Source organism: Scyliorhinus canicula, chromosome 14 (genome assembly GCF_902713615.1).
Source record: "Scyliorhinus canicula chromosome 14, sScyCan1.1, whole genome shotgun sequence".
NCBI classification, from domain to species: Eukaryota; Metazoa; Chordata; class Chondrichthyes; order Carcharhiniformes; family Scyliorhinidae; genus Scyliorhinus; species Scyliorhinus canicula.
In genome coordinates, this window is record NC_052159.1 from 112,915,416 (window position 1) to 112,987,504 (window position 72,089).

The following is a 72,089-nucleotide window of genomic DNA, read 5'->3' on the forward strand; positions in this document are numbered from 1 at the left end:
GACCCTATGAAGCATGGGAACAAGGCTCATTCCATTAATCTGAAGGTGGCGGCATTATTGATATGAATAATTATATTGAAAAGGGATACAAACAGTGGTCAGATGGATGCACACTGCAAAGAAGAGAGGCAAGGGATAAAGACATTTGTGGGAAATGAGTGCAGGATCCTAGTATCATACACAATTGAGAGTTCACAGCTCAACACAAGAAGGAGGCATAGACAAGAGGAGACAGAAAATGATTGTGAGTCTGTTTACATTTGTGAAAATTGTGGCCAGAATTCTCCGGCCTTTGGGATTCGTTTTTCCCGCTGGCAATATACCTCTGCCTATGGGTTTTCTGGCAGCATGGGTGGCTTCAATGGAAACCCCACTAACAAGCAGCGGGAAGAACGAATCCCACGACCATCAAATGGCACGCCCCCAAGAAAATGTAGCTGGGAAACTGGAGAATCCCCTCGATATACAGCTGCTAAATAACAAGGCCAACTTTATGCACCAACACCTTTTTTCCATTTTCCATCCCTGCCGTTATGTCTTGGTGCTCCCTTGACTACCACAATAGAGGTAGAAGTAGCCTGCTGACTGCTATGCCCCGTTGCCTATGATGATCTTGGCTGGTGTCCTCTCGTGGACTGAGATCTGGCGGGCCCTGGCCTTCTTTGGCTTTCCTGCAGGAGCCAGGTGCATCCTCCTTCGCCTGCAGAACTGGAGCTGATGGGGGAGGGGGGGGGGGGGGTCACAGGATGAAGATATTTAGATCCGCCAGACACTCCCGGAGTCACCTGGGTAGATAGCTGCGGAGTGTCGAGCTACTGGTTCTCCCAATCGGTTCCCGAGGGCCCTGGTTCCTTGAGGAGAAGGGGCAGCTGGAGTGAGATCGAGGTGTCCTGCAGGCCTCTCATGTTGACACTGATTGCATGCCTGAAATGTAAACAATAATGGAGTATGGCAATATGATATTGTATGGTACTTGAGGGTTAATAATTTGATGTAAATGCATCTAATTCCAGATGGTGATCAAGAGCAGTCACGTAGATCACGTGACACCCTTGATTTCAGGAGAAGGTGTTTGGGCGTGATAGAGAGCAGTTGTGTGTTTAGGAGATCTGTCGATATAGTTATAACATTGTTTATTCAGCAACCTTTGTATCTTAGTAAGACTTTTGAATCCAGTTAAAAGTAATGTTAAAAAATTAGCTTTGTTAATCAACATAGCTTGATGTTCTTTGTGCATAGTACATAGAATAGTACATAGAACATACAGTGCAGAAGGAGGCCATTCGACCCATCAGGTCTGCAGCGACCCACTTAAGCCCTTAATTCCACCCTATCCCCTATAACCCAATAACCCCTCCTAACCTTTTTGGTCATTAAGGGCAATTTAGCATGGCCAATCCACCTAACCTGCACGTCTTTGGACTGTGGGAGGAAACTGGAGCACCCGGAGGAAACCCCCGCAGACACGGGGAGAATGTGCAGACTCCACACAGACAGTGACCCAGCCGGGAATCAAACCTGGGACCCTGGCGCTGTGAAGCCACAGTGCTATCCATTTGTGCTTCTGTGCTGCCCGTTTGTTCAACACTACACATCAAAGCCATCCTTAACAAGAAATAGAGAACATCACATGGTACCAGGTGAACCTGCTAAGGTTTAGTGAGAGAGAGGAAAAAGAAATGTCAGCGAAAGAAAAAAAAATCCCCATGTGAAAGGAGAAAAAAAAAATCGACCAGACTCCGATCGCACCGACCTCCTTGAACCCAGTAACATCGAAAAAACTGACAGTCAAAAAGAACGTTTGCAGACTCTGCGCCAATTTAGCACATTGGGTAAAGTTAATGTTAACTGGAAAAATTTCAAACAACAGTTTGAATTATATATATCAGCCTTAGACCTCGAAGCGACCAGCGAAAGATTGCGTTGTTTTTAACAATGGCTGGATCGCAAGCCCGAGAGATTTTCAACTCATTCCGTTTTGAGAATGAGGGTGACAAAAAAAATATAGCAAGGTAATCAAATGTTCGACAAGCATTGCGAGCTTCAGACAAATGAAACTTTTGAAAGATATATTTTCAGGAAAAAGAGTCCAGAAAATTTGCAAAACACTTCACTGCTTGATTACAGATTTCAGACTTGAAGCACAGACCTGTAACTTTTCCATTTTATAAGACTCCCTGCTACGCGATCAGTGTATGGCGTTGAAAGTGAATAACTGCGTGAGAGATTAGTGAGACAATCAAAGTTAATGTCAGAAGCTGTTATTAGTATGTGTCGGCCAAGCGAACTGGCGAAAAATCAATATTCTGAAATGTTGGTCTGTGAAAGTGACGTAAAAATGAACAACGAGGCCGACGCCATTGATGCTGTGGCGTACTTGAAAAAGCAGTGTGTTCCACATGGTGGGCATTTTGCGCATGATGTCACGAGTGTCATTTCGTGCAAACGTTGTGGCCAAGCCCACCCAGTAAAGAAAATGCCATGCCTTTGGTAAAACTTGTGCGAAGTGTCACAGACTGAATCACTTTGCTTCGCAGTGTAGAACGGCAACTACATTGCAACGATTTCAGAAAATGGGTACAGTTCACAAGGAAAGATCTGTACAAGAAATAAGTTTAAAGAAACTTGAAAATAAAGCAAGTAAACCTAACATTGTGCAAGATGAGTTTAATTTAGAAGACTCTTTCTTTGTCAACATAGTTGAAAGTGGAGGCAAAGTTCAACAGGCAATTTCTGATGCATACAATTTGAAACAAATCTTGATCATTCACAATATTTGGGACCAAGTACCCACGCCATCATAAAATCTATGGCCTTTCGCGCCACAAAAACTGGCATCAAAAGGCCACATATTCATAGCCCTGCAAGGGGCTCGTATGGACCTGTCATGAAGCTCGCAGCTTTAGCTGCAGATACGGGCCCCCGCATTTCAAGGTCAGAGGCCTCGCATGCACACGGTGGCAGCCTCCAGCGGCCGCTCCGTGCTCCATGGTGGACTCAGACCGCGGAGCTGGACCTCGTAAATAGTGCCCGACCCGGACAGCCGCCCAAAATTAGCCCAGTCCCGTACAGGCCCCCCCCTGCCCTCCGATCGGCCCGCCCCCAACCCGCGAGTAACCCGAACGCCAGGACCACATTAGATCCACGCCGTCGGGACTCTGCCGAGAATGGCAGGGTGAGCCTCCAGCAATGGCCGCAGGTAGGGGCGGCGTATTTCCCAGGTACGCCACCTTTTGGGGGCCAAGGAACTGGCGCTGACCCCGATTCCATGCGTGAAAGTGGATTATTCGCCACGGCGCCGGATGCGATTTCGGCGTCGGCGTGCGGAGAATCCAGCCCCAGGTCTAAAACAAAATGATACCTATCAACTTCCAAATTGTAGGACCACGACAATCTTCATTGTTGGGTGTTCAAGCGTGCGAGCTGCTGCAGCTGGTGAAGCAAATTCACAGCGCAGACAAGATCTCGGCCAATGGCAAAAACTAAATTGATGCCATAACTAACAGGTTTTCTGATGTGGTTTTTGGAATGGGAACTTTACCCTTCCAATATAAAATGCAGCTTAAAGAGAATGCAAGACATCTCATTCATCCTCCAAGGAGGGTGCCAGCTTCCTTGAGAGAACGCTTAAAACTGGAACTCAACAGCATTGCAACAGCTGGGGATAATATCTCCAATGAAAGAGCCAACTGATTGGGTTAGTTCCATGGTTTCACAAAAACAATCAATGTCCTAAGAATCTGCATTGATCCTAAAGATCTAAACCAAACCAAAAGGAAGGAACACTATCCTATTCCCAAGTGCGAAGAAATCACGAGTGAGTTGTCAGGTGCCACAATATTCACGAAACTGGATGCTTCCAGAACGTTTTGGCAAGTCAAGCTATATGAAGCAAGCAGTAAACTTTGTACTTTCAATACTCCACATGGAAGGTACTGCTTTAATCGAATGCCTTTCGGTATTATATCAGCCTCTGAAATATTTCATCGAGCACTGGAACAAATGATAAAAGGTTTGCAGGTGTGAGAGTATATGTTGACGACATCATCATATGGTCAGAGGCAGAAGGAGAACACAACACACGACTTCTTAAAGTCATGCAACAAATAGAGAAGTTTGGTTTGAAGTTAAATAAAGCCAAATGTCAATTTGGTATCTCCAAACCCATGTTTTTAGGTGGGACCAAATCTCAGCCAAGGGTATGCAGCCAGATACTGAAAATGTTGCAGCCATCATAGAAATGTCTTCTTGTAAAGACAAAAAAAGCGGGGCGCGATTCTCCGCCCCCCACGCCGGGTGGGAGAATAGCGAGAGGGCCTCCAGACATTTTTCACGCCCTCCCGCTATTTTCCCCCACTCCCGGCCCACACCACGAATCGCCGCGCGCCGTTTTTTTGCCAAATAGAGAAAGGATGCTTAGGTCTCATCACTGGGATGGATAAGTTTCACAACTAGTGTACGGGTTACCAACCTTCACAGTGGAAACTGACCATCGACCTTTAGTATCTATCATCAAGAAAAACATGAATGATATGTCTCCAAGACTCCAACGGATGATAATGAAACATCAGAGTTATGACTTTCAATTAGTGCCTCATACAAAGACATTGTTGTAACGGATGCACTGCCATTGCATGCGAGATGGTTGGCCCAAAGGAACTTGTTCCAACCACAGGAACATTCCAGGAGATAATGTGTGGGTACAGCTTCCGGCTGGTGGGTGGTCTTCCATGGCACGTGTGATTCGCCAGGCAGCTTCACACTCATACATCGTTCTATCAGATGAAGGTTCGATCGTACAAAGAAATCGTAGAGCACTTCTCAAAGTGAAGACAGCTCAACCTGTATTTCCACACATAAAGCTTGACACAGTGCTACGCAAGGCAACTCCTACGGCACAAAAGCAAGATATTGTGACACCAACAGAGACAATGACATCTGATGAACTAACAAGGTTGAGAAGGTCCACACACATCAAAAAGAAACTGGACAGACTCAATCTGTGAACTGTTACAAATTGTTAGCACATGGACAGTAACAATAATACCATGCAGAGTGCTTACAATGTTCATATCATGTAAATATATTTGTACAAGTCCAAACAACTTCAAAGAAAGGGGGATGTATATTACATTGCATATCTTGTGTTGCCCTATTATGTATTCTCATGTATTTTCTTGAATTTTGTTTAATTCCCTTTTCTTCCATGTACTGAATGACCTGTTGAGCTGCTTGCAGAAAAATACTTTTCACTGTACCTCTGTACACGTGACAATAAACAAATCCAATCCAATCCAATCCAATGTGACAATATAGATATTGTATCGTACTTGAAGGGTTAACAATTTCATGTAAATGTTTCTACCACCAGATGGTGATCACGAGCAGTCACGTAGATCACGTGACACCCTTACTTCCAGGAGAAGGTGTTTAGGCGTCATAGACAGCAGGTGTGTGTTTAGGTGATCTGTAGATACAGTTATAGCATAGATTATTTTGAAAACTTTGTATCTTAGTAAGACTTTTGAATGCAGTTAAAAATAGTATTAATAAATTAGCTTTATTAATCAACATAGCTTGATGTCCTTTGTTGAACACTACATATCAAAGCTATCCTTAACAAGAAACACAGAACATCACACGGCATGCAGCCCTCACAGCTGTGCAGGACCATTGTCTTGGAACAAAGTTTTCATGACGGCTGGCTGCCCTCTACCACTGTGGACCTTGCATTGGCAAGTCAGTGCGACCACCTTAGACTGAAGGGGGAACAGACTCCTCCATTATATGTTGCAATCTAAGGAGTGCAGCTGGCATCCCATCATGATGTCCCCATGCTTGTCTTAGCAGCTCCAGCAACTGATTTAGGATCAAGACCGAAGGCTAGTCATTCTTGCCTCCGCCTGCTGTGGACCAGGTGGTACCACTGTTCTCACCAGATTGTGATCCCAAGGCTAATTTAAAACTAGTATTTCTCTGCAATGGCCAAGAATATTGGCAAGCGCATTGATGATGTTGTCCATATAAAGGTGTTGTCCTCGGGTTCCTCATACAAAGTGCCGCTGGGGCTGAAGTTGAGGGCCTGGTTCATGGATGCCCTTGGCAGATTCTCAGAGGTGCGTTCAAAAGAAAGGAGAGGCAATAAGTGCATGGCAGGTGACTCTGAAACAGGAGAAAGCATTCACAGTATGGCTGTCTGATCGATGTTGTAATGCAGGATTCTCACTTGGTTGTGTGCCGCTGACCTAACCATCAGAACAGGTACAGTCTACATCCTCTCCAACAAGCTCTGTGGCTCTTCTTTGAAAGCCTGTGAGAACCTTGATCTTGGGAACTCCCCCCAGTCTGGGATCTCTCTTACTTTTTGTGAGCCAGCTGGTCCTGCATGAAGTCAGGTAAAGAATGTGTAAGTAAGCGGCATACGAGACAAATGGTAAAGATGCCTGGCACGTCTGGTTGGCAAGTGCTGCCCTGGGCAAGTGGGCCAGAACTAAGGAGTTCTGAGGTCATAATCATTCCCATACTAGCCTCCCCAAACAGGTGCCGGGATATGGCGACTAGGGCTTTTCACAGTAACTTCATTGAAGCCTACTTGTGACAATAAGTGATTATTATTATTATTATACAGTGTGTGCAAATCAGATGCTGCCCACTGGCAAAACAACATGATTCCCATGTTGAATGATTTATCAGATCTGAAGCAGACAATACAGTGTGAAAACCCACCATTGCGGTTGACAGATGGAACACTGATTTTCAGGCCCACTGTTGCACTTAGTGCATTTCAGGGCCTCTGCTTTTTACGAACAAACAGGCAAAAAGGTGGAAGTACACATGCCTATATCTGCATATAAGTACTAAGATCACATGCCCAACAAAAGCATCTACTGATTTAGCTCAGTGAGCTAGACAGCTGGTTTGTGATGCAGAACAAGGCCAGCAGCACGGGTTCAATTCCCAAACAGGCGCCGGAATGTGGCGACGAGGGGCTTTTCACAGTAACTTCATACTTGTGACGATAAAAGATTATTATTATTATTATTCATGTTTTATTTATGAATCAGAAATGCAATTGGCCACACGAGGCAGGTGGCGAATCTGTTGAACATCCTTTGCCGAGTTGATAATTAACTTTGCTTCAATAAAGTAACAAACTCTTCAAATGAACTTACTGCTGCACCTGAGTGACCCTTTTCAATTTCTAGTACCAGTCATCCATGTGAAGAAGCAAATATTTGGTTTAGTACTAAGATTCCCGCCTCTGCATTAGAAAGCGCAGGGTTCAAACCTCACTCCCAACATTCTGCATTGGCTTCCTGAAGGTACTTAACCCCTCATCGCATCTTTTGGTCCATAAAACCCTTCCTTTGCATGAGGCTAACCGCCCTATCAGTATAAAAATGGTTATGGCCATGGATTTACAAATCACCACCAGTTAGCCTATGAACCAAATCACTATTTCACATTATTCTTCAAGGAAAGTGTGTGAAGATACAGGAATTAAAACTTAACTACCAGAGGTAAGAGAACAGAACCAATCCATGATCAGGTCAGTCATTTAATCAAAATGTTTGGTCTGATTAAATGTTTCAATCAATATTATACACTTTGAATTGTAATATTGCTAGCATTAAAAACACAAGAACATATTTCAAAAAAAAAATTAAACTGGCAGCAGTATTGCTGTTTCCAAGTATGAGCAGTAAGTTGGTGTCAAACACGAGTTTCTCTGCTGTTTTCAATTCATTGGGCAAGGTGGAGGATTTAAGAGGACAGAAGAGACAGTGAGCTCCTGTTCAACCAGTTTCAATTATATAATTGCCAAAGGACTCCGAGCCTGACTGCTCACAGAATAACAGCCACTGTTCAGGAAGCAACAAAAATCAAGAAGGCCAGTTTCTTAATTGGAACATTGGTGAATATTTATTTTACGCTCAAAATGTCAGAAGATTGCAGGAAAGCTTCATTAAAATGCTCCTTCAGCTGTTTTCCTGATTTTTTTTTTAATCCTTGGGAGAGCGGTGGGAGCAATTCTGCAATAAAAGGAAAAGAAAAGATCACAGGTACTGAGTTCATTTACGGATTACAAGAAATCCCTCAGAGCACTGTCAACCAAGATATCTCATTTCACTCACACTGTCTACCTGAACCACCAATGGCAAAACTCAGAGAATGCTGGCTTTCTCAACTTTGCCCTCAGAAAAGCAGTCCCTGAGGAAGTTAACCTATCACTCTTTCTCCCACCCCTACACGCTACACCAGACCCGATACAGAAACACACACATTCAGGTTAATGTCAAAATTATAAGCTCAAGGTTTCAGCCATTATTTTAAATAAACTCATCTTGGATCTCAGAATTGGATGCTGAGGATGAGTGGGTCCCAAGGATTTATAGCTCAACTGCAAAAACATTCATTCATTGGTATACAGGAGGGAGAAAAGAAGGAGTAATTCAGAACACTACGAACTCTTCAACGTGATGTGCTGGGAATCAGGCCTGCGGGTTGCCTGCCTTTATAAGGTGGGGTGCGGGGTTTCAAGGACTCCCGAATTAGCAAGTTGGGGCAGGGAGTGAGTCCGGATTCTGCGGGGGTTGGGGGGTGCGGGGGGTGCGGGGGGTGGGGGGGGCGGGGGTGGAGGGGTGGGGGTTGGGAGGGGTGGAGGGGTGGGGGTTGGGAGGGGTGGAGGGGGAACGGTAGGGTCAAAATGGCGCCCCATTCTCTTCCTGCACTGGCGAGCTGAGCTTGTTTGTGCAGGAGATGAGTCTAAGTGCGGAATCAACGGCACAATCCTCGCCTCGGCCTGAAAAAGAAGCAGAGTCCCGTTTAATTGTAGGGTCATTCTCAGCAATGCAAGCGCCAGGAAACGCCCCATGATACCCACCCAAAACTGGACTCTGTTTTTCTTCCATTAAATCATGCCCATAGAGTGGTTGCCTAACGTGATGTGATCATGGAACTTCTACGTGCCCCCATCCATCCCAAATCCCCCATCTGAACCCTACCACTCTGCTCGGATGCTTTCAGATGCAGAAGACCTGTCAGTTACTGACATTCCAAGAAGTCACATTGAGCACGCGGTGAGTAACCAGATAGGTCAGGGAAAAAGGATGGCTCATCAGCAAGGTCCCTGAAGGGTGAGATCACAGATGGGTTCTGCTGCAGGGGACTCGGATAAGGAGAGGCAGTGACGTGGTGGTATTGTCACTAGACTAGTAATCCAGAGATCTGGGGTAGTGCTCTGGGAACGGATTCCAATCCTAACATGGCAGATGGAGCAAATTGAATTCAATAAGAATTAAAAGTCTGATGATGATCATAGAACCATTGCAGATTGTCCAAAACCCATCTGGTTCACTAATGTCCTTCAGGGAAGGAAATCAGCCATCACTACCCGGTTTTGCCTACATGTGACTCCTAACTGCCCCCCCCCCCCCACTGAAATGACCTTGCAAGCCACTCAGTTCAAGGACAATTAGGGATGGGCAATAAATGTTGGCCCAGCCAGTGATGTCCACATCCCAAGATCAAATTTAAAAAAAAACGTTCAGTGGGGGTGGCTGACTGGAAAACTCCCATAAATATGCACACTGAGAGATTTGGGCATTGGCAGGCCTGTCAAAATGCCCCTTGTCACTGCCTGAGAGCATGGAGGAGTCCAGCTCGAATGTGGCAGAGGTTATAGTGCAAAGCTCAGCGTCCATCCTTTGCATCATGGAGGAGATAGTCAACTCTAAGAGAGTGGGTATTGAACCATGATGGAGAAACTGGTGGCCACTGTCTCAGCTTCCATTTCAACAATGGGCAGAACCCTTCTAATATCTCAGTTTTGCAGTTGAAGGTTAGACAGAGGACAGGAATCATGTTGCTGGTGTGAATGCAGATTCAGACTACTGCCAAACCGACACGGACCACTGCCATGCAGATTCAGACTGCTACCATCATGTGTGTGGAATTCTCCCTGATTTTCTTGAGGTGACCTCCAGCTGTCAGAAGGTATTGTCTGCTCCCACACAATGTCTAGGTTGTGGAACCTAAGAACATAAAAAACAGGAAGAAGTCTTACAACACCAGGTTAAAGTCCAACAGGTTTGTTTCAAATCACTAGCTTTCGGAGCGCAGCTCCTTCCTCAGGTGACCTGGTGTGGTAAGACTTCTTACTGTGCTCACCCCAGTCCAATGCCGGCATTTCCACATCATAACAAACAGGGACGTGATTCAAACAGAAAAATTCTATGTCCGGTTTTGGCCGTATTTAGCAGGGCGTTACTCGACGGCTGCAGCGCCGAGAAATCCACTGCTTTCAACAGCACTTTGCCATTTCTTTGGCCTCGAATGTTTCTCTTCGCCCAGCTGGAAAGGTTCCTTCCAGATCGAGGAGCCATTTTCTATGGCTACCCCGATTGTTCCACCCCCCCACCCCGGTGTTTGACCTCCTCCCCCCTAACCTCAGGGGACACCCCCTCATACCCTGTCCACCTGGTAAGGCCCCAGAGACCCGATCCCTGGCAGTGTGACATCCTGTGCCACTCCAGGCTGGCAGTGCGATGGTGCCCAGGTGCCAAAGGGAGAGCCATGCTGCCCTCTCCAAGAACACCCGGGTCTTTGATGGCCTGGGAGACCCCCCAGGTGCCATTATGACTGGTCCACGTTTGTGAAAACCAGGACTAAACAATGCCATGCCGAGGTGCCCTAGGCATGGCCATTAGGTTCCGGACGCTGGGAGAATCCTGCAAATGCATATTTAAGTTAGCCTAATGACGAATTTAAATATGCAGATCTGGATCACTCCCGAGGCATTTTCAGCATCGCAAATCTCGCGAGAGGCCTCTCACGGGATTCAACGGTCAGGTCCCAACACCAAGTCGGGCATGACGCGGCCACTGAATTGTGCCCAAGAGCAATAAGAGACTATTTGGCTCCTGTCGTCTGCTCTACAATTCAATACAATCATGGCAGCTCATCTGTCTCACCTCGTCTTTCCTGCCCATTCCCCTTATCCATTGATTCCCTGAGAAATCAAAGCTCCATTTATCCCAGTCTTGGATATATTCAGTGATGGAGTATCCACAACCCTTTGGAGTAGAGAATTCCAAAGGTTTACAATCCTTTGAGGGGAGAAATTTCTCATTATCTAAATGATTGGCCGATTATCCTAAAATTGTGTGCCCCCCCCCCCAACACCCCCCACTCACCACGTAAATTCAGCGAGCGGGGGAAACCACTTCTCCGTGTCCCCTCTGTTAAGCCCTTCAAAATGTTGCATGTTTTACTGAGATCACCTCTCTTTCTTCTACATTATAGGCCCAATATACTCAGCTTTTCATCATAAGAGAACCCATCTCAACCTAGGGACCAATCCAGTGAACCTTTGGTGTACCATCTCTTTCACAAGTATATCCTTGTGAACAGCTATGGTCTTCCCGAAACCCTATACAATTGAAGCAAGGCTTCCAAATTCTGGTGCTCCAGTTCCCTGGCAATAAAAGCCAATATGCCATTTGCCCTCCTAATTGCTTGCAGTACTTGCAAGCTAATGGATGTGATGTGACAAATCGCCTTCTGCTATGCTGTTAGGACTTTATGACTGTGTTTTCTGATCCTGGTGCAGGAGGTCTTGCCTTGGTGGAAGCAGTGAGCCAGCTAAAAGTCCATTGGCTCTATCTTATGACGCTATGATTAACCTTCTGCGTTCCTTGTCCAAGTCTCTCGAAACATCAACATTTACTAGTCTATATCTATGGTATTAACATTGATTGCAAATATTGGAGGCTCCAGCACTGATCCTTGCGGCACCCCACTAGTTATTGTCTGCCAACTTCAATATATGCTCCAGTTAGCCCAGCTGCTTCCTGCCTATTACCTGCTCCTTGTTCAGAAAATAAAGGTAGTTTTAAGGGATTTATATTTGTATTAGTAAACATTAGAAATAAGATATAGTTCTAAGTGTATTTCATTTAATATTCCTGTGCTTGAAAGGGTAAAACATATAGTTAGATTTATATTGGACAAGGTATTTATAGGGTTAGTTCAATTCCACCTGTGTTCCTATAGTGCTTAGAGAGGGCTACAGGGTGAAGAATAAGTAAAAGGTATAAACATATGGGTGTTGCTTAGCAAGTGGGACCTTATAAGGTGAGGAACATTTAAGTTTTAGTTTTTGCTGAATTTGTGGGAAGTTGGAGGCGGGGCCTCCCATGTGGGGTGTAAGGTAAAGTCGCCACAGTCCTCCTTAGCTCACTTGGTTAGACAGCTGGTTTGTGCTGCAGAGCAAGGCCAACAGTGCGGGTTCAATTCTCGTACCAGCTGAAGTTATTCATGAATAACTTCATGAAAAGGCCCCGCCTTTTCAATCTTGCCTCTCGCCTAAGGTGTGGTGATCCTCCGGTTTAATCACCACCAGTCAGCTCTCCCCCCTCAAAGGGGAAAGCAGCCCATTGTCATCTAGGACTAAGGCGATTTTACCTTTTACCAGAGAGTGAACAGCTTTCAACTCTGCCAGGAAAAGCTGGATAGGACCAGAGAGTTGCAAAATGCAACCTTCCCAAGGAACAAGATAGAATCCAGATGACCAGAGAATTGGGCCAGAAAGAACGTTTAAGACACTTGACGTTTCATGAACAGAGACCAAGGTATTGTTCAGAAGAATTTAAGGAAGAGTGAACAAAGTGTTCTGAATTAAAGAGACAATTCCAGTAACTAGAGTTAAAGTGGGACAGCAGACTTCAGAGGTAGATGAAACTTTTGGTGTCATTTTATACAGTCCGGGTATCGAGTGTTAAAGCAGTTGTGAGCAGTTTGCAGAGCAATCAAGACAAATAAATCCTAAAGAGGTTGGTGTAAAATGCAGGATTGGATTCACTGTTAAAAGACGAGCAGAAGCTTTGTTTTGAAGTGTCATTTGGAAAATCTGGTCAGAATTTCAGAATGCAAACCGCTAATTATGAGAGAAGATCTTAAAGTGGGTTTTTGGGAGAGGAGTTTGGAAACCCTCATGTGAAAGTCATCCAGAGGGATACTGAGGAGACATCCACAAACATTCTCTTGGGGTTTAGAGTGTATTTGTATCTGAGAGTGTATTTGTCCACAGTCATCTTATGTGCTTAAAAGGGCGAGGACATTGTAGATTAAGGTACATTTTGTAATCCATGTTAATCTTAAAACCTATGTGTAATTGTGAAGCAAAGGGGGAGAGTAAAGGTGTATTGTATCATAATCCAATTTTCTCATGTTTTATACATGTTTTTTTCTTGTTAAAACTGATTAGCGGTCCTTGACTCTTCCTCCATGTTTTATAAGAAAAGCAACATCACGATATTTTGAGCCAGGGTTGCATTCTGGGATCTTCCCATTTAATTATTTTTTTAAAAATGTTTTTATTGAAGTTTTTCATTTTATACAATACAAAATAAAGAAGTCTGTGTAGATCAAATACAGTCTACATAAGCCAAACATTGGAAATAACCCCCAGAACCCGAATCCCCTAATTCCGCCAACCCCCCTTTCCTTATTGTTATTTTATTTTAAAATATTTCTATTGAATTTTTACATCTGTACGCTATACAATAGGTGAGCAAGATGGTTTGTATGTACAATTTACATGTTCCCCCTTCATCGGTCTTCCCCCCCATCCCTTGCACCCCGTTCCCCCTCTGCCCCCCCCCCCCACCCTTTTTGTTGTTCGGGCTCCATCTTGGGCCCTTTCTTCCATCGTATGTGCTGTAGGGTCTCTTTAGTTTTGTATTTGTAACTACTGAACCTATGGCTTTATTTGGGGTGGCCTCAGGCCCCCTCCTTGGTCTTTTCCTATGTCCCCTCCTGATGTTACCTGGGTTCCTTGCTGCCACCATTCACACTTGTCCTCCACCTCCGCAAGAACCTGTTTATTCGGCTCCTGTGCACCACTTTGAACTGCATGAGGCTTAGCCTTGCACAGGAGGAGGTGGAGTTGGCCGTGCTCTATGCTTCGCTCCAGAGTCCCCACCCTACTTCCGTCCCTAGTTTATCCTCCCATTTCTTTCTTGCTCCATCTAGCGGTGTCCGCGCACTTTCTAACAGACGTCCGTAAATGTCCCCACAATTCCCCTTCTCCATACTACCCGCCTCCAGCACTTCCTCCAGCATTACGTCTCTCGGGACCCAAGGGGACCTCATTGTCTCCTTGCAGAGAAAGGTTTTGATTTGTAAATGTCGGAGCTCCTGTCCGTTTGGTAGCCCCAGTCTTTTTTTATCAACTCATCCAGTGTTGTGAGTCTGTCCCCATGTAGAAGTCCCGAATCGCAAGCATCCCCCCGTCCTGTCTCCACTTCTTAAAAGTGGCGTCTGGCATGGCTAGTCGGAATTTTTGGTTACTGCAGGTGAGGGCCATGGTGGATACCTTGGTTAAGCCAAAGTGCTGTCTCATCTGGTTCCAAGTTATTAACGTAGCTACCACCACTGGGCTGGATGTGTACTTTATCGGGGTTGGGGGGGGGGGATAGGAGCGCTGCTGTGGCTAGGGCTCGGAGGGTCATTCCTGTACAGGAGTACTCCTCCATTTTCACCCATTTTGTACTCAACTCCCTTACCCATCCCCTCACTCTCTCAGCTGTGGCTGCCCAGTGGTAGTATTGATCGTCAGTACCCTCCACGCCAGGGAAAGTGGGAGTGCATCCCATCTCTGTAGGTCCTTTTTAACTTCCTCTGCCAGCCTGGCCATATTCCACTTGTTAATCTGTGTCCAGTCATGGGCTATCTGGATCCTAAGGTAGCGGAATTTGTTTTGGGCTAGTTTGAATGGTGGACCCTCCACCTCCGTCCCTCCCCTATTCGGGTTCACTGGGAATACCTCGCTCTTGCCCAGGCTGAGTTTGTCGGCTCAGGAGGGCCAGAATTCTTCCAGGAGCTTCATGATGTCCTTCAAGCCGTTCTGCAGGTCCGAGATGTAGAGGAGCAATGTTCTCTGCCTCCTCTTTGGATACCCTTCCAGCTTTTTGTGTCTCACAGAGAGAATGCCAGGGGTTCAATTGCCAGGTCGAATAGGAACAGGGTCAGCGGGCATCCCCACCTGGTGCCTCTGTGCAACTGGAAGTATTCAGAGCTGGTGGTGTTGGTCCGAACGCTTGCCTTGAAGGTGTGGTACAGGAGTTTCACCCACGAGGTGAACCCTATCCCTAGCCCAAACCGCTCCAGGACCTTTATGAGGTCCTTCCATTTGTCTCTGTCGAAAGCATTTTCTGCATCCACGGAGATGATCACCTCTGTTGTTCTCTCTCTGTATGGATTTAGTAGCACATTCAGCAGCCGTCTGATGTTAGCAGTTAGCTGTCTACCCTTGTCAAAGCCTGTCTGGTCCTCTGCAACCACTTCTGGCACGCAGTTCTCCAATCTCTTGGCCAGGACTTTCATGAGTATTTTCACATCTACATTAAGCAGCAAAATAGCATGCGGCTCGCCTTCCAACTGTGTTCATAAAAAGTCCCCCGTGCCTGGCGGAGTTGGTGCACTGGCTTCCTGATGATGTACTCACCTATAGCCTGTGATGTTTTCTGGGAAAGGACCGTGTAAACCAAGAGGTCCGTGCACAACATCCATGCAGGGCATTGGGCCTGGCCCGTCTCCAACCACATATCCATGTAATGTGGAGCCTGGTCGAAGATGGCTATCGTTGGGTATTCTGCTCTTGCTATGTCTGGAAGCACCGATTTCCCCACAGCAAAGAAGTAGATTCGGATGGAGACCTTATGCATCGGTGAAAAAAACGAAAATTCCTTCTCACCAGGATGTAGGAATCAGCATAGGTCCACTGCCCCCATCTGCTCTATGAATGCTCCCAATTCCCCAGCCATGACTGTCTTTTTCCCAAAACTGGGGTTTGCTCGGTCTGTCAATGGGTCCTGCACACAGTAAAAGTCTCCCCACCCTCCATGATATGTCAGTGTGTATCGATGTCAGGGATTTCCGCCATGGTCCTCTTTATAAACACAGTGTCGTCCAGTTGGGAGCGTTCACGTTTACCAGGACTACCGGTGCCTCATCTAGAACACAGCTGACCATGATGTACCATCCCCCTGGGTCTGTGCCCATCCTTGTTGCCATGAACACTGTCCTCTTGCTAATCAGGATAGCTAGCCCCTAGCCTTCGTCCCATAACATGAGTGGTACGTCTGTCCCACCCAGCCCTTCCTTACCCACTGTCGGTCCTTCTCCCGCTTGAAGGAAGACTATGTTGGCTTTCAAGCTTCTTAGATGGGCAAAGACTCTGGATCTTTTCACTGGGCCGTTAAGTCCCCTAACGTTTCAGGTGATAATCCTGGTTGGGGGGGGGGGGGGGCATTTGCTCCCCCTACCAGCAGGATCAACCGTACTTACCTAGTGGACACACTCCTGCACTCCTTGGTTTCCCTTTGTTCGGGGGCTGTTCAAAACGGCAACGGTCCTTCCCTGTGGTCTGACATTTCTGCTCAAAGTGAGGCAGTACAGTCCCACGTAAACATAGTATGCGTCCATCATGGTTTTTTTCTTTCCCCCTCTTTCCTCCTTCGTTTTGCCCCAGCACTGCCTTGCCTGCCCTTGGTCCAGACTGTTCATCTGAACAAACTCATTTGCCTCTGCCGGGGTGTTGAAATTTTGTTCCTTGTTTTGGAACGTGACCCTGAGCTGGCTGGGAACAGTATTCCAAATTTCGCTCCGCTATTGTACATGTCCGATTTCGCCTGATTGAACTCGGCCCTCTACTTTGCCAGGTCTGACCCAATGTCCTGGTAGACCCGGATTCTATGTCCTTTCTAGATGCGTGCCTTTGTCCACCACAAGGTCCTCCCTCTCACAATCCTGGTAGCAATGCAGTTTCGCAATTATCGCCTTTGGTTGTTCCCCTGCTTTGGGCATTGATCTGAACGATCTGTGTGTCCTGTCGCTCTCCTTCAGGTTGGGGATTGGGAGGGGGGTTGCTCCCCTCTGCCCTCGATCCCCTCTGGCAGGCCCACAATCCGGATATTCTGGCGTCGGGTCTCCTGGTCCGCGACTTTCCCCTTCAAGCTCCCCTGGGTCAACACCAACCTTTTGATTTTGACCTCCAAGGAGACAATCCTATCACTCTGGTCCATCAACGCCTTTTCCAACACTAGGATGGTCTTCCCCTGAGCCTCCAACTTCTCCCCATTTCATCAATCACCATCTGCATGGCGACCAACGTCTCCGATATTTCCAGCTTCGCAGGCCACCCGGATTTCCATTTTTATCGCCTCCCTCATCGTTATCAGTTTCTTCGTCAGGAACTGCTTCCATCCATCTCCAGGTTGGGGGAGGGGGGGGGGAGACATTGTTTGGGTCATTGGTCTCCTCTCTCCAGGGCGGCTGTGGATCCCTCATCCCATTGGTCCAACGACTTGTCCACCCGCTGCTCGTGGCCTTTCTCTCTGCTCTGCCGTCTCTGCAACCTCTCGCGTTTGCTGGCATGATGTTTCTATCCTTTCCCTTTCTTGATTGTGGGCGAGATAAGACTGATTTTTCAGGTTAATTTCGACAAAATGTGTCTATTTGGTTGTGTTCTGGAGAAGAGCGACCTGATGTGCATCTGCTCAGCACATCACCATCACCGGAAGTGGTTCCCATCCAATTAGAACATCACCTGTGATCGTAACATCCTTCATTCTTACAAATATGTTATCCTCAACTCAATTACTTTATAAGCCTTTTGTGTTGCACCTCACTGAACATCATTTGGAAATCAAATTGTAATACAACATCTGGCTCTCCTTTATCTATCCTACATCCTCATAAATCTCCAACACATATTTGAAGATGATTTTCCTTCCATAAAACCACATTGACACTGTCTGACGATACATGATTTTCGAAGTGCACTGTAAAGACTTCCTTTAAAATAGATTCCAGTATTCTCTTGATCACCGATATCAGGCCAAGAGGCCCCATTGATTTCTTTTTTTCTCTCCTTTCTGTAATGATGTTACTTTTGCTAACATCCAACTGTACTGGATTTTGGGAAATAATAGCTCATGCATGTCATATCTCTGTAATCACCTCTTTTAGAACCTTTGGACGTAGGTCATTAGGTTCTTGGATTTATTGGCTTTTAACCCCTAAGTTCCGCTGATAGTTTTGTGCTGTTGATCATAATTACATTACTTTTTGATTCTTATTAACCCCATATTATCATCTATTTCTGCTCCATAATTTGTATCTTCTACTGTAAAAGCAGACAAGAAGAGCTCAATTCAGCGACTTTGTATCGTCCAACTTGGTGTTGGGACATGGTCATTGAATCTCGCGAGAGGCCACTCACGAAATTCGGGATGCTCATAAAATCTTGCAAGATTCAATGGGATCTCCTGAGGCGTCGGGATCTGTATCGCGCTGGGCGGGTGTAATTTTAATTAATTTTATATCCGCCTGGCCTTTGAGGGGCTACTGATTGCTTGTTTCAGAATCATCCTCTTACCCTCTATACTGTAGTTCTGGGAGAGAAGGGAATCAGTGAGAACCGAGGAGGGGAAAATGCATCAGACAAGGCAGAGAGCTCTATCAGCCTCATTCAGGGGGATTCCTCTGTTGAGGAAAAAGGAAGAAAAATCAGGAGCATTTGAGAGAAGGCTGGCTGTACAATGTGCTGCTAATGTACGCTCCCCACCGCTCACTGAGTGCCTGGGCAGCAAACAATGCAGGTCCCACTCAGACCAATTCCATAAGCAGCACCTAATTTGCTTCTGCAACACAAAAACAAAATATCGTTGGACACTACAAATCCAATACAACCAAACACAGCTGGAAAAACTCTGTTTGTCAAGGTGCTGTCTATTCCCGTACCAGCCTCCCCGAACAGGTGCCGGAATGTGGTGACTAGGGACTTTTCACAGTAACTTCATTTGAAGCCTACTTGTGACAATAAGTGATTTTCATTTAATTTCTTTCATTTCTAAGGTAACACCGGGTTAAAGTCCAACAGGTTTGTTTTGAATCACTAGCTATCGGAAATCAGCTGCTTCCTCAAGTGAGTGAAGAGGTGGGTTCCAGAAACATATATATAGACAAAGTCAATGATGCAAGATTATACTTTGAACGCAAGTCTTTGCAAGTAATTAAGACTTTACAGGTCCAGTCGGAGCAACTGGAGAGAGGGATAATCACAGGTTAAAGAGGTGTGAATTGTCTCATGCCCGGACAGTTGGTAGGATTTTGAAAGCCTAGGCCAGATGGTGGGGGTCACCAGAAGCCAGATCAATGACAGGAATTTCTAATCGGGGGTGGGGGGGGCGATTCTCTGATATTAAGGCCAAGTATCCACGCCATCGTGAACGCCGTCGCGTTCACGATGGTGCGAACAGGGCCCGGGCACAATCTATTCTAGCCATCCTGCACATGCGCGGGGAACTTCTTACGCACGCTGGTCCCGACCCAACATGGGGTCGGTGTTCAGGGGCCGGCCATGCCGGAAAGTAGGCCCGGTGAGGGGAGAGGCCGGCTCGCCGATCAGTGGGCGCGGATCGCGGGCCAGACCCCATCGGAGGCCCCCCCGGTGAAGGAGCCCCCCCTCCCCGCCCCCCCTCCCCCCCACAGCCCCCCCCCCCCCCCCCGCAGACCCGCATACCCGCAGAGTTCCCGCCATCAGCGACCAGGGTGAATGGTGCTGGTGGGACTCTGTCATATCGGGGCGGTTGCTCGGCACATTCGGGCTGGAGAATCGGCAACCCTGCCGATTCCAGCGGCCCGTGTCCGGTGCGCGGCAACTGCCCAGGCGCAAATGACGATGATTCTTCGCACCTTGAAGAATTGCGCGCCGGTGTCGGGGCATCGTGGCGCAGTTGCGGCAGATCTCCGGTCTGACGCGGGGCTCGGAGAATCGCCCCCATGTTTTATGGTTCTTTGGAGGACTGAACTCTAAATCAGCATGGTGTCCTGTTATGGATCACGATACAGTTAATTTTTCATATATTTGTTTTATGGGATATGGGCATCGCTGGCTAAGCCAGCATTTATTACCCAACCATAATCGGCCTTGTGAATATGACTGTGGGCTGTGGGTTGAACCGTTGTGGTCCGTATGGTGTAGGTGTTGTTAGGGAGGAAATTCCAGGATTTAGATCCAGCAACTGTGAAGCAAGAGCAATATATTACCAAGTAAGGATGGTGAGTGACTTGCAAGGGAACTTCCAGGTGGTGGCATGTCCAGGTGGTGTGTTTGCTGACCCTGTCCTTCCAGATGGCAGTAATTGTGGGTTTGCAAGGTGCCGCCTAAGGAGCCTTGGCAGTTCCAAAATACATATTTTCCATGGTATGTACTGTTGCCACAGTGTGTCCATGATGAAAGCAGTGAATGTTTGTGGAAGGGGTGCCAATCAAACGGGCTGCTTTGTTCTGGACGGTTTTGAGCTTCTTGAATTTGTTGGAGCTGCACTCATCCAGGCAAGTATGGGGTGTTCCATCACACTCCTGACTTGTGCATTGCAGATGGTAGGCAGGCTTTGATAAGTCAGTTGGTGAGATACTCCCTGCAGCTTTCCTAGCCTTTGATCTGCTCTTGTAGCCACAGTATTTCTGGCTGGTCTGGTTCAGTTTCTAGTCAATAGTAAAGCCAGGATGTTGATAAATGGGGGATTCAGCAATGGTAATGCCAAGTGGCTATGGTTAGATTCTGTTTTATTGCAGATGGTCATTGCCTGGCACTTGTGTGGTGCGACTATTACATGCCACTTGTCATCCCAAGTCTGGGTATTGTCCAGGTCTTGCTGCATTTGGACATGGACTGCTTCAGTATCTGAGAGGTGTGAATAATGGTGAACATTGTGCAATTATCACTGAACACCCCCATTTCTGACCTTATCATTGATGAAGCAGCTGAAGGTGGTTGGTCCTCGGACACTACGCTGAGGAATTCCTGCAGTGATGTCTTAAAACTGAGATGACTGACCTCCAGCCAACACAACCGCCGTTCTTTGCACTAACTATGATTCCAACCAGCAAAGAGTTTTCGCTCGCTTTCCATTGACTCCAGTTTTGCTCTGGCTGCTTGATGCCACACTCAGTCAAATACTGCTTTGATGCCAAAGGCAGTCACCTTCACCTCACCTCTGGTGTTTGGCTCTTCTGTCCATGTTTGAGCCAAGGCCGGAATGAGGTCAGGAGCTGAATAACACTGTCAGAACCCAAACTGGTTATTGCTAAACAACTGCCCCTTGATAGTACTGTTGATGACCCCTTCCATCACTTTATTGATAATTGAGAGTAGACTGATGGGGTAGTAATTGGCCGGGTTGGATTCATTCTACTTTTTCTGTACAGGACACACTTGGGCAATTTTTCACGTTGCTGGGTAGATGCCAGGGTTGTAGCTGACTGCAACAGCTTGACTAGAGGCGCAGCAAATTTTTGAACCACAAATCTTCAGAACTATTGCCAGAATATTGTCATGGTCTATAGCCTTTTCAATATCCAGTGCCTTCAGCCGTTTCTTGACGTCACGTGGAGCGAATCAAATTGGCTGAAGACTGGCATCTGTGATGCTGGGAACCTCCACAGGAGGCCGAGTTGGATTTATTTCTGAGTGAAGTTTGTTGAAAATTGCTTTCAGCCTTTTCCTTTGCACTGGATTCATCCTTCATTGAGGATGGGGATATCGGTGGAGCCTCTTCCTCCATTGAGTTGTTGGACTCCGATCACTGACAAGGTACTTTGAATTTCACACCTTGTCTCTTTCAACATCCTGATCTCATCATCTACCTCCAATTCCATTGCCATAATCTATCATAATTCAGAAAAGTAACTGAAAGCTCCTCAAACTCTCACCTTGAGTATTACATCTATTCCTTCATTGCCACAGCTGTTGTCCTTTCAAACAGCTTTCTTTCTTCCAATTTTAACACTTTTATATCTATCACGGTATCCAATCCATGCCATTGCCTCAGTTCAGTTCCCATGAGTCTGCTCAAATTTGCTATGAGCTGTTCTGCTGATTGTAGTTCTGTAGCCCTGTTTACCAATAGTGCTTCTTGAATAATAAACTTGGATGCTAGGTTCATCAGAACTAGAGAAGTTAGACATGTGATGTGTTGGCTTGTGTAGGCTTGAGAGATGAATAGACACTTCCAACACAGATGAAGGTTCAACTCAATTTTATTAACTACTTCTAACTAACTAACACACGATGACTGTGGGTCTAAATAATGCTAACTTGAACTAGAGACCTAAGCCTTGTCCGAACCAGTTGATTCTCTCAGCACGTGGTGTGAGTCCATGCTGGGCTGAATAAGTTCATGTTACACTCCAAGGCAGCACCCAGAATGAGCGGGAACCGTGGTGCCCTCTGCCTTTATAGTGCGTGTATTCTAACTGGTGATTGGCTGCGGTGTTTGTACATGTTGATTGGTCCCTGTGTGTGTCCATCAGTGTGTGTCTACACCATGATATGTGTGTATATATTATGACAAGATGTAATAGGTTTTGAGCGAGGTGTAGGTGGGTCAAAGGAAAAGGAAGATCTGTGAGAGGGTGGAGGACAAGAGAGTTTGAATGACAGAAAGGTTCATCCTCCAGGGCCAAAAGAAATGAAGAGGGGGCAAGAAAAGAAACAAAGAAACAACAATATGCCTAGAGCAGGTGTGCTGCTAACTAAAAGAGAAAAACCGAGACAAGAAAGGGAACCAAAATGAGGGGACAGTAAATAGTTGAACACTACGTTGAGCCCAGAATTAAAAGATGAAATGTTGGTCCTGAAGCTTAGGTTGAGCCTCACTGGAGTAGTGTAGCAGGCTGTGGACAGCGATGTCAGCGTGAGAGCAATATGGAGAATTAAAATGGGAGGCCACTGGAAGTTTGAGGTCATGCTTGCAGACAGAACGGAGATGTTCTGCACAGCAGTCACCCAATCTGAATTTGGTCTCCCAATCTAGAGGAGACCACAGTGGATACAATAGTCTCGGTGTTGAAGGAAGTACACAGAAATCGCTGCGTAACCTGGAAGGAGTGTTTGGGCCCTTGGATGGTAAGGAGAGAGGGAATGAAAGGCAGGTGTTACATTACGCCCCTTTGCACAGAAAGGTGCCATGAGAAGTGGACAGGCTATGGGAGGTGACTGCAGAGTAGACCAGGGTATCTCAAGGGGAATATTCCATTGGGAATGCTGAAAGGGAAGGGAAAGAGAGGATGTGTTCGGCAGTGGCATCACACTGAAGGTGGCAGATATTTTGGAAAATGATCCTCTGAATACAGAGGTTGGTGGGGTGGAGGTTAAGGAAAAGGAGAACCGTGATGTGATTCTGGGAGGGAGGGGAAGGGGTCGGAGCAAAAGTGCAGGAAATGTGGCAGACAGAGTTGAGAGCTTTGAAGGGAATCTGTGATGTGAAATGTTGTATCATTAGAATAGAAGCGACAGAGCAAGAGAGAAGAACTGGGAGAATGGATTGAAGTCCTTACAGGCTGTGTAGTTGAGGTAACTATGGGAGTCAGTGGGTCATGATACGACCAGAAATAATAGGCAACTAAAGTTTAATTTCCAAATGAAATTGCCAGGAGATGAGGCTGCCAATGAATAGTGTAATTTTGTTCATTATTCTCTAGACAGTATAATTTGGCATTTGCTTATGTTTATGGGTGGGATACTGCGGCAGCACCAGCCCGGCAACCAGAAATTTCTGCACAAAGTCAATGGATCTTTTACATGATCCACATCCCATCCGAGGCGACCTTGCAGCGTGCGCAGCTGAAGAATCCAGTCCTGTATGTACAAGCGCACACCTATAAACGACAGCAGAAATGTAATTTTCCTTGCCAAGATTTTAACAACTGATGTCCCATTATAAAGAACTATATAAATTGTGTTGATTAACGAGACATACTTCAAAGAGGAGAAATGAGTTTGTGTAGCACTGTCTGGGTATCAATGGAGAGCCCCATGTGGGCTGCACAGATGGAGACTGGTAGCGCAGCTTGCTCCCAGAGTATCAACATAATTCCATGTGGCACCCCATAGAAGCAACACCATTTGAGTAAATTTCTTCTCCAGAGAGCGAAAGAACAACAAATTGTTCATTTATTTCAGAATGGTACAAGTGTCTGAATTACTATGATTATGTTTTTTTTATAACAAAGTAGCCCTAGATTTCCTGTCTAGTTACATGATTGACTGATGTAACCTGGATTGCATCGGATGAGTTTTAGACAGTACAAAGGAAATACCCAATTGGAACAGAGGGAAGGTTTGTATTTTTATTCATTCTTTGACTTGAACTGTGGACCAATGTTCTTATCACCTTGGAGATCTCTCTCCACCATCTAACTTTCCTCCATTTGAGGTGTGGCATACATAAATGGGTGGGGTACTCCCCCTAAAGTATTGAAATGCCCCAGATGCTAGCAAATGGTCAGAGGCCAGCCATTCAACCCACTGTTTCTTCACTGGAAATTCCAGTGGGTAATATGGGTAATATGTTAAGTTGATGATATTCTTTAGTCATGCATTCATTGGACAGTGATAGGATCCTACTTTCCACTGTCTTGAGTTTCCTTGCAATTTGTGATGGAATGCTTAGTGTAGCAGCATAAGGTAAGTATTGCCTGTTCACCCATCGTCCACAGCATCTGTTATCGACATCTCGGCAGCACACGCTGTGATGTAACATTGTACGTGATGGGAACATGGAGGAAGGCAGTGTAATTAGCCATGTTTGGTGAGAACTTGACAGTGACAAATTGGAAGTAACATCACTGCCCATGACCAATGTCTGATTGGTGATCACCCACTGGAAAATAGGGGTCTTTGTCCTCATGCAAAGTTTGCTGACAAATTGAACGAACACAAAAGCAATTTAAGAGCACACATGTCGAAGAAAGAACTGTACAGACAAGATGTTAACAAAAATCCAGCATGAAACTCTCTAGGGGACCAAATCCAAGAAAACTTTGTTGAAACAATGTTTATAACAAATCGAGTGTAGAATAACCATTGCAAACTCTGTTGTAAACAAACTGGAGGGGAGGGGGGGGGCATATTTTCAGCCTGGGATCGCAGTCAGAGAGAATGACGACGCAGACAGAAAAGCTGAAAAGGGATGGGAAACGTTATTTGTCCCGGAGAGAATGCATTTCCCGCTTTTCCTGCCCCTCGCTGGCAACGTCGCCTCACCTGGCAATGCCAACCAATGCCAGGGGGGTCGTGCCAGGGGTGTGCCCTCATGGGAGCCCCATAGAGAGGTTGGGTTTCCTCCCACAGGAGGGCAGGAGAGCCTCCGATGACTGTTCGGGTGAGGGGCGGAGCCCCTCCGTGATTATCCAGAGGGGTAGCTCTGATGATTATATGATTGTCTTGTGGCTGGCGGAGCCCCGATCTCTCCGTGGTGGGGGTTGTGGTCCTTGGTTTCTTTGCTGAGTGAAGCGTTCTTTAAAGATGGCATCCCGACCTTTGTGGAGCTGGTGCTATCAGGCTCTGCCCCCATCAGAGTGAATGGGTAAACCTCGCCCATTATTCTTTTTTCTTTGAAGAGGATCGGGACCTGGAGAGAAGACTGATCTGTGCAACTCGAGAGTTAAATGCTGGTTTTCAGACTGAGGGCATGTTTCTCAGGAAAGATTTCTAAGTGTGGTCATGAGTAGGAATTGCTGTGAGATTCCTGGCGCTCGGCCCAGCGAGGCCACAACACTATTCAACGCTAATCGGTTCACTTAACGAGGCCTCACGGGCTTCTCGCCGCAAATAAGGCTCGCCTGCTGATTCGCCAGGCATCACCAGCCCCCTGCAAACAAGGTCGAGCAGCACTTAAGCTGCACTTGCTCAGCCAAACCTAGCCAGCTCGCAACAATGGCGACCAGCACCTCGACTCAGGGATGCTGACCTGGGGGGGCTCTGAGACCCAGTGGAGGCCAGGTTGGATGTCCTTATCCCCCAGCCTCCTGGAGGCTGAGCCATAGAGCAGCCAGTGCTGCCTGGGATGAGGTGGCAGCAGCTGTGCGCTCAGAGAGTGTGACCAGGAGGACTGGCCTCCAGTTGGGGGTGGGGGGGGGCAGCACCATCGGGTGAGTGGGCACTTGGATTCCACTTTAAACGTCCTTGTGTACAACAAGTATGATGCCTCAGTCACTTTAAATATGGGCTGACCTCCGAACCCTTGGCCCATCTCTCCAGGCATCTCCCCCTCCCAGTGCCACTCACCTATCCTCTGGCTGTGGACATGTCCCTGGAACTGTTTCCCATCCTCTGGGTGTTCCGATTGCGGTGATATGCATCACTGTAAATACACAAAGGGTTAATGTAAATACACGTAGACTAGCTAGACACTAGAGGGAGCACCAGAGACATGACACACAGACATTCAACCAATAGGCCAGTAAGATAGGACACGACCAATGGGCATTCACGACACACACAGAGGTGACACTACCACAGGAGGGCATTACACCAACCCATATAAAAGGACACAGCACACATGATCTTCCTCTTTCCAGTGGAGACACTCAGTGTGTACACAGAGTTGATTTGAAACACATCACACCCACCACCTGGATTGTAGCAGACTGTTCTTCAGTCTGAGTAGCTATAGCTGGATTAACAGGAGAGTCGAATCCAAGTAGGAGAATTGTTAACAGTTTAAATAAATGTGTTAAAGCTATCTCCAAGTCTGAATCTTCCTCTGTCAGAGTGCACATCAAGGAAGCAGCTTATGCTACGTCAAGAGCATAACAGAACACTGATGTTGTCTGTTGTGTGTGTGGTGTTACCTCGCACAATCTCCAGGCATCAATGTGTGATTGGAATGCTGGGCAATGACTTCCACATGGTACATGTCCTGTCCACCCATGGGAATCCACTTAGGTTGTGTGAAGTGCTCACTTAAACACAATTGCCAATTCTCTATTAGTGATAGCCTTCAACTGCACGGCCAGAGGCCTCGGCTATTAGTGGGGGTTATGGGTGGTCGTTGGGAAGATGGACAGCGACAGGGGTTGGCCCCTGAACAGGTACACATGATCCAGGGGTTGGTATGGCTTTTGGCGCCTGGCACGGTTCTCGTTTTTGGCCTCTCCCGCTATTCACCATCTCGTTTCGCTTGAGCAAGAGTGCAACGAGGCCGGAGAATCATGCTCTGAGCCTGCCATTTTTACCAAATTCTGGTAAAATCCAGTCTTGGGCTTCTCTGCCACTTAATAATAATCTTCATTATTGTCACAAGTAGGCTTACGTTAACACTGCAATTAAATTACTGTGGAAAAACCCCTGGTTGCCACATTCCGGCACCTGTTCGGGTACACAGACTGAGAATTCAGAAAGTCCAAATTACCTAACAGCACGTCTTTCAGGACTTGTGGAAGGAAACTGGAGCACCCTGAGGAAACCCACACAGATACGGGCAGAACTTGCAGACTCCGCACAGACAGTGACCCAAGCCGGGAATCGAACCTGGGACCCTGGCGCTGTGAAGCAAGAGTGCTAACCACTCTGATACCATGCCGCCCATCATTCAGTCCAATCGGTGAAAATGTCTATAATAAATAAAGCTAATGTAGTTTGGAATGTTGGGTCAGGTAAAATATAAAATTACCGACCCAATGGTTCCTAGTTGTTGTATACATTACCCGTGTATTCAAGGCCTGACACATAAATATCTCATTGACTGTGGAGAACTCCAACCTCCTTCACAGTGCAGTTTTGCAACTGATAACCATTTTATGGAATTTTTGCAAAAGGGTCAACTAAGGGTATACTGAATGTCAAGATGCCGAACAATAGAAACAAATGGTTTTACTCTAGTAGATATTCACTGTAATTCACCGGAATATTACAGCAGTTCATTTGGTGGATAGATGACTGCAAACTCTCACTGTTATTTAAAGTCATTTATCACCTGCTGTTTCCTTTGACTGAGAACATCCTGCATGCTCTGTACAGTTTACAGTACAAGAGCCTTCTGTGACTTTAATTTACAAAGTACGAAGACCCTAAGCGTTGTATCTGGAGCATGTTGGCACTCTGCCTGAGGTATTCAACACATTTCCCTGCCTCCCATTCACTTCCCTACAAATTGAACTCCAAGGAGAGGAATTGTGCGGCCTACAAGGTATCACTTTTTTTCTCTCTCTCCCTATGATGAATATGTTAATGAAGCTACCAGCAGCAGGAAACAGGATCTGTCTGAAAGAGCTTTATCAACTCACAATTAATTTTATGTGTTGAGAACCATGAGGAGTGGGATCCATCTCCAGTCACTCGGCTGTAATTAATCCTCCCTGTTGGTAAAGACCTGCTCTGCGACACTTTCAGTGGACAGCCTCCGCACAGTGGGGAAATAAGCATTCCGTGATAAATGTATGTTCTTACCTTTATGTCAATAAGTCATTTCGGCGCCATCCACAAAACAGTGAATTGCCATTTCGGTCAAATTAACGGACAGGAATTCTCAATTTCTTAGCAAGTATTTCCCAATATGTCATTACAGAATTCTGGCAAGCAATGTGATTCAAAATGAATTTTCTGTTGGCAACATCTGTCCAGTTTGTTAGGGTGCTGTGAGGGAACCAAAAACAACAGCTGCTCTGTGTGTCATTGGCAAAGGTGGAAAGTTAATAGGAATGAGAGAGCTGGAGGGGGGGGGAGGGGGATGGAACAGGTATAACATGGATACATGTTTGAAAATGATAACATAGAGAAATCATTCTACCCGTGATAATTGTAGGTATTGCTGAGATAGGTTTCATAGATTATTTTATATTTGTATTGTGGTAAAATTATTAAAAATAAATTGGATTATTCGACTTTCTTTTTGAGAGTGCTTTCTAATCCCCTCACCAATTTAAAGATACTAATTCAAACAGTGTTGTTACCAGGGTTTCAGTAAAGTGTGGAAGCTGTGTATTATGATTATATTCTGTCAAATGGAGCTGTGAAGGACAAGCAGCCGAGCCAAAATAAATCTGCTTTTATTTCAATTTAGATCCCAAGGGCGGGCTTTTTCCGGTTGTTCACGCCCTGACACCGGAAATTTCCATTTGAGGTCAGCAGACCTTTAAATGGTCGGTTAAATTGTCTGTCCCGTCTTCTATGATTCCTGATACACTATCAATAACACACGATGAGTGATGAACGTGACTGAGGCTTTAATACACTAAACAGCAAGCCACCTGCCTCTGGACCCAAACAGGTTCCGGAGGCGGAGACTTGCCACTTTTATACATAAGCCCAAGAGGAGGAGCCACAGGCGGAGCCAGCCTGGATGAGCTCAGGCATACACAATACAGTACAATACATATAATACAATAACGTGGTTTACCACATTCACCCCCTGTTTAAAAAAAAGAGTCCGGCGGGGGTGGAGTGGTCTTCAATGTCAAGTCTGTCGGGGGGCTTTGACCTCCCGCTGTGATTGCCTCAGTCCCGGCTGTGGTGTGGGCGCCGGCGTCGAGACCTGCGCGTCCGGGAGCGTGTTGTCCTCTTCTTCTTCACCCAGATGCTGAGGCGGCGAAGGGGGGGGGGGGGGGGGGTGTATGGCCGGATGGCTTGGGCTTCCTTTTCGACGGAGGAGTGTTGATTTTCGGAGACATGGAGGGTACGGGAGAAGAAAGCCTGCCCGCCTGGTTGAGTGTAGCAGCCACAGCAAAGTCCGACGCATCGCTCTCCACTTGGAATGGGATGGACTCGTCCACAGCTTGCATCGCGGCTTTGGCAATGTCTGCTTTGATGTGATTGAAGGACAGTCAGGCTTCAGCCGTCAAGGGAAAAGTGGTGGATTTGATCAGTGGACTGGCCTTGTCCGCATAGTTGGGGACCCACTGGGCATAGTAAGAGAAGAACCTCAGGCATCTCTTCAGGGCCTTGGGGCAGTGGGGGCGGGGGAGTTCCAGGAGGGTTGCATGAGGTCGGGATCGGGCCCTAGGACTATGACATAGCCGAGGATGGCCAGGCGGATTGTGCGGAAGACGTATTATAAGTTAGGTTCAGGAGTTTCGCAGTGTGGAGGAAGCGCCGGAGGTTCTCGTCATGGTCCTGCTGATCATGACCGCAGATTGAGAGGTTGTCTAGGTACGGGAACGCGGCCCGCAGCCCATACTGGTCAACCATTCGGTCCATTTCCCTTTGGAAGACCGAGATCCCATTGGAGACGCCGAAGGGAACCCTGAGGAAGTGATAGAGGTGGCCATCTGCCTCGAAGGCAGCATACCGGTGGTCCTCCAGGCGGATAGGGAGCTGGTGGTACGCAGATTTCAAGTCGACTGTAGCGAAGACTCGATACTGCGCAATCTGATTGACCATATCAGATATGCGGGGGAGGGGGTAGGCATCGAGCTACGTGTATCGGTTGATGGTCTGGCTATAATCAATAACCATCGGGTGCTTCTCCCCAATTTTGACGACCACCACTTGGGCTCTCCAGTGGCTGTTACTAACCTCAATGATCCCCTCACGCAGGAGTCGCTGGACCTCCGACCTGATGAAGGCCCTGTCCTGGGCACTGTAGCGTCTGCTTCTGGTGGCGATGGGCTCACAGTCCGGGGTGAGGTGTGCGATGAGGGAGGGTGGGGCGACCTTAAGGGTCGCGAGGCTACAGATGGTTACGGGGGGGCAGGGGTCTGTTGAACTTTAAGGTAAGGCTGTGGAGATGGCACTGGAAGTCAGGCCCCAGTAACAGGGCAGCGCAGTGATGGGGGAGGACGTAGAGCCTAAAGTTGGTGTACTCTACGCCTTGCACAGTGAAGGTCGTGACACAGTACATCCGGATCTCCACTGTGTGGGATCCGGAAGCCAGGGAGATTTTCTGGGTCACGGGAAGGATGGAGAGGCAGCAGTGCCTTACCGTATCTGGGTGTATGAAGCTGTCCGTGCTCCCGTAGTTGAAAAGGCAGGCCGTCTCGAGCCCGTTGATCCGGACGGTCATCGTGGACTTTGCGAGGTGGTGCGGCCGGGACTGGTCGAGTGTGACGCAGGCGAGTTTCGGAAGGCGGTCGGTAGGCCATTCGGAGTTAGCGGCGGCCAGCGTACGGCCGGGCGAGCTGTGATCCCAGGAGGCTGCGGAGTTGTCCCAAGATAGCGGCCCCCATGAGTCGCACGTAGCGGGTGAGTTGCAAGGTGGCGTCCAAGATGGCGGCCCCCCGTGGGTTGCACGTGTCGACCAAAATTAAAGATAGCGGCACCCATGGGTCGCACATGGCGGGTGGCGTGGCAGTTGGGGGTGGCCCCAACTGGCAGCAGGCAGCGCTGCTGGGCCTGGAAGATATAGGGGAAAATCGGGCCTGGTAGGCTTTTGCAAAATGGCCCTTCTTCCCACAGCCGTTACAAGTTGCGTTCCGTGCCAGGCAGCGTTGTCTGAGGGTGTCACGAGGGTGCCACGCGGTCGGAGGTGTAGGCCCCCATGTTCTGGGAGGCCACCTCCAGTGGGTTGGAGAGTTGTACTGTCTCTGGGAGGCCGAGGGTCCCCCCTTCTAATAATCGCTGGTGGATATAGTTAGAGATCATGCCCATGACATAAGCGTCCCTGATCAGCAACTCCACGTGCTGGGTAGCCGATATCGCCCGGCAGTCACAGTCCGGCAGAGAATGCCAGGGCGCACAGGAATTCCGCGAGTGATTCCCTAGGGCATTGCCATCTCGTGGCGAGGAGGTGCCTAGCATATACCTGGTTAACGGATTTCACGTATTGTCCTTTTAGCAGCATTATCGCTTCCGCGTACGAGGGGGCATCCCTGATGAGGTTAAAGACTCTTGGGCTCACCCGTGCGTGGAGGACCTGCTTCTTCTGGAGATCTGTGAGGTCTTTGTTGAAGGATGCGAGGTACACCTTGAAGCAGCTTAGCCAGTGTTCAAATGAGTCTGTAGCGTCGGCTGCTTGTGGGTCCAGTTCCAAGCGATCAGGCTTGAGTGATTAGTTCACCTTGAGGAGTTTAGTGTATTAAATTGATACACCATCAATAACACATGACAAGTGATGAATGTGATTGAGGCTTTAATAAACTAAACAGCAAGCCTCCTGCCTCTGGACCCAAACTGGTGAGTTCACTCCCTGCCCCCATGTGACTGTGCCTGACACCGCCCCTGCTCAACAGCGTGCCATACCGAGCCACCCTTGCCACCCACACCGACCCCTCCCCAAACCTCCTCCCTAAAACTTTCTCCCTTCCCCCCCCCACACGAATCACCTCACTCCCACCCCAAGCCCCCTCCCTAACCACCTTTCCCACACCACCCCCATGGAAGACCACGCGTGCGGCGAACAATACTCTCAGTGTCCCCACAGGAGAATTTGTCCCACAACTGACAGGAGAGGGCCCAGAATGGTGGTAGGGTGCCGGACATCAGAATCCTCGCCGCCTTCGAGGAATGGACGCTGGAGGTTACGGGGATGGCCGAGGACAGAGTTGTCACCAATGCGGAGGTCAGCCCATGGCGCAGAGGTGAGGTGTCCACTGGGCACACCTCAGATGGACTGTCGAACGTGAGCTGTTAATGACATTCCGACTGACCCATGCTCCCACTAACCACTGTAGCCATTCTCCCGCAGGACCTTCAGCTAAGGGTGCCGGCCCATCTGCCGTGGTCTCCCCTGCGCCTCCCATGAGAACACCTCGGAGGAGAGTGTCATAATATCCACTCATGTATAATGAGATGCAGACAGGCAGTGATTGACACATAGGGTGACCAGTAAGCATACAACACAGTACAGCCAATCACCAGACAGGAGACGACCACTGGAAAGCCAGAGGGCACAAGGTTTCCCGCTCTTTCGGGACCCAACTACTGAGACAGTCAGAGTCCACAAGCTCGCAAGTGCAAACACCATGCAAGTCTGGTCAGGCTACTACAAGCTCACCAGTAAGATCAGTATGGTGTTGACCCACAGGTGAATATGTATGGCAGTTCTATAGTTGAATAAAACGGTGTTGGATCTTCTCCAGTGTTAGACGTTTGTTTCTAACTTCCCTGCATCGAGTGCAGTCCACATCGAACCAACCTGCCTAACACATCATGGTACCAGAGTGCTACTGATCTTGACGGACCCACCTCGAGTGAATCAGCATTGACCAGCAAGAAGCCATCCAGCGAAATGGAAAACATCCAGGCTTCTCCGCAACTCCGCATCTCCGGCAACCTCAGCGCCAACTGGAAAATCTTCAAGCAAACATTCCTCTCGTACATCGAGGCCTCCGACCTCAAGGCAGCATTGGATGTCAGGAAGATCGCGCTATTTCTCTCCACTGTGAGGGATCAGGCCATCCATATCTACAACTCCCTTACGTTCGCGACGGCGAAGACAAAATGAAATTCAAAACAATCCTGCTGAAGTTTGACAGCCATTGCGACATTGAGGTGAATGAGAGCTTTGAACGGTACATCGTCCAGCAGAGGCTTCTCACTCCTTTTCACTCCTTCTTGACCCATCTCCACATCCTAGCGCAGTCATGTAAATGTGACTAAATGGATGATTCCATGATCCGGGATCAGATTGTTTTCGGGGTCCACTCTGACTTCCTGCGGCAGCAGCTCCTTAAAACCAAACAGTTGATCCTCTCTGTCGATATTGTGATATGCGTTGTCCATGAGCATACCAAGAATAGTTACTCCCACATCAGGGTGGCAGAAACTGCAAAGCTGGCCTCCCACGAGGCGAAATGGGTGCAGGCCATCGCACAGATGCAAGGCCTGAGCATAGAGGAGAGTGGCCATTTTGTGCGCTTTTCCTGGGTCCCTGCGCAAGCACGCCATGACCAAGTGGATGACAAGCCCGACAACCCGACTGCGCAGGTGTGTATGTCGACCGACCGTACTGCGCATGCGCGATGGCGCACCAAACGTGTTGATGTCAGCGTCATGTCGTGTCCGAATTGTGGCTCCGCCCACTGAAAGCGGCAATGTCCGGCAAAAGGATGCCGATGTTTCCAGTGTGGCAAGCTGGGCCACTACGCAGCCCTTTGCAGATCTGCGCCACCACTCAGCAGCCAGCGATCCCAGCTGCGGCGCAGAAGTGTCCGCCCAATACAGCAAGCATGCCAGTGACGCAACCATCAATTCACTCGAGACATGAGTAGAAGTAAACCGTGGCTTTAATCAACTGAGAACAGTGCCCGCCTGTGACTGAACCAATACTGAGAACTGCCTACATGTCGACTGGTCTTTAAAGCTCCCTTCAAGGGGAAGAGGCATGGGCGGAGCCCATACATGCCCCAACATGTTCCCCTATGGATAATGCCATAAAATGGTGCACAGGAGAAGCCCACAAGGACAACAGCAAGATACAAATATACTGGTGGATTATTGGTATAATACATTCACCCCCTGTTAAAAAAAAATGAAGTCCTGCGGGGGTGACGGGTTCATAAATTCAGCCGGTCCAGCGCACGGATTGTGCGCTGTGATCGCCGAAGCTCTGGCGTTGTTACTGGCCCGGGTGTCAAACTCGTCCTTGCTGGCATCGGTAGTGAGGGCGCCGGTCTCTTCTGTAGCTTCATTCCTGTGGATCGGTGAGGGGGGATGGCGGGCGGGAGGGAGCGCGGGAGCCATATAGGGGCGGGGGCGCTGGTCATGGTAGGTTGGGCAGGATATGGTGGAGGGGCGGTGGTGGTGGTGGTGGTGGAACAAGAGGGTCCAATTCCTGGAGGGAGACCGTATGCTGTCGGCCATCGGGGTGTTCGATATAAGCAGACTGGGGGTTGAAGTGTAGGAGCTGGACCCTCTCTACCAGAGGATTGGACTTATGGCTCCTGACGTGCTTTCTGAGTAGGACTGGCCCCGGTGTCTTCAGCCAGGATGGAAGCGAGGCCCCTGAGGTGGATCTTCTGGGGAAAACAAATAGGTGATCATGGGGGGTCTCGTTTGTGGCCGTGCAAAGTAGGGACCTAATAGAGTGGAGCGCATCGGGGAGGACCTCCTGCCAGTGAGAAACTGGGAGATTCCTGGACGGTAGGGTCAGTAGGACGGTCTTCCAGACCGTCGCGTTCTCCCTCTCCACCTGCCCATTTCCCCTAGGGTTACAACTGGTAGTCCTGCTCGAGGCGATGCCCTTACTGAGCAGGTACTGACGCAGTTCGTCGTTGAACGATGAGCCCCGGTCACTGTGGACATAATTGGGGAAACCAAACAGGGTGAAGACTTTAAAACAGGGCTTTAATGACGGTGGACAGGGTCATGTCGCGGCACGTGATTGCAAAGGGGAAGCGGGAGAACTCATCAATAATATTGAGGAAATATGTATTGCGGTTATTGGAGGGGAGGTGCCCTTTGAAATTGACACTGAGGCGCTCAAAGGGCCGGGATGCCTTTACCAGGTGGGCCTTATCTGCTCGATAGAAGTGCGGTTTACACTCCGCACAGATCTGGCAGTCCCTGGTCATGGCTCTGACCTCCTTGGTGGAGTAGGGCAGGTTGCGGGCCTTGATATAGTGGATAAGCCGGGTGACAGAGCTCCTCGTGGATAGCCCGTAGTCGGTCATCTTGCACGCTGCCGCATGTACCGCGGGACAGGACTCTGGGGGCTCGTTGAGCTTCCGAGAATGATATACTATATTGTAATTATAGGTGGAGAGTTTGATTCTCCACCTCAAGATCTTATCGTTCTTGATTTTGCCCCGCTGCATATTGTCAAACATGAAGGCTACCGATCGTTGGTCGGTGATGAGGGTAAACCTCCTACCAGCGAGGATAGTGCCTCCAGTGCTGTACAGCTTCCATGACGGCTTGGGCCTCCTTCTCGACTGAGGAGTGCCGTATTTTGGAGGTGGTTAGGGTGTGCGAAAAAACGCTACCGGTCTGCCTGCTTGTTAGAGGGTAGCGGCGAGAGCGACCTCTGATGCGTCGCTCTCCACCTGGAAGGGGACGGACTAGTTCACTGCGTGCATCACGGCTTTGGCGATGTCCGCCTTAATGCAGCTGAAGGTCTGGCGGGCCTCAGTTGCCAGTGGGAAGATGGTGGCCTTGATTAGTGGCGGGCTTTGTCCGCATAGTTGGGGACCCACCGGGCGTAATATGATAAGAACCCGAGGCACCTCTTCAGGGCCTTGAGGCAGTGGGGGAGGGGAAGTTGCAGGTAGGGGCGCATACGGTCAGGGTCGGGTCCGAGTACCCCGTTTTCCACGACATAGCCGTGGATGGCTAGTCTGGTTGTGTGGATAACGCATTTATCCTCGTTGTACATGAGGTTTAGGGTTTGGGCGGTTTGGAGAAATCTCTGGAGGTTGGCATTGTGGTCCTGCTGATCATGGTTGCAGATGGTGGCATTGTCCAAGTACGTGAAAGTGTCCCGCAGCCCGTACTGGTCCACCATTCGGTCCATTGTTCTTTGGAACACCGAAACCCCATTCGTGACGCCAAAGGGGACCCGGAGGAAGTGGAAAAGGCAGTCGTCTACCTCAAAAGCCGTGTAGTGGCGGTCCTTCGGGCGGACTGGGAGCTGATGGTATGCAGACTTCAGATCCACCGTGTAGAACTCCTGGTCGTGTGCGATTTGGTTTACCATGTCTGCAATCCGGGGAAGGGGGTACGCATCGAGTTGCGTGTACCGGTTTATGATTTGGCTGAAATCTACAACCATCCGATTCTTTTCCCCGGTCTTGACGACCACCACCTGATCTCTGCAGGGGCTATTACTGGCCTCGATGACTCCCTCCCGCAAGAGCCGCTGGACCTCAGACCTGATAAAACCCCTGTCCTGTATGCTATACCGCCTGCTTCTGGTAGCGACTGGTTTGCAGTCAGCAGTGAGGTTTGCGAGGAGTGGGGGAGGGTCGACTTTTAGGGTCGTGAGGCTGCATATGGTGAGTGGGGGTAGGGGTCCCCCGAGCTTCAGGGCGAGGCTCCTGAGGTTGCATTGGAAATCTAGTCCCAATAGGAGAGGAGCGCAGAGGTCTGGGAGGACATATAATTTAAAATTGGCGTACTCGGCACACTGTATTGCTAGGGTTGCGGTGGTGCACCTTTGGATTTGCACCGAGCGTGACCCAGAGGCGAGGGAGATGGTTTGGTGCGCCGGGGAAATTGTGAGCGAGCAGCGTCTTACCATGACTGGGTGAATGAAGCTCTCTGTGTTCCCGGAGTTGAAAAAGCAAGGCATCATGTGCCCGTTTACCTGGACGGTCATCATAGAGCTCCGGAGGTGCCAGGGTGACCACGCTGAGTTGCGGGTAGTCTGCGTGGTCAGAGGTGCTGGGGCAGCTCCGCGATGGCTGCCCTTGTTGATCGTATGCGTAGAGCGGCATAGCAGATGGCGGCCAAGATGGTAGGCCGCCATGGATCACACATGGCCGGTCGCGTGGGGGAGGATGGCCAAGATGGCGGCCCCCGTGAGTCGCACGTGCTGTGAGGGCTGGAAGATGGCTGCCCCCAGGGATAGCACAAGGCTGATGATGTGTCTGCAGGGGGCAGAGTCGGCTGACACACTGCCACATTGCGGGGTCTGCGGGCCTGTGAGTCTGAGGATCGGGCCTGTGAGTTAGAGTTCTTGGACCTGGCCAGGCAAACTTTGGCGAAATGTCCTTTTCTCCCGCAGCTGCTGCAGTTCATGTTACGGGCCGGGCAGTGCTGCCGGGGGTGTTGGTACTGGCTGCAGAGATAGCAGGGTAGCTCCCCATGATTGGCAAGCGGCTGCGCGGCACAGGACTTAGGTCGGGGGTCCACGAGGGGGTCAGTTGGTCAGCCGGGAACGCATTAAGGCTCTGGAACGCTACTTCCAGAGAGGAGGCTAACTTTACCATCTGATCCTGGTCCAGGGTCCCCTTTTCGAGTAGGCGCTGTCTCACATAGTTAGACCGAACTCCCGCCACGTAGACGTCTCAGACGGTGAGTTCCATATGTTGAGTGGCCGTAACGTCCTGGTAGTTGCAGCTGCATGCGAAGACTTTGAGGTCACGTAGGTAGTCTTCTAGCGATTCCCCGGGACGCTGGCAGCGAGTGGTGAGGATGTGTCGCGCGTAGACCTCATTCACGGGCCGTACATTGAGGTATTCGAGCATCGCAAGGGCGTCTGCGTAGGAGGAGGCCCCGTTGAGTTGAACAGAGATTTGATGGCTCACCCCTGGGTGGAGGAGGCTCAGCTTCTGTTTGTCGGTGACGGAAGGCGTGGAGAAGGCTGTGAGATAGGCCTTGAAGCAGCGGAGCCAGTGCAAAAAAATTGATTTCGCCTCCGCGGCCTGTGGATCGAGTTCCAGTCGGTCAGGTTTGAGGACCGATTCCATAGTTGCGTTTAAGTTGATTAAATTGATGCGACCATTAATTCCCTTGAAACATGAGTGGAAGTAAACCGTGGCTTTAATCAACTTAGAACAGTGGCTGCCTGCGACTGAACCAATACTGAGAACCGCCTACAGGTCGACTGCTCTTTATACCTCCCTTCAAGGGGAGAAGCCATGGGTGGAGCCCATACATGCGCCAACATGTTCCCTATGGATAATGCCATACAATGGCCCATAGGAGAAGCCCACAAGGGCAACAGCACAGATACAAATACACTGGTGGAATATTGGTATAATACATTCACCACAGCCAGATTCCGATCCCAACAGCCCAACGGACCCTGATGCTGACTGCCTCACGTCTCCACATTGGGTAGGCATCATAACCATGAGCTGGCCTCCATCACACCTGTGCAACACCTCTCGATCCTTAGTGAGGACCCAGACGATGAGTGGTGTGCTGTCCTCACAGTTAAGAAGGCTCGCATCCGATTTAAACTGGACACCGGCGCGTCTGCGAACCTCATCTCACAATCCGACCTCGACACCATCCAGGCCCGACCAAGCATTCTTCAACCGGTCTGCCAGCTCCTTGACTACAATGGCAATGCCATAGCTGCCAGTGGCTCGTGTCAACTAGGGGTATCCAACAAGGCGATCAAGTCAATATTACGGTTTGAAATCGTCAGGCCTGACAGGGCATCCCTGCTCGGTGCTCGCGCCTGCAAGCTCCTGAACCTGGTTCAGCGAGTCCACACCATGTCATCGTCACCGGCAACGGCCTCACCCGATGGAAATTTGCAAGCCGACATAGACGACATTATCATGCAGTACCACAGTTTATTCGATGGAATGGGCATGCTCCCGTACCGTTATAAAACTCGAGCTCAAGCCGAAACCCACCCTGTAATTCACACACCACGCCGGGAGCCGGCGCCCCTCAAGGATCGTCTGAAAAAGCAACTACAAGACCTCCAAGACCAGGGCATCATCTTGAAGGTCACAGAGCCAACAGACTGGGTTAGCTCCATGGTCTGCGTAAAGAAGCCATCAGGGGAGCTCCGCATTTGCATTGATCCTAAGGATCTAAACCGCAACATCATGCGGGAGCATTACCCGTTCCCGAAACGTGAAGAGTTGACCAGTGAGATGGCTCATGCCAAATTCTTCACAAAGCTGGACGCCTCCCGGGGCTTTTGGCAAATGCAGCTGGATGCGTCCAGTCACAAGCTGTGCACGTTCAACACCCCGTTCGGTCGCTATTGCGACAACCGCATGCCTTTCGGCATCATAACTGCCTCCAAAGTGTTTCACCACATCATGGAGCAGATGATGGAGAGCATCGAGGGGGTGCGGGTATATGTGGACGACGTGATTATCTGGTCCACAACACCCCAGGAATACATTGCTCGCCTCAAGCAGGTCTTCCAGCGAATTCATGAACATGGTCTCCCGCTCAACAGGGCCAAGTGCTCATTTGGTCAATCGGATATTAAGTTTCTAGGTGACCATATCTCGCAGCAGGGTGTGCAGCCAGACGCCGACAAGGTCTTGGCGATCAACGCCATGAAGACCCCGGAGGGCAAGAAGGCGCTCCTCCGCTTCCTTGGGATGGTCAACTTTCTCGGGAAATTCATTCCCAATTAGGGGCCTCACGGTAGCATGGTGGTTAGCATCAATGCTTTACAGCTCCAGGGTCCCAGGTTCGATTCCCGGCTGGGTCACTGTCTGTGTGGAGTCTGCACGTCCTCCCCGTGTGTGTGTGGGTTTCCTCCGGGTGCTCCGGTTTCCTCCCACAGTCCAAAGATGTGCGGGTTAGGTGGATTGGCCATGCTAAATTGCCCGTAGTGTAAGGTTAATGGGGGGATTGTTGGGTTATGGGTATACGGGTTACGTGGGTTTAAGTAGGGTGATCATTGCTCGGCACAACATTGAGGGCCGAAGGGCCTGTTCTGTGCTGTACTGTTCTATGTTCTATGTTCATGGCATCCCACACCACGGCCCTCTGCCATCTCGTCAAGAAGTCAACAGAATTCCAGTGGCTGGCCACACATGAAGCGGAATGGCGTGAGCTGAAGGCAAAGCTCACCGCAGCCCCAGTTCTAGTGTTCTTCAACCCAACCAAGGAAACCAAGATATCAACTGATGCAAGCCAGGTCGGCATTGGGGCGGTGCTCTTCCAGAGAGATGACTCCTTGTTCTGGGCTCCAGTGGCATATGCCTCCAGGGCCATAATGCCCACTGAGCAACGGTATGCCCAGATCGAAAAGGAGTGTCTGGGTCTCCTGACAGGAATAGTCAAGTTTCATGACTACGTTTGCGGCCTGCCAAAATTCACGGTGGAAACGGACCACAGGCCTTTAGTCCACATAATCCAGAAGGATTTAAATGACATGACACCTCGGTTACAGCGAATTCTTCTTCGATTTCGCCGCTATGACTTCGAACTTGTCTATACGCCAGGCAAAGAGCTGATCATTGCAGATGCCCTATCCCGATCCATCACCACACCGCATGAACAAGGTGATTTCATCTGCCACATAGAAGCGCAAGCGCAATTGTGTGCCACCAACCTCCCAGCCTCTGACGAACGGGTGGTCCAAATTCGTGAGGAAACGGCCAACACTCCTCTAGTGGAACGTGTGATACAGCACCTTACCCATGGCTGGCAGAAGGGACATTATCCCAAATTCTTTAACGTGAAAGACGAGCTGACGGTTGTGGAGGGAATCCTTCTGAAACTCGACAGGGTCGTTTTTCCTCAGCATGCAGGTTATGGTACTGGGTCAACTCCATGAGGGTCAACTTGGAGTCGGGAAATACCGACGCAGAGCTCGGGAGGCGGTTTATTGGCCGGGCATTAACCAGGACATTGCCAACAAGGTCCTCAACTGCCCCACCTGTCAGAAGTTTCAGCCGGCTCAACCCAAGGAAACACTGCGGCAGTACGAGATCGTGACCTCTCCGTAGTCCAAAGTAGGTGTAAACCTTTTCCACGCCAAGGGGCGTGACTACGTACGCCTGGTCGACTACTTCTCCAGTTACCCAGAAGTGGTGATCCTGCCGGCCCTCACATCGAAGGCAGTCATCAAAGCTTGCAAAGAAACGTTCACCAGGCACGGGATACCGCTCACGGTAATGAGCGACAACGGTCCATGCTTTTACTGCCAGGAATGGTCTGATTTTGCACAGTCCTACAACTTCCGTCACATTACCTCCAGTCCCCACTACCCGCAATCAAACGGGAAGGCCAAGAAAGAGGTCCATATTGTCAACGGTTGCTGTGCAAACCTGCAGAGTCAGGCTACGATTTCAACCTGGCAATGCTGGCATACAGGGCAACCCCACTGTCCACTGGGTTGTCTCCAGCGCAGATGCTCATGAATTGCAATCTGAGGACCACAGTTCCTCACTTCATGACCTTGACCACCTCATGGTTTTACAAAAAATGCAGCAGTCCCAGGCTCAACAGAAAGCCACATATGATGCTCATGCCACAGATCTACTCGAGCTGGCTCCACCGATCATGGTCGCGTCCAGTTGCCTGAGGGCGGCTGGTCAGCCACAGCTGTTGTTTTCAAACAAGTTGCCCCAAGGTCTTTCTTTGTCTGCATGGCTGATGGCTCCCTGCTACGGCACAACAGACGGGCATTGCAAAGAGTTCCACGGCCACCACCTGACCGCAGTGCTCCGCCGGCCATCATACTTCCTCTGGACGTACCCTGCCACGAGGCCACCGATCTGCCAGCGATCCTGCCGGCCCACGCGACCACCGCAATGGCAGCGATCCCACCTATCCACGTGCAGGCGGCTCCTGATCCACCTCTGCAGCGATCGACAAGAATTTGTCACCCACCACAAAGACTGAATGTGTACACTGAACTTTTGTAAATTTTGTGACTGAATCCATCAATTTAACCTTTGTAAATATTGCTTTGTTTGCCATGTAGCTGCACTATCTTTTTTTTTTTTTTTTTTTAAAATTTAGATTAGCCAATTATTTTTTCCAATTAAGGGGCAATTTAGCGTGGCCAATCCACCTACTCTGCACATTTTTGGGTTGTGGGGGTGAAACCCACGCAGACACGGGGAGAATGTGCAAACTCCACACGGACAGTGACCCAGAGCCGGGATCGAACCTGGGACCTCAGCGCCGTGAGGCGGTTGTGCTAACCACTAGGCCACCGTGCTGCCCTATGTAGCTGCACTATCGACACCTTCCCATGTATATAAGTTTGTTCAAGCACCATTTGTATATAGTCAGGCATATATATACGTATACATACCTCAGTATTTATTTAACTGAAAAAAAAAGGGGAGATGTCATCATATCCACTCATGTATATAATGAGATGCAGACAGGCAGTGATTGACACATAGGATGACCAGTAAGCATACAACACAGTAGAGCCAATCACCAGACAGGACACTACCACTATAAAGCCAGAGGGCCCTAGGTTTCCCGCTCTCTCGGGACCCAGCTACTGAGACAGTCAGAGTCCACAAGCTAACAAGTGCAAACACCATGCGGTAGCTAGTACGTCTGGTCAGGCTACTACAAGGTCACCAGTCAGATCAGTATAGCGTTGACCCACAGGTGAATATGTATGGCAGTTCTATAGTTGAACAAAACGGTATTGGATCTTCTCCAGTGTGAGATGTCTGTTTCTAACTTCCCTGCATCAAGTGCAGTCCACATCAAACCAACCTGCCTAACACATCAGACAGCTCTGAGGATGCCTCCATAGAGCGGCACAGCTATCATCCCCACTGTGGATAATGGTAGTGGTCAGGCATCGGGGGCACACTCTGGTGAGCACCACACAGTTGCAGATGCACTTCAGGTGGAGGCACGAACACACAGGCAAGTCAGCAATCGGTGGTCTGCTGGACACCAGACCCAGCTGGGTCCCAGTCAGATGGGATCCCAGTCATCCTCTGGAGGAGGTTTACCCGGGGCCGATGCAGATGTTAGGGTGTGGTGGTAAGATTCAGCAGGGGATGTCAGTTACACTCCAGCTGGTCCATAGCCGATTGGAGGAGTCCCACAGGATATGGGCACAGAAGATAGCACCAGCAATGCGGGGCACCGAGGCCAACACTGCTAAGGTGACGACCATAGTGGAGAGCCTGGAGCACGACATCAGTAGCATGAGTGGAGATGTCCAAGGCGTGGCTCAGTCAGTGACGGCCATTGCTAAGGGCTGTCCGACTCACTGGGGAACGTGACCCAGTACCAGGCAGACCTTAATGAGGCACTGTGGGACATGCTGGAGAGTGAGGTGGCACAATCGGAAGAGTGGGGAAGTGGTGGTTACTTCTGTGTACTACCTTAAAAAACCTTCACCACAACCAGTATGATGCCTCTGAAACTTTCTTCCGCAATGCGGCCTGACCTCCAAACCCTTGCTCCAACTCCTCACACATGGGAGTCCAGGAACATCCCCCCCCTCCCACCCCCCCACCCCCAGCAATCGAGTGCAGGTGAACACTCAGCAGACAGGCAGGGGTCAGACTATGGCACAGGTTGAGGAGTACCAGCGCTCAGCTCTCTGCAGGTATCATCAGCTCCCTGCCCTCGACGGTGACCCGATGACAGTGCTGATATCATCCCAACGCCCTGGATTGATGTAACACAGACCCTGGGAGGGTGGGAAATGGGTGGAGGATGGCAATGACGGACTTGGCCATGTCCTATGTGAAGCGGGTGAGGATGAATATCTCCCTGGCACTCTGGGCTTGCTGCACCCTTGCTGCTGCTGCCTGTCCTCCATCCTCTGGCTAGTCCTCCAGCTCCTCCCCAGGATCATTCTCCAGCCTCCTTGCCGTCCTTGTCCTCCTCCTTCTCGGAGGTGGCTACATGTTCCTCCTCCACCAACTTCAGTACTCCGCCCTGGTGCTGTGCCAGGTTGTGGAGGGCACAGCAGACCACCACAAAGCAGGTGGTGTATTGCAGGGCACCAGTGGAGTGGTTGAGGTGCCTGAACCGCATTTTGAGCAGACCGATGCACTGCTCAATGACAGCCCATGTGGCCACATGGGCCTCGTTGTATATGGTCTCCACATCGGTCACCGACTTCCATGTTGCCGTCATCAGCCAAGTCCAAAGTAGATACGCCTTATCCCCGATGAGCAAACCAGCCATCCAGGGGTGGTCCTCAAAGAAGGTGGGAATGACTAACTACCGCAGGATGTAGCTTTCGTGCACTTTCCTTGGGAAGTGTGCACATACGTGCATGATCTTAGGGTAGTGGTCGCATACAAGCTGGATATTCAGGAAGTAGTACCCCTTCCTGTTGATGTCAGGATGGCCCAGTGAGCATGCAGTCTATCAGCCCCTGGACCTGGGCATCTCAGCAATGGTGGGCATCTTGTTGGGGTTGGTCCATGTCAAATTTGATATAATTTCCTGCCAGGGCATCTGTGACCTATCGGATGCACCTGTGGGCTGTAGCTTGTGCGATGCTGCACAAGTTCTCACTCAATGCCTAGAATGATCCTGAGGCATCAACGTTCAGGGCTGCAGTGACTTTGATGGCTACCAGGAGCAGGTATGCTCCTCCTCTACGCGGTGACAAGTTCTCGTGGACATGGCACAGGTGCTGCACCTGAGGCAGAACCTCCTGCAGCACGTGCTGCCGCCACCTTCTCCAGCGCCTGGCCGCCCTGCCTGCCAGCAGCACCACGAGGGCCAGTTCTGCGGGGTACAAAATATCGTCCATGTCGTTCAATATCTGTGAGGAATTGGGAGAGGGTGTTAGACTGACAAACAGCGATATCTTCTACCCTGGGACCCTCCGTTCCCTCCACCCCGACACCAGGCATGTCCTGTCCATGTACACCCAGCCGCAGCGGGGGCCCCCACTCACCGGACTCCAGAGCCTGCACCCCTGACACTGACACACTGCGTTCCCTGGACCGGACGCTGGCCACCTCCCCATTGCACTCAACCATCCTCCGGCTGCGGACATGGGCCCTGGGTGTTCAGATCCTGCCTGCTGCGTGTGTGGTATTGCCTACGGCAGTGTTCAGGCACAGTGTCCAGGCATCACCGGCTGATTGGAATTGCAGGCAGTAACCCTCACATGTTACATGGCTCGTCCACCCACAGGAATCCACTTGCGATGTGCGATGTTCTCACTCAACCACGATTGCTTCCCTATTAACAATAACCTTCAGCTGCATGGCCAGAGGCCTCCATTGTCAGTGGAGATATTGGTGGTCGGTGGGGCAGATAGGCAGGACTGGGGTTGCCCCCAGAACGGGGACACATGATCCAGGAGTTGATCCTGCTCGTGGCTGCTCCCCACCCCCCCCAGCAGAGACCCACACCCCCAACTCCAATATCCCCAATCCTCATGGAGGCCGACCTTAACCAAGGCGAGACCCCTACCAGTTGCCTTACCCCCAACCCTTGTTACCCCCACCCAACTGCCCCCGAGCTCTTTGCTGTGAGCGAATATGGTTACTCACCTCCTCAGATCCCCACAGCAGCCCTTCCACCAGTTCATGTTTTTAAAAAAGGAGTACTAATCGGCGTCAGCATGACCACTTGCTGGGGATGCCGCTGGATCACGGGAGGCCATTGGATATGGGGCGGCTCCCGTTAATTGCATGGAAAAAGGGCTTAAATGGTCTCCCGCCACACTACGGCGGGATCCTAATTTCGCCTAAGGGTGTGGATTGGTTGCATCACAAACGATTTAATGCCTGGCGTGGTTCTCAGTTTTGACAATGACACTCTAGGGGACAGTGGAGCAGTTGGAGTTAGCTCCAGAAGCCTCTGAGTCATCTGCCAGTCTTGGTGGCTCCCCATTGTCTGCACTCAAAGATGATCCTCAGTGACTGTGCCATGCTCTGCGAAGCCTCGGCGATGTCCACCTGTATCTGAGGCATGTCCTTCATCAACTGGAACATGCTAAGGCCCTCTGCCATGGTTGTCACAGCCTGAGCCATGCCTTGGACACCACCACTCAAGTTGAGGACGTCGTACTGCAGAGTTGTCACCTTACCATTGTTGGCCTCAGTGCCACACAATGCCGGCACCATCTTCTCCATCTTCTGCACCAAAGCCTTTAGGACTCCTCCAGTCGGCTATGCAGTCACTAGAATGTACCTGACATCCCCTCCTGAATGTGAAGGCTCTGGCATATCATCTGCATTAGCTCTGGGAGAAACTTGTCCAGGGGTTCGGCATCTGAACGGGCAGCACGGTAGCATAGTGGTTAGCATCAATGCTTCACAGCTCCAGAGTCCCAGGTTCGGTTCCCGGCTGGGTCACTGTCTGTGCGGAGTCTGCACGTCCTCCCCCTGTGTGCGTGGGTTTCCTCCGGGTGCTCCGGTTTCCTCCCACAGTCCAAAGATGTGCGGGTTAGGTGGATTGGCCATGCTAAATTGCCCGTAGTGTCCTAAAAAGTAAGGTTAAGGGGGAGTTGTTGGGTTACGGATATAGGGTGGATACATGAGTTTGAGTAGGGTGATCATTGCTCGGCACAACATCGAGAGCTGAAGGGCCTGTTCTGTGCTGTACTGTTCTATGTTCTATGTTCTATGTTCTACCCTCCCCTTCTTCCCCCCTAGAGACTAAATCTAAATCTGACTGGGCCCAGCTGAGTCCTGGGATCCAGCAGACCTCCACTGCTGACTCCCTTGGATGTTCCTGCCTACACCGGGGATCATGGGAAGCACGGGGATCATGGGAAGAGTGCGAGGGCCAGCCAACAATCTGTATTTGAGGGGATTTGGGAGTTTGAGTGCTGGCAGGTGGAACTGATGCCAGGAGAGAGGTGGTAACTTACCCTTGCAGCTCAGTGGAGGTCGTTGATCTTCTTCCAACATTGGATGGCGGTCCTCCTGGTTATGCTGCCCGAACTGACTGCCAGGTTCCTAACGGCTCATTTAAATATGCTGATTTGGACCTCGCCCTGTACGGGTGAGGCTCAGGTTGCCACATCTTGTGAGGTTTGGATAAATCACGCGAGACGTCTCAAGCTTTATGAATGTCACGAGACATTCCTCTCCCGAGATCAATAGCCTCATCGCATCACCAAGTTGGGTGCGACGAGGCCGGTAAATTGCACCCAGAGTGTTAGTTTAGAGGAAAACTCACCAATCCTCTGCTCCTTACAGTTGAGGCTATGAGCTGGAGAATCAGTCTTCGAGCCTTGTCGCCCTGTGTATGGTAAATGGTCCCTTTGGACACATTTTCATGCTTGGAGTGTGGGATTGGGGTATTTACACTGTACTTCCAATTTAAAGTAAACTAGAAACTGTACTAATATTAAATGAAATCCTTTTACAATTGGATCTTACATCTAGTAGATGTAATAAGCGTTCACTCTATTTGTCTGAACTGAATAACAAACACCATCTCCAAAGGTGAAATCACCAAGCTTTCAGAAAACTGGGGTCAAGGGACTCAATCCTAGTTACACCCACATTTATAAAATGCTTGTTTGTCATTTTTGAATTTTGTATGCTTGGAGGATTGTTAACATTTATTTGAATGTAGTTACACGAACAGAAGGCTAATCCTAAACTAGAATGCCGTTAGCATCTGAAACTTAAAGTATGATTGTAAATTAATGGAAAATTCATGTATGTCCTTCAAGGTGTCGTTATTATGTACCTGTATCAGCTAAGATTATTCGTGAAGCCTCACCTTCTCAACCTTGTCCCTTGCCTGAGGTGCGGTGACCCACAGGTTAAATAACCACCAGTCAGTTCTCAAAGGCGAGAGCAACCTATGGTATGGGATTGTCGTGACGTTTACATTTACATTCTGTATCTATGTATCTATAAAGCCAAAAAGGTTGTATACTCCTGCACTAAATGGCTACTCTTCTCTAATTTTTATAGGAATCTGTTTTCGCAACATAAAAGTACACATCATATGAGAGCTAAGGCCATTGAGAAATCCATAGGCCGCGATTCTCCGCAACCACGATGGGTGGGGGAAAAGCAGGAGGTCCACTCCCGCACCTCCTGCTATTCTCCCACCCCCCCCAAAATGGCATGTCCGGTTTTCCGACACGCCGCACGGAGAAACACGGGCCGCCGTTTTTCACGGCGGCCCGTGATTCTCCGACCCGGATCGGCCGAGCGGCCTGCCGTTCCTGACCTGTTCACGACGGCGGCAACCACACCTGGTCGCTGCCATCGTGAACATGGCACGCCAGGTAAGTGTGGGGCCTAGGGGGGATGGATCAGGGATCGAGCACCACGACCGTGCTCGGGAGGGGACTGGCCCGCGATCGGTGCCCACCGATCGTCGGCCCGGCGTCTCAAAGGGACACACTCTTTCCCCTCCACCGCCCCGCAAGATCAAGCCGCCACATCTTGTGGGGCAGCTGAGGGGAAAGACGGCAACCGCGCATGCGCGGGTTTGAGCTTCCCAACCCGCGCATGCGCGGCTGATGTCATTAGGCTCTGCCGCGGCGTCATTCTTGGCGCGCCGGGCCTTGAAGCCAGGGACAAGGCTCGGCCGCCGAGTTTCCCGGTACGGCCCATCTATCCCCCCGGGTAGGGGAGAATAGGGGGCCGGGAGAGGCTTCCAACGCCGTTGTGAACCTCTCCAGGTTTCTCGACGGCGTCGGGCCTTGCGGAGAATTCTGCCCATAGTGTGTCAAATATATTCCCTGGTGCGATAACTTCTCAGTAAAATAAAAGAAAGACTTTCATTTATATAGGACCTTTTAGGACCTCACAATATCCCACAATCCTTTCGAGCCAATTATATACCATTTGCAATGTAGTCACTATGGCAGTGTAGGAAACATGGCAACTAGTTCTGCAGAGCAAGGCCCCACAACAACAATGAGATAATGACTGGATAGTTCATGTTATTGATGTTGGGTGGAAGTTAAGTATTGGCCAGGGAGAACTCTCCTGCTTTCCTTTGAAATAGTCTTCTGGGATCTTTTATATCCACCTGAGAGGGCAGGCCAATTACAATGTCTTTTTGGAACACTTGTGCAGTATTAGTTTCCTTGTTCTCGCTATTTACCTTGTAGCCAGTGTACTGGGTATACTCTATAGCTGTATCACTGTCAACACTTAAAACACACAGGAATCGTCCAATATATACAATCAAGGTCTCTACAGACGGGCTTAAATGACAAACGCAGCACTTGGCAAAACGGGGATTGTGATAAATGTCACGCTTGGGAGAGATGGGAATGATATCAGGAGATTAATGAGCTCAAATAAAGTTACAATAACTGAAGAAAGTGGTGTTGAGAAGCAATGAGAATCACTGCAGCTGGAATGAGAGAATTGTACTAAGTTACATACATACATAGAGCATACGGTGCAGAAGGAGGCCATTCGGCCCATCAAGTCTGTACCGACCCACTTAAGCCCTCACTTCCACCCTATCCCCGTAACACAATAACCCCTCCTAACCTTTTTTTGGTCACTAAGTGCAATTTATTATGGCCAATCCACCGAACCTGCACATCTTTGGACTGTGGGAGGAAACCGGAGGACCCGGAGAAAACCCACGCAGACACGGGGAGAACGTGCAGACTCCGCACAGTGACCCAGCAGGGAATCGAACCTGGGACCCTGGCACTGTGAAGCCACAGTGTTAATCACTTGTGCTATTGTGCTTCCCCCTAGATGTTAACCTGGAAGTTTACTGAAGGGAAAGTGAAGTAAATCTTAATTGCTGCCATTAATGCTCATGACCAACTAATAATGAAGAAAAATAACTTACAATTTTTTCTGAATAGCTATACAACATAATGTACAGTGAGCTGGATTCTCCAACGGCGATATGCTCCGTTTCGTAGGAGGCACACTCACACCTGCAGATTTTTCGACAGCGTGGCAGTGCCCACAATGGGAAACCTCATTGGCCCTCTGCCGGGACGGAGAATCCTGCTGCAGGCGGAGGGGGGGGGGGGGGGGGGGGGGCACACCTGGAAACGGATACGGCGGGACGGAGCGTCCCGCTCAATATATTTTATGTACCTGCAGGCTCATTTCAGCTTTCTAATTTGTTTAATGTGGGCTCATTTTTGGGCTTCTCAGTTGTTCAATACTTTGACTGTTTCAAATATAGGAAAAAAACATGTTTCCTGAAATAGAGCCACAGTGAGATCTTCCTGGCTCAATCGAATGTCAGTCCAATAAAATACACAACCAAAGATTTAAGTTCAAACTGTGCTGGCCCTGATTTTTTCCGTGAATTCTCCAATCACCCATTTTTAGGTAATTACACAATTGTTCTTGGAGTTTTATTGGATTTGAGTGGGAACAGGAAGCTACTATTGTTACTATCTCCTTGGGGAAACCGGAAACAAAACTAAATTTACTGAATGACCCCCAAATAAAGACATTGGCTGGAAGATTGTACCTTGTGGCTTGAATACAAATCAGAGCTAATGTAAATTAAGTATGAATTGGCCAGAAAATGACATTTGTTTTTTTTTTGTATACAGGGTTAGCTCAAAGTTCTGTACACATCATGGGGACTCAATTCCGTTATTCCCATTTCCTAGATCTTCTAGTCAATTAATTTTGGGGTACCTGAAATCTTCCATGATTATTTTATTCTATGTGTGTTACTCATTTCTCAAGGCCTGCAGGAATGTGGTTGACCGTTGTTTCACGCGCCCACAAAACGATTGAATAAAAATAAAACATACCAAAACTTAAGCACTGGGCATAATAAAAGTGCACTCAAGCCGGTCCACTCTGCAAAGTTCCCCCTCAATAACAAGTGGGGATTTGTGACAAAATACATACATATTAGGAGTAAAAGTAGGTCTTTTTGCCCCTTGAGCTTGCTCTTCCATTTGATAAGATCATGGCTGATTCTGGCCCCAGTTCTACTTTCCTGTCTATTCCCATAACCTTTGACTCCCTTATTAGTCAAGAATCTATCTAACTCCGCCTTAAACATATTCAATCACCATCCCTCCACTGCTCCCTGGGGAAGAGAATTCCTCCTACCAATAGCTCTGTAAGAGAAAAATAAACTCCCCGGGCTGGATTCTCCATTTCTGAAACTATGGGCGGGATTCTCCGCATGCCGATGGCGAAATCTCATCCCTTTTGACGCCGAAATCGGGGCGACGCCTGTTTTTGGATGCTCCGCCCCCTACGGAACGGCATCATTGGTGAGTACGCACAAGCCCTGGGACGGCCGCAGGACGTCACCTGAGTGCCCTTCCCCGATGCTCCGCCCCCGATTGGCCGACTTCCCGACAATGTAGAACACGTGTACTCTGTGTTTTCGTCAATCCAGCGCCGCCACAGTCGGGGGCGGGGGAGCCATTCCGCTGGCTGGGGAGTCTTTGGTGGGGTTGGGGGACGGGTAGGGAGTGGCAAAGGCGGTTATGGGGGGGCACTATCTGGCAGGCTGGATCCGCAAGCGCAGTCCTGGAGGCTGCACCTCACCTGAGCCAGGATCTTGTTGCTCCCAAAAATGGAGCACTCAGACTGGGCCACATACCCCAGTGAGTGAGTCATGTCACTCACTGCCTCGGCCCTGTCCTCTGGGACTGTGCCACATCCCTCTGTGATTGTCCCAGTTCCCCAGTTCAGTCAGTACCCATCAATGCTCTTAATGCCCTCACCATGGCCCTTTGTGAATGGGTCAAGCTCAAGAGCACTGCAGCAATGTCCATGTGTTCCTGGTACTAGTCTGCCTGTGACTGGGCTCCCCTGTCCTGAGCCTCAACCATCGCTCGCACTTTGTGCCCAGACATTGGATGCCTTGACCCATGGTTATGACTTTCTGTCCCAGACCTTCCACCGCGGACTCTACCTGTTCAGTGCTGGCCTTGGGAACGCACTTTGTCGGTATGATCTCCGGCACCCGAAGGCAGTTTGACTCCTCCAGCTGCGTCTGCAGGCATTGGAAAGTTGCTTACAGCCCCTCCTGGCTCTGCGTCTGCATCTCTACCAGTGATGGGATCATACTTTCCAGAGCATAATACCTATCCCGACTGCAGCTGCTTCCTGGGATCGGGCAGCCCTCCGAATGCTGCTCTCTCGGAAGTCATTGCCTTCACCTGATGTACTGCAGCATGTTTGACGAGCGCACCAGAAGGTGCACCAGGAGCGTCATCTCCAAAATGACCCATTGAGGCGATAGCCTCTGCAATGGTGGAGGGTACAGGTGACAGCAGTGATGAGGAATCAGTGTCTTCTCTGGTCTGGTGCTCCGGGGTATGTTGGAGATCTGGCTGGGGGCGAGGTACCCAAGACGGGCCAGCATTGTCTGATGGTGATCCTGCCAGACAAAAGATAAGACACACATGCGATCTTGGGAAGGAGTGGTTTGGGGGAGAGGGATGACTCCCTTGCTATTGGGACATCACTCTACATTAGGAACTCACTTGGTTGTTGCATGCCGACCTCTGTTTCGGAGATATCCCTCTGACCCTGAGGTCTGGGGCACCCAATCCGGCCTTCTCCCATTCTCTTCTGTTATGGGCTGTCTTTCTCCCAGGAAACACATAAAGGACATGGTGAGACGCATGGAGGTGAGTTACACAGGGAGAGGGGGAGGGGGGGGGGGGGGGGGGGGGTCTTGTCGTCGGTGGCATGTGTGTGGAGGAAAAGTTAGAAGAATTAAAACCACAGATAGCGTGGTTTTGACAGAGAGTTGGATAGCTTGATCTTGGTTTTCGAACAAGGCTTGGCACAACATCGAGGGCCGAAGTACAGTCTGTGCTGTACTGTTCTATGTCTATGTCTAAGGCAGCTGGCCAAATAGGACAATAGGTGTTCCAGTTTGCTGCAGGGTGGGATGTGAGGGAGATGCAGGTTGGAGGGAGATGCAGGTTTAATTAGGCTCTATGGGAATAGGTGGTGATGTGATGTGAGGAGTGAGAGACAGGGCAGGTGCCAGGGAACTGAGGTGGTGATTCACCCGAGCTGCTAGAAGGAGCTTCTTCTTCTTTCATCTTCTTTCTGCACTGCATACTGGCCCACCTGGTGAGTGTGGCAGCACTGACTGCCCCGGTCACCTCTGCCCAAGTCTTGTTATCGATAGTGAGCTGGAGCTTCCTGGCCAACCTGGGAAGAGGGTGTCCCGCCTCTCCTCCAATGCGTCCAGCATCTTATTAAACTCACTGTAAGGAAACCAGGAGGCCGCTCTCCTCTATGCCACCTTCTTGGCTGTAATGAGAGCGTTTGGCGAGTGGAATGCTTATGAGCAGCTCCAGCTTGTCAAGCTCTCCAGCGCCAATTCTGGCCCCACCGAATTGGACACCAGCGGCAATGGGAATTGTTTTGGATTAACGTGGGCAGAGTGCTGTCCTGAATTTCTCCACAAATAGCATCCCAAATTCAGTCCCGGCATCAACACATAGGTCTGGAATCAGAGCGGGAAGGGGTCGGTACATGCCGGAAGAGGCCAGAACACTTTGCACAGGAACAATGGCATCAGTCTTCTTTGTTGTTGAATACTGCTCTGCCCCATGATCCTGCAACCACAACATAAAGACCGCAAATGTACAGCTAACGTCTGCCATAAGGCCCATGTCAGGGATGCCTTAAGTCCACTCAACTGATTGGCTCCTGTACTGAACCATGTTCCCCATCTGCCACTCACTGTGATGCTATTGTGTCCTGTGAATCAGAATCAAAGAATCATAGAATTATAGAATTTACAGTGCAAGAGGAGGCCATTCGGCCCATTGTGCTGCTCCTGGCATCCTTTGAATTAGGATTGTCTTGATGATAATAGTAGAGTGAGGGAAATGCCGGGCCATTAAGTTACAGATTGAACTATACTGTGGAATGCGGCCAGCAGGGAGCAAGACGAGGAGATGTTGCAAAAACTGCTTCCAGTTAATCTTGTCCACCTCCCAATACAAATAAAGTGGCTTGGAATTTGATATAACAACAAATAACAGATGTTAAATGTTTCCTCCTTTATGCCATGAACTGGCTGCTTCATTGAAGAGCAGCTAAAAGGAGAAAAGAATGTCCTCTTTAACAGCAGCTATAATTCCCACAAAGGCCCATGCTATTCATTTGTGTAGCAATCACAAGCTGAGTAGAGTTTGCTTCCCTCAGAACTTGATTCCTTCTTTCAGCTGCAGCGCACCCAGTGATCTAAAACGGCCTACAGTGTTGGTCCAACCTTTGTTCTCTGATCTGCCTCATTAATCACCTGCTAATAACCCAGAGTGGCATCGCAGATGTCCCTGAATGTGTGCATTCACTCTTGAAAGGTGAAAGGAAGCTAAATTTGCCATGCCACTTTGGAGGCACCAGCTAGGATAACCGGAATTCTCTCACCAAAGAGGAGTCTCATTGCTAACCATCTCACTCTTTTCTGCCTTCCCTTTCTGGAAATTTAGCAAAGACATATGCCGCATTTTAATATGTCACCTTACTTAAAATAAGTGAGCGACGAAAGAACAATCCATCGCCTCTGTACTGCAGTTTTCTGAACAGCTATTAATGAGGAATAAAAAGCTATGCATTGATCCAACACATGGTACACAGAGTCGATTTGGAAAATCCTACTCTACAGTTTTCAGGTATTAGTCAGAAACATGTACAGCTCATTGACCATGTAATCCAGACTAAAGCCTCCCGTCTCTTTGTTTTAGTAAAAATGCCAGTTTTACTTTTTAACATCAGGCTTGTCCTGTTAAATATTTAACACAGCAATAAACAGCACGTACAAATATTTATTGGCAGCATTGTGCTTTCTGTACGCACAGCTGAAGCTACAGTAGATTAAGAGACTCCACTTTACAAGCAATTTACTTCTTCACACTAATTTCTGCTTCCTCTCTGCACCTGTAACAATATTAGCTTCAATTTTATACTTCATCACTTCTTGATAACAGAAGCCTGGCTTATTCTTTTACTAATCTTTATTCGAGATTTCCTTTATACTATGGAGTGTTTCACAATAGTGTGCCCTGCCCAACCTTCCTTTATTTTCCCAATATTTTCCCTGCCTGTGTGCAGACACAATGAAAATTCTCATGTAGCATTTCAATGCTGCAACATGCAGCTGTCTTCGTACCAGTGAAGTCTGACCTTTTGCTTCATACAGAACCTTATTCTGAGGATATCCCATATTTATTCAGTTGCATTAAAATATTGCAGCATCCACGGAAGGGGAAGAAAGACATAACAGGATAAAGTGACAGCCCAGTAGCTGCTGGCATGGTGCCCTATTGCACAGTACAGCCATGCCTAGGAGGCAGAAGCACATATTTTCCCGTGATCGAGAATTGGATATGTAAAAGTCCCCAAGAGCACCAAAAGCAGGAACATAACTTAAAACTACTCAGAGTCTGCAATAAGTGAATGTGGGTGGATGTTATCACAGAATAAATGAGAGCCATTATGAGAAAATTTATGTACTTTGACTCCAAGTGGAAGAAATCCTGATCTGAATCTAAATGACCTGGAGGAAACATGGCAGGTTGAAATCACGTGTCTGTTTTATGCCTGTCCGATTTTACTCTCTATTGAAGTCCAAAGACTGTAAATGAATGCAAGGTTTAAAAGGGCCTATGACCTGAATTCAGCCCTTCCCTGTAATGCACATTAGGCTAAAATGGAAACCTGTTGGTTCCTTGCTCCCAGGCAGACTAATGAGTAAGTTTTGTGGACAAAGGGAAACATTTCATGAATACATTGATAGGGGCTGCGTGTAACAGTTGGTATAAAATGGGTGGCCATCAAGTGACCTGAAGATCTGCCCTTGAGATGATGGTGGGTCATATGCTGCCATCTTGGGGAATGTCTGATTGCAGAAGCTCCTTGGACAAGCACCCATATCCAGAGAGTAATTGTAAAGGTACTTACCTCCTGAATCAAGCAAGTGCTTGACTCAATAATACTGTCAGGTTCTCTGACGCACAGGAAACTGGCCTAAAGCAGATGAAGTCAAAACTGATTAACATTGGGTGGAATTCTGCCTTTTATTGGCTCAGTGTTATTTTGAGCAGGAAAAATGGAGGGTAGCCCACGAGCTGAACTGTCAGGTATTCCCACCATATTTTTAAACACTAAACAAAAGAAATGAAAGGAGCAGGTACCATGATGTTACATTGATTGAGCTCACCCCACTAGCATCTTAGATTTTTAAAGGGTGACGTAAAAAAATAAAAATTCAATCCCTCCTCCACCCAGAACTCCCCCTCTCTTCAAAAGAATCACCCCGATCAATCCCCCATGTAACTCGCCCCCTCCCAAGGAACTCCACCCCCACCCCCATGGAACTTCACCTCCCCAAAGGAACTCCCCCTCCCATCCCCATGGAACTCCCCACTCCCCATGGAACTTCTCCTCCCCCAAAGTGGGACCCCCTCTGCTCAACAGAACTCACCACCCTCCTCCCCCCATGGAACTTCTCCTCCCCCAAAGTGGGACCCCCTCTGTTCAACAGAACTCACCACCCTCCTCCCCCCATGGAACTATTACCCCCAACATAGAGGATTCCCCCATTACCACCATAGAACCCCCCACATGCAGCATCCCCTTCCCCCACGCAGCACCTCTGCCACTGCCTGACGACTGCCCCATTGGCACTGCCCAGTGCCAATGACTTGACATGACCCTCTCCCCCCGGGGGCCGTAATTGCCTGTGCACATCCAGCATGTTCTGTTTGCCAGATACATGTTGTGGGGGTCTCCTGCTGAATTATTTGCCCCCTCCGGCATTCCCGCACCCCACCCACCCTCCCACCACCCCCGAAAATGGGTGCGGAATCTCTCCCCCCCCCCCCCCGGTGTGTCTTGCCCTCCCATGAACAGTGTCTAACACTTCAAGGTAAAGCTTTCCAATTGTATAGCAATTATCTACCATAGCTGTAACCTCAGAAAAAGCATCCCTACTGTGCTGGTGCCATTGTCTGCTGTCCACAGGAGCTCTCTGGTTGTTTCTTACATACGATTGCCAAGAATGCAGTAATGGGGACAATTTTGCTCTGTAAGTTTCTGGCCACCTGGTTTGAGGCTGCGCACACCCCATCCACATTGCATCCTCCTCATCAGCTGAGAGGGTTTGAAATTGAACCTAGTCTGCAGAGGTGAAAGGTCAGTGTTTAATCCAGTCCGCTACCCAATTCCCCACTTGGTGCCTTTTAAAATCAGCCTTGACATTTCCTTGAACTTATATTCTATTTAGTGTCAAATCCAAGGCATGGTGGTTTGCTCCAGGGGTCACACGCCTCTGCGCTTGAAAGGCCTGGCTGCAAGTACAAGGATATATTTTTTATAAATTTGTACCGGTGGCTTATAGCTTCACTATTCAAGAGCCCAAATTGAGATTCAGGACTAACGTCTGTGAAGCCTCAGAATATTTTGCCAATTAAAAACTAAATAGACATATAAATCTGTTGTTCTTCATGACTTGCTTCCTGGTGATGTTTCATCAGAAACTGTTTGCAGTGACTGAAAGATCAATAATTGGAGGGCATAGATTCAAAATAATTGGCAAAGGAACTAGAAGTGAAATAAAGAAAACCGTATTTATGCAATGGGTGGTTAAGATTTAGACTTCACTTCCTGGTAGGATAGTGAATGCAGATTCAATCACAATTTTCAAATGGGAATTGGAGAAGTATTGTTTTAAATTTAGAGTACCCAATTATTTTTTTCCAATTCAGGGGCAATTTAGCGTGGCCAATCCACCTAGCCTGCACATCTTTGGGTTGTGGGGGCGAAACTCACGCTAACGCAGGGAGAATGTGTAAACTCCACACGGATAGTGACCCAGAGCCGGGATCAAACCTGGGACCTCGGCACCGTGAGGCAGCAGGGCTAACCCACTGTGCCACCGTGCTGCCCTTTGGATGACTATTTGAAGGAGAACGGCATTGAAGGGATATGGGGAAAGGACAGGGATGTGGGAATATCTGAATTGCTCTGTGAAAGAGCCTGCACAAACTCAACCTCTTCCTGTGCGAGATTGTTCTATGATCACATGTGTTCTCAATGGGAAATGCTCCATGCTGGCATCTTGAACCTTAAAATCTATTCTTTACTAACACTTTAATGTCAATTACTTTGCAGCAATGTGATAATTGGACCCTTAAACAAAATTATCACTTCTTCACGTAATCTGATAATATAATTTGACTTTGATTGTTTGCAGCATGCTGTCATTCACTGAGGTTTGCCATACTTCAATATCCGACAATGCATCTTGAGCCTCCCCTAAGCACCAGGTAACAATTTGTTGGCACAGTCAAGCATCTAAAAGATGGGACAAGCGTTGTGATGAATGCTGATAAATACAGCTGTTTGAGCAGCCTGCCATTTGATCCTGATGTTTGGTTGGAACAATATCAGAAACATCTGGACTCCCTGTGGAAAGAATTGACTCAGTGATAGTACACAACCCACTTCCTAATATATTAAACAGTAAGATCTAAGCTTTGATTCCATTCAATAAGAATAACATTACACTGGCTGTGCAGTGATTTTTTGAAATTGTGCATATTATAATGCTCAAATTCCCTACTTCGGCCTCACTTCTCTCAGTTGAGAGAAAAAAATAGAAATTGCTGGAAATCTGAAACAAAGACGGAAAAGTCGAGAAATACTTTGACAGCACTTCATAAAGCTATGACCTCTACCGCTAAAAGAACATAGGGAGCTGATATATGGGAATACCATAGCGTCTGAGTAACACAGCATCCTGACCTGAATAACATATCACTGTTCCTCCATTGCTGCTTGGTGAAAATTGTTGAACTCTCGAGCTAATGTTGGAATATTCATCAGATGGACCCCAACGACTCAAGAAGAAAGCCCACAGTCACCTTTGCAAAGGTAACCAGAAATGGACAATAAAAGTTGGCCTGGCCAAAGACGGCCACATTCTGAGAATGAATGAAAAACAAACAGCAAACCTGACCGGATTCAGAAAATAAAACAGTATAATATTTTAGTTGTAGTCCGTGCGACATGTGCGTTTTCTCCCAGTGCTATTGTTTGTTTATCGCAGAGAGTGGAGTTTACCCAAACTGAGTGACTCTTATGATCCGCAAACTTCACTTTTATATGTTCCACGTATGGCATCATGTGCTGAGATTTAATAACTCGAACAATGGGCGGAATTTACCGGCTGTTCACGTCAGTGGGATATTCCGGTCCCACGCTCGGACACGCGTTTCCCGTCGACAAGGGGTGCAGTCACCAGGAAATCCGTTGACAGCTGCGGGATCAGTAAATACTGTTCGCGGGCAGTCTCCACCACCAGAAAACACACAGCGGTTTGGTCGGTAAATCGCCGTCAATGGCACTGATTTATTGGTGGAATTCTAGCTTAACTTCTTGCTTATTCAAAAGACAGCAAATACCAGAAATACCGCTGAAACGAACTGGACAATATATTTGCAAGTTGAATGAAAAAAAAGTTAAAATAAAATCTAAAATAGAATCATAAATGTTAAAGTCACGTTATTTAAGGCATATTTCTTGCATAAGTCAATAGGTTAAAGAGATTCGGGATGAAAAGGAAATTGTAGATCTTAAAATAATGTTGGGTGTGGTTGATGCAAGTTTCAGTGCAAACAGACAGTTTGGATTCCTAAAGGAACTGAAGGCGATTGAGCATTCCGCAGATTTAAATCATCCAAATACCTTTGAAGCGAGGCCTGTTGATGGTCACAATAATGCAGTCATGGCGTTGACCATGAGCGCAACCTACCGGCCACGTCCCACCAGAATCGGGATGGGGCCCAGCCAGTGGATCCCGGGAGAGGCCTCCCCTGGGATTACCGACGGCCGTGGCACCACGCAAGATCGAACCGGAGTTCACGAGATGTCACAATCTGGGTCCCGCCCACAATGGTCCTGCTCAGAACTAAGTGAGTTTAAAAACGCACTTAGCCGTGCTGGCGCAACGAACGGACACCAGGTGGAACAGTACCTGGGAGAGTCTCCCAGGTGATCTGAGGCACCGAGTGGTCAGGCTCCGGTCAGTGTGGCACCCTGGCATTGTGTGTGCCACCTGGGTACTTTGGCACTGCCAGCTTGGCACCCTGGTAGTGCCACTTGGGTATCAACCTGTCACTGCCAGGCTTGCAGGGGCATTGCATTGGTGCCAGGCTGGCCATTCCAAGGTGCCAAGCTGGTATTGTGCCTGTGCCATGGATTGGGCCGTATTAGATGGGGTGCAGGGTGTCCACAATCCCCACTTAACAGGTGGGCTGGGGCATTGCATCAGGGGGACGAGAGATCGGGGTGCCATTTCAAAATGTCATCTCGATCTCTTCCTGCACTGAGGAACTTCTGAGTTGACAGTGCCAGGTTGCCTGGTTGGCACTGCCTGGGTGCCCGGATGCCAGATATGCACCAAGGTGCTACCCTTCCCTGTCCCCAACCACCCGAGTGGCCCCAAAGGCCCCTGGGTTGCCATCAAGTCTGGTCCTAATTGGCACCCGGTTGTGGCCTTGCTGGTGTGGCCGGTGACTCTCAGGTGCTGGGAGGATGCGACGTCGGGCTATTCAAATGAGCCGAATAGCTCATTTAAATACCATTATCTGGATCACACCCAGCGAGGGCATGATCAGATCATGCCGGGTATTGTGAGCTGGTGACTCACAATCAGCCGGGCGCGATGTCCGATTTGGGCCTCTCCCGGGATTCACCCGTTGAGCCCAAATGCATTTGCTGAATCGTGCCGGTATTTCTCTACACTAAGTTGTATTGACCTAAAGTTAAATCTTTACCAATTTCAGGAAGGACACATATTTTCACAAGCAATAAACTTTGCCTTAATTTGCACTTGTTCTCATCTATCTTGCTACTGTCAATAATTCCTTACCGGGCAATGACCTCTGTACAGTTGCTACAGTAACAGTCTTTCAAACCTGACCAAATTGATGGCACTCCCTGGTTTCCTTGAATAAGAGCAGCAGTGTTTTTTTTTAAATTGTGTGATATTTAACTGAGTAAAGAATCTTCAAATGTTCTCTTTTTCACTAACATCTCCAAAGAGCCTCTTTTCTTTTCCAGCACCTTGGTGTTAGACAAGCTGATTGTTCAGCCAGGGACTTCAGGCCCAGGCACAAAGATGAGGACATATGGTTGCCCTGAATGAATGCCCATTCCATTTATTTTCAGAAAAATATTTCCATTGTATAAATCTAGATAGACAAAGAAATCCAATTAGATTTAATGTGCTATGTCATTTTTTCCTATGACAATCGTGTTACTCTGAATAATTACATTAAAAATTTTCCCTTTCCATCTTTTCTAAATATGTTATATCCTCCAATTTTTAATTCCAGGTCCTGATTTTTCAGTAGCCTTGACTCAGTAATCCCTGTTATGTCTGGTTCCTCACAATGCATGATTGCCTCCAGCTCTTCTGTTTTATTACTTACACTGTGTATTGCTCTACACACATTTTAACTCATTTTTAATACCATTTCCTCATCATTGTTACTCTTATAATCAATTATTATTGCATGATAATTTTTTTTTGATTAATGGGATATGGGCCTCACTGGTTAGGTCAGCATTTATTGCCCATCCCTAATTGCCCTTGAGGAGTTGCCTTCTCGAACTGCTGCAGTCCGTGGAAATGGCGACACATGACTCTAACCAGTAGACAGTTTCCCCCTGATTTCCACTGACTCCAGTTTTGCTGAGGGCTCCTTGATGCCACACCCAGTGAAATGCTGCCTTCACAGCTCCAGGGTCCCAGGTTCGATTCCCGGCTGGGTCACTGTCTGTGTGGAGTCTGCACATCCTCCCCGTGTGTGCGTGGGTTTCCTCCGGGTGCTCCGGTTTCCTCCCACAGTCCAAAGATGTGCGAGTTAGGTGGATTGGCCATGCTAAATTGCCCGTAGTGTCCTAAAAAGTAAGGTTAAGGGTGGGGGGGGGTTGTTGGGTTACGGATATAGGGTGGATACGTGGGTTTGAGTAGGGTGATCATGGCTCGGCACAACATCGAGGGCCGAAGGGCCTGTTCTGTGCTGTACTGTTCTATGTTCTATGTTCTATGATGTCAAGGGCCATGTCTCTAACCTCACTGAAATTCAGTTCTTTTGTCCACGTTTGAACCAAAGCTGTAATTGGTTTATATCTCTCTCATTTACAGTGACTTTGATGGTTAACTCCTTACGTCCATTTGCATCCTTGCATTTTTTTTGCTGTGATGAAGTTATGAGCTGAGGGACCCTGGCAGAAATCAAACGGGGCATCAGAGAGCAGGTTGTTGCTGATCAAGTGATGTTTGATAGCACTGTTGTTGACTCCTTCCAGCATTTTACTGATGATCGAGGGTGGACTGAAGGGGCGGTAAGTGACTTGGTTGGCTTTGTCCTGGTTTTTCTGAACAGGACATACCTCGTCAATTTTCCGTGTTGACGGTTAGATGCCTGTGTTGCAGCTGTACTGGAAGAGCTTGACTAGGAGTTTGACAAGTTCTGGAGCACTAGGGGTTTGACAAGTTCAGTACTATTGCTGGAAAATTATCAGGGTCCATAGCCTTTGCGGTATCCAATAGCTTCAGCTATTTCTTGATATCAAATGGAATGGAATAAAATTGGCTGGACACTGGCATTTTAATCCTCTGAGCTTCTGTCAGAGGTTGAGATGGATCATTCACTTGGCACTTCTGGCTGAAGATTGTTGCAAATGCTTCAGTCTTATCTTTTGCACCAATGTGCTCGGCTCCTCTATCATTGAGGATGGAAATATCTGTGGAGCATCCTCATCCTGTGAGTGGTTTCATTGTCCACAGCCATTCACTACTGGGTGCGGTAGAACTGCAGAGCTGAGACCTTTTTTTGTGTGGAATCACTTAGCTTTGTCTATCGCTTGCTGCTTATGCTGTTTGGCACGCAAGTAGTCCTTAACTTCACAGGTTGTCACTTCATTTTTAGGTATGCCTGGTGGTGCTCCTGGCTTGCCCTCCTGTATTCGTCATTGAACCAGTTTTGATAATGGTTGAGTGGGGGATATGTCGGACGATGAGGTTAAAGACTCGCTGAGTACAATTTTGCTGTTGGGCTCAGAGTTGCCCAGTCTTGATTTGGTAGATCTGTTCCACATCTGTCCCATTCAGCAAGGTGGTAGTGCCACGTACACAAGATGATGGCAGGTCTCCTCAATGTGAAGATAGGACTTCATTACCCTGGGTCCTTGGATTATTAGTTCAGTAACAATATCACTGCATCGGCACTTCCCCTTGTGGCAGTTACACAACAAAACATATTCTTTGCTTGTTGAGAAGTTCTACGAGCATTACTATTGGACTGGTACAGATTTCAAATTGCAACAGTCCTGCTCACCAGTGATAATTAATACAGCATCTTTAATTCTCTGGTGTACGTTGGAGATTGTTCAAGGCAATACCAATACCAATGTAAGGCAGAAAGTAGGCAGTGATGCTTCACTGCAGCCGTTCTGCATGGCCTTTTTAGATACAGTTGAAAGTGGTGAGATGAGGTTGTTTTAGCTCATGTGATCTGACACATACTTGTAAATATTCGTTGAACATTAGCTACTTTAATGATGCTACTTCAGTTATAATGATGTCAAGGGCAGACAAACCATACAGTTCTCTGGTGTTTTCAAGTTGGAGGGAGACCATTTTCATTAAATCTCCGAACCTACATATCTTTAGCCTGTATTTAGTACAGTTATTGGAAATGTGCCTTGAATATTATCTGGTCATTGCCCATCAACAGTCATCGCCATGGATGATAAAGCAAAACTGGAAATTCTTCCTCAATATTTAGCAGCTGAATCACCAAAAATGGTTTTCGACTTCATGCCATTGGGATGACTCTTATGTGGCAACAATGCATATTAGAAAACTGAGTGTAGTTTGTGGCCAGTAGATTGTCAGTGGGTGAGATACACTATGCCCGACATGATCTCAAAAAATTAGCTCAGGCTTGTCAAACTAATGGAAACATTTTCATTCAAATGCTTTCAAATTGGACAGTTATCTTAAAAATGGGAGAAAATGAAATAACCTTCGAATTATGGCAGGAATTCTATTTTGAAGGCTGTACCCAACTCTTACCTTTGGTTAAAAGAACTGCCCAGTGCCACTTTATGCTTCTTATTTTATAAAATGTGTCTTATTTTCCAACAAAATGTGAATTTTTAGATATCAGGAAATCCTTCAATTTGAACGGGAGACAGCAATGTAGCAGACTACCGAACCTAACGATCCAATGGCAAGTCCAGGTTATATACACAGATAGCAGACAGAATGGAGTATAGATTGCTCTTCGGAAGGACAGCACACTTTGCATTAAAAAAATATATGAAAGGGTCAGATGCCAAAAACTCATTGGATTTCCATAGGCCTCTGTGCAATATGTCAAAAATACGATGACCAAGTCATTGCAGCTAAACAAATAAATGGTCTTATTTAGTATGAGTTCACGGAATCATTTTTCTCCCTCTATTGTGAGTAAATGTAATCACAATGGTCATAATAAACGGTCACGTTGATGGAGTATTCCTGAATAACAGTATTATTATCGTTGATTGAAATTAGTTTTAATTGATTGTAACACATAGTTCATTGAATGATGAGCTGCGTGTTCACATAGAGCTGAAAAAGCTTTGTAGCTGAAGTTCACCAATGGCAATTTTTCAATAACTGATCTACAAACGAATAATTAACAACTTACAGGAAATATTCGTAGAATGATAGAATCCTCATAGTACAGAAGGAGGCCATTCGGCCTATCGAGTCTGCACCAATCCTCAGAAAGAGCACCCCTCCAATCCTCTACCCTATCCCCATAACCCCATCTAGTGGCAATTTAGCATGGCCAATCCACCTAACCTGCACATCTTTGGATTGTGGGAGGGAACCGGAGCACCCGGAGGAAACCCACGCAGACACGGGGAGAATGTACAAACTCCACACAGACTTTCACCCGAGGTCAGAATCGAACCTGAGTCACTGGCGTTGTGAGGCAGCAGTGCTAATCACTGTGCCGTGCCATATTAGCAACATTCAAATGAATAAGTCAGCATTTCAACAATTTAACTCATTTTCCTCTCAGTAAATCTGCAACAAACTAGAGACTTAAGTACATCCTCTTTTATCATATTGTTATATTATTCGCAAAGAACCAGGAACTGATTGTTAAGAGAATGTATATCCACCTGCACTGCAGCCTGGTGCCAAATAACAATAGGCTTCAGGAAACATGGAGACCAGCGGGGGAAGACACCTGTAACTTGGAGCCGATCAGAATCAGGCTGTGGAATCACAGAGAAGTAGATAGGTAATTAGATCATGAGTAGTTGCTATTTATCTTAGCTAGGAAAGCTCATTGGGCTGAAGAGAACATTTAATGGAATAATACAAACATAAGTACAGACAGGACTAGAAACATTAATTAAAGTTGAATCAGAAAATGAATTAAATAATTCAAACACATTAAAGATGGCAGCGCAGGTGATGTGTTGCAGATGTGGAATGTGGGTTCCATAACACCGGTGTGAGCCAAGGCAAACACATCTGCGGCTTGAAGAACTTTGGCTCAGAGTCATTGAACTGCAGACATTGCAATTCATCGGAGAGGGAGAACGTTACCTGGACATTTTGTTCCAGGAGGTGGCCACACCCGTTAGGATATGGTTGTCTGAATTGGTCCATGGCCAAGGGCGGACTTGTTTGACTGCTATAGAGACAGATATGGGGGCCCAGAAGGTAAACATGGGAGAGCCTCAGCCCTTCAGATTGTCTAACAGGTTCAGGTTATTTCAGCTTTTATGGATGAGAGCAGGGCTGAAAACCTATCTTGACACTGAGGCACAGGAAGCCATTCAAATGTGAGGAATTAATAGAAATATAGTTATGTGAGGAGGAAACAGTGTAGTCACAGAAACAGACACAGCTTCCTATAGCTGAGAGTCAGATTCCAGACAGCTGTGTTGCCTGTCCAGTGACAGATTTCCAAACATCTCAGCTTTGACAAAGAGTCATCGGACTCGAAACGTTAGCTCTTTTCTCTCCCTACAGATGCTGCCAGACTTGCTGAGATTTTCCAGCATTGTCCCTTTTGATAAATGATGATATGTATATCTGCACAAGCTGTGACAATATTGATAATTATACAAAGCCAATTAATACTTAAGAGCCCAATCTTTATAAATTTAGTTGGTTGAGTTTCTTTCTTCCTCTGTTTGATCTTCTTAACTGTTGAAGTGGTGATGTTGATATTTTAATGTCTTTGTGAACGTTGTCTGTGATCTTGTGTTTAAGTGCCAAGAAGTCATGATGAGGTGTTCGAATGGTTGAATCACTTTTGTTGTCTGACCTGGACTTTTTTCTGTGCTTGCGGAATCAATTCTCTATGTCACCTGCCTTGAAACTGGTTTGCATCTTTGTTTTGGAGCAAATATGTATTTGTGAGATTTGTTGTCATGCCATGTTGTGTTTGTACTCTTGCCATTGTTTTGGACGGTGCTGTTACATTGTCCTTCATGTGCAGAGTTGTACCATGTTTTGCAGGTTGTTGTTTTGTTGTTGTTTTTGTTTTGCTGTTGTTGTTCTTGTTGTATTTGTTGTGCTTGTTGTTGTTTTTATTGTTGTTTTTGTTGTGCTCAATGAATGCTCCTTGTGGATCATTTGAGTCATTCTTATTGGCATCAGTGTCCTTTGTGGTATCTGATGTTTCATTGAGCTTTTCAACTTGAGGTTTGTGTGAATGATCTGATGTGTGACACCAGTCATTTCTGGTTGATTAGATTCCTCTTTGCTTCCTTGGTGCTCCTTTTCTGGAGCCATTTCTGGTTGACCAGCTTCATCTTTGATCTCTTGGTGCTCCTCTTCTGGAGTCAACATCTTCAAGATTTTGTTTTTTTTGTACGTTGTCAGGAGTAGATGAGGTTGTAAATGATGCAGCCTCACTGGACTCATGAATAGCTTTACTTTTATTGTCGAGTTCTTTCGCACAGATGAGCTGAGATCTGTCAGTCTTGCTGTGATCTTGCACATCTTGTGAGTTGATTGTGATCACATTGTCACTATTCTCACAGACAGTGGTTAGACTTTCATTGTCTTCTTGTTGTTCATCAAATAAGGTAGATAGACCTTCACCTTCATAATCTCCTTTTTGTTGGTCAAATGAGCTGGGTCGACTTTCATAGTCTGCTTCTGGTGGCTGAAATAAGATGAATAGACCTTCATAGTCTTCTTCATGCATGGTTGTCGCTCTGGAGTCTTTGATTGCTTCTATTCTGAAGTCTATCAATGAGCTCTCTGTGGAGGCTTGCATCGCTCTCTGTGTGGAGTATTTCATCGCTCTCTGTGTGGAGTCATGCAGTGTTCTCTCAGTGGAGACGATCAGCGCTCTCTCAAGGGAGTTGGTCAGCACTCTGTGCTCTGGATTTGTTAATGTGCTCTTCACTTTGGATGCTGCAAACTGCTTGTTCCAGGGTGCTGCAAAAATTACTTTCAACTGCTGGCTGAAATTCAGGCAATGTTGCGCCTTTTGAGCTAAAGAATTTGGGTTTTGTACCTTTAAGAGTCTTACTTGTGATTTTCGGGCAGTTTCCCTTTAAGTGGGCGTGGTCTGAGTCTTCTGACATTATGACACTCGTGACGTTGTGCGTAATAATCAATTGTGCATACGCAAATCGATATTCGGACAGTGTACTTTCTTTTTTCAACTGCGCATGCATAGTTAACTATCAGTCACCATTAATGCATTCTCCATAGCAATGCCTCTACTAAACAGAGACCACTTGCTAACCAATCAGGACTTCCTTTTCATACAATATGAATTGTTGTTTTCCGCTTATATTGGTATTTTTGCAAAATACCCTGATGAGTGTCAAACAAAAAACTTTGACATATTGAGGGCACACATGCATATCTCAGAGGATGATTAGTGCACTGCAAGTCAAGAAAACTTTGATGCCTGAATAATGTGCCTGAACTCTCGGAGTGTCAGCATCATAGAGGCAGCTGCCAACACTCAAACACGAAAGAGCAGGATTTCACCATTGCGAGACCAAAGGGTAACTGTGTAGATCAGGGAAGCATGGTCTCCTTAATGTTCCCGACAGAGATCTGGGGTCTCGGGACTCCTGATGTGGCTGGGGTTTGCTGAATGGCACTCGAAGAGAAGGCAGGACATGTATGGGTGGGGGACGTTTGGGGAATTTGAGGGTCCCGGGATGGAAGTCCGAACTGATTGTTGGTCTATCGCCTTCTCCAATTTTTTTTTACAGATGCCAACATTATTGCTGGAATTGATCCCACAGAGGCTGCCTTGTATTGCTGGTGGCAGCCAAGGCACCCAGACCCCGGAGAAGGCAACAGCGATGACGAAGGCTGGAGGTGGCACCCCATGTTCAGGGGGCCACCACACACCATGACCCGGCTGCCAATCAGATTGAGGAGAGACCCAGAAATGGAGGAAACCGATGTCCCATGGTATACAGGCGTCATTGGTCATTCAATGAGATGACGGACAGCATGTGCTGCAAATGACTCACTCTCAGGAGAGAGACAGTGTAGCAACTGTGCAATGTCCTTGCAGACTTGGCACCCCATAGAGGAGGACACCTTCTCCCAGTGGCCACTGTTGCTCTTGTTAATAATGATGCTCTTTAGAGTCGCCAGATATCACATGATACCACCACAAGGCTTTACCGGATATCGATCAAAGGACCACACAACCAGTTAGTCAGTTCAAGTTCAAACATGGTTTATTTACACACAAGGATTACATCGACAAGCAACACAAAACACTCCAAGTTAAACTACACCTAACAACTACAATAACCTATACTTAACGTCAGGGCAACCGGCTCTATGCAGATGGACAAGGCCTTTGTCCAGATCTTGCGTGGCTGGGTGGAAGAAGTGACTCTGTTTCTGCTGGTCTCATCCGTCTAGTAGCGATCGGTGGTCTTGAACTTGTCTGTACGGTCGTTATGCTGCATTTGGGTTGGCGTAGGCCGGATCCAAGAGAGACTGAGCACACCTCTTCTTATCCCTCTGGGATTGTCTCTTCTTATCCCTCTGGGATTTCACGCTCTTTGGGGCGGTCCTTAACTTGGATCCAATAAATTGGCAGGCTTCGATCACTGCCTTCGATTTTGGCCAATAATGGGGCGGGTGCCTTGATGGCTGGGCATGTCCTTAGCGGTCATTGACCTTGACTGTTTGGTCTCCCTGAGTAAAGGGAGTGGCACCGATTAGTCTGTATCCATATCAGTTACCTGAGCACAGTTCTTTTGTTCTTGGGAAATGGGCCATTAGAATGCAAATGAGCGGGGGTTTCAATCGTGTCTACCGATTTGGGTTGCAAATACACACACAAGCTCTGAGTCTGTCTGTAATTCCATGGTCCTTTGCAGGTGGCCATCTGAGATGGCTACACCATAAAGATCAGCACTGCCTCAACATGTATGCCACCGGGGACCCTGTGCGGCATTTCACAATCTACCGCCCACAGGTACATTCAGGAGCTCACAGATTCGGGGCCTCAGACAATATCAGATTTGAGCTCAACAAGGCCTACCAGACTTCTGGGCTGCAGGATTTGCTGCCACAGGTCCAGGGGGCAATCATGGCACGCATCTCTCCCTACTCGCATCAGGGAGTACCTACATTAACAAGAAGGGATTTCACTCCCTGAATGTTCAGATTGTGTGCGACCACCACCTTTGTCTCATGCATGTGCGTGCCGTTATAATAATAATCTTTATTGGTGTGAAATGAAATGAAATTAAAATGAAAATTGCTTATTGTCACAAGTAGGCTTCAAATGAAGTTACTGTGAAAAGCCCCTAGTCGCCACATTCCGGCGCCTGTTCGGGGAGACTGGTACGGGAGTTGAACCATACTGCTGGCCTACCTTGGTCTGCTTTTAAAGCCAGCTCTTTAGCACTGTGCTAAACCAGCCACTGTCGTGTCACAAGTAGGCTTCCATTAATATTGCAATGAAGTTACTGTGAAAATCCCCGAGTCACCACACTACAGCATCTGTTCGGGTACACTGAGGGAGAATTTAGAATGTCCAAATCACCTAACAAGCACATCTTTCAGGACTTGTGGGAGGAAACCGGAGTTCCCAGAGAATGTGCAGACTTTGCACAGACAGTGACCCAACCCTAGAATCGAAACTAGGTCCCTGGCGCTGTGAAGCAACAGTGCTAACCACTATACTACAGTGCCACCTATACCCTGGGAGCGTGCATGACAGTTACATCCTGGGGCACTCAGAGATTCCTGGTGTCTCCGAGGACCACCCCAGGATGATAGGCTGGTTCTTGGGGGTCATGGCTGATGACGCTAGTGCAGAGGCCTTAGACCGATGAACAGATCCATTATAATGAGACCATGTTGCCACCGTGCTGTCATTGAGCGGGGCATCGGACTGCTGAAAATGCGGTCCCATTGCCTGAACTGCTCTGGTGCTGCCCTGCAGTATAACCCTCAGAGGGCCTCCCACTTTGTATTGGTCCGCTGTGCCCTCCACTGCCTAGCACGGGAGCAGGGAGGAGGAAGAGGCTCATGTGGCCATGTCTGAGGTAGAGGGGGAGGAGGACCTGGAGATGATGGAGGACGAGTCCGAGGAGGAGCCAGAGGATGGAAGACAGGTGACGGCATGAGTCCAACATGCCTGGAGGATCAGGGAGGCAACAATCACCTCTAGATTCTCAGAGGATGAAGCTGTGTCCATCAGCTCAACCCCTACCCCCATATCCCTCCTTCCCCAAATGGCCACTCCTCTCACAATTCCCACCATCCCTCATACTGGGGGGATCCTTGAGTTGGAGGGGCAGCTGGAGTGAACTTCAGTGGCCTCTGAGTCATCTGGCTCTGCCAGTCCTGGCAGCTTCCCATTGTCTGCGCCATGGTGTCGATGCCCTCAGCAAAGCTCCTTGGTGACAGGGCCGCGTTCTGGACTGCTTTGGCAATGTACAGGCCTGTCTGGGACATGTTCCTCAGTGACTAGGACAGGGTGTTGAGGTGCTCAGCCATGGTCATCACAGACTGAGCCATCCCTCAGCTTCCACCATTCAAGAGGCGGACTTTGTGTTCCAGGCTTTCCACTGCAGTCACCACCGTAGCAGTGTTGGACTCGGTGCCTGCATTTTTGGCAGCGTCTCCTGTAAGCCTTTGGAACCCATTCTATCAGCTATGCAGTTGCTAGAATTTTGCTGCCATCCCCTCCTGAATACCATGGCTGTGTCCTATCATCTGCATCAGTTCTGGGAGAACCTTGTCCAGAGGTTCAGGATCTGACTGGGACTCAGCTGAGTCCTGGGATCCAGCAGACCTCTGACTGCTGTTTCCATTGGATGTTCCTGCCTTTAGCTGATGTGTGTCAGCAACTGTGTGGTGCTCATCAGATTGCTTCCCAAAAACTTATCCACTAATGTTGCCCACCAAGGTGTGTGTCTCTGCACTGGTGGAAGTTGGGGGGTGATAGCTATGATGCCTTGCTGGTGGACTTCTTGGAGCTCTCTTCCGTGGTGGTCTCTTGGGTGGCTAGGTTTGGGGGGGGGGGGGTGGGGGGAGAAGAGGGGAACGACTCAGGATGGCCCAGCCCCATCAGATAGAGATCCTGTGACACAATGGACATGGGGTCAGTGAGAGGGAAAGATCATTTTTTTCTGACATGAACAACCCACTTGAGACAGATCGTCTGGGTGAAGGGGCAATGGATCCTCACCTCTGAGGTGCAGGCCATAGAATCCTTACAGTGCAGAAAGAGTCCATTCAGCCCAGTGAGTCTACACCGACCCTCTGAGGGAGCACCCTACCTAGACCCACTCCCCTGCCATATCCCTGTAACCCCATAACTCCACCTGACATTTGGACACTAAGGGACAATTGAGAATGGTCAATCCACCTAACCTGCACATTATTGGACTGTGAGAGCAGACTAGAGTATCTGGAAACCCACACAGACATGGAGAGAATGTGCATACTTGATACAGCCAGTCATCCAAAGTTGAAATTGAACCTGGATTTCAGGCGCAGTGGATTGGATTGGATTGGATTGAAT